The sequence below is a fragment of the Pelophylax lessonae genome, assembly GCF_965119305.1.
Source record: "Pelophylax lessonae genome assembly, chromosome: 9".
Classification (NCBI taxonomy): domain Eukaryota; kingdom Metazoa; phylum Chordata; class Amphibia; order Anura; family Ranidae; genus Pelophylax; species Pelophylax lessonae.
Window position 1 is genome coordinate 203097701 of NC_138776.1, and position 72089 is coordinate 203169789.

Consider the following 72089-nt stretch of genomic DNA (forward strand, 5'->3'; position numbering starts at 1 on the left):
CCCCAAAGGTTTTTGATTAAATAGCGGAATAGAAAATATGATCCCAAAAAAGTGTATGTATATCACACGTACACAACCACACTAGGCCCCAATTACTATTGTTTGTACCCCTAAAAGGCTAGGAGTAGGGGGAGTATGGAACAGGCAGCACCCTCAAACCTTCAGAAGTATGAGATGAACCCCAACAACTTGGAAAGGTGGATCTCTCTCACACGTACCAACACAGACTATCCCCCAATTTAACTGATCCCCAAAGGTTTTTGATTAAATAGCGGAATAGAAAATATGATCCCAAAAAAGTGTATGTATATCACACGTACACAACCACACTAGGCCCCAATTACTATTGTTTGTACCCCTAAAAGGCTAGATGAGGAGTAGGGGGAGTATGGAACAGGCAGCACCCTCAAACCTTCAGAAGTATGAGATGAACCCCAACAACTTGGAAAGGTGGATCTCTCTCACACGTACCAACACAGACTATCCCCCAATTTAACTGATCCCCAAAGGTTTTTGATTAAATAGCGGAATAGAAAATATGATCCCAAAAAAGTGTATGTATATCACACGTACACAACCACACTAGGCCCCAATTACTATTGTTTGTACCCCTAAAAGGCTAGATGAGGAGTAGGGGGAGTATGGAACAGGCAGCACCCTCAAACCTTCAGTATGAGATTGTGTTCACTGTACCCCACAAAGATTGAGTTCACTGCACCCCACAATGATTGTGTTCACTGCACCCCACAAAGATTGTGTTCACTGCACCTCACAAAGATTGTGTTCACTGTACCCCCCAAAGATTGTGTTCACTGCACCCCACAAAGATTCTGTTCACTGCACCCCAAAAAGATTGTGTTCACTGCACCCCAAAAAGGATGTTGTTCACTGCACCCCAAAAAGGATGTTGTTCAATCCACCCCAAAAAGATTGTGTTCACTGCACCCCACAAAGATTGTGTTCACTGCACCCCAAAAAGATTGTGTTCACTGCACCCCAAAAATGATTTTGTTCACTGCACCCCAAAAAGGATTTTGTTCACTGCACCCCAAAAAGGATGTTGTTCACTCCACCCCAAAAAGATTGTGTTCACTGCACCCCAAAAAGATTGTGTTCACTGCACCCCACAAAGGATTTTGTTCACTGCACCCCAAAAAGATTGTGTTCACTGCACCCCAAAAAGGATGTTGTTCACTGCACCCCAAAAAGGATTTTGTTCACTGCACCCCAAAAAGATTGTGTTCACTGCACCCCACAAAGGATTTTGTTCACTGCACCCCACAAAGATTGTGTTCACTGCACACCAAAAAGGATTGTGTTCACTGCACCCCAAAAAGATTTTGTTCACTGCACCCCAAAAAGATTGTGTTCACTGCAGCCCAAAAAGATTGTGTTCACTGCAGCCCAAAAAGATTGTGTTCACTGCAGCCCAAAAAGATTGTGTTCACTGCAGCCCAAAAAGATTGTGTTCACTGCAGCTCACACACAGAAAAATGGATGTGGATCACTGACACCTGCCTATCTCCAATCCCACACCACACAGCAATATCGATTGTAGTTTGTAGAACACAGTTTCCCTAAAATTCAGCAGACTCTGTCCCTAACAGGATTGAGAAGAGATCGTAGATCAGGATTGAGTGCAGACCCCACCCCCCACACAGCAATATCGATTGTAGTTTGTAGAAGACACTGACCCTATAATTCAGCAGACTCTATCCCTAAAATGCCTACAACTCGCCCTGCCTAAACACTCCGACCTGTCCCTCAATTCTATCCGGACACAAATGGTTTTTTCCTGCCTATCTTTCCCTAATCAGCAGCCAGCACGTTGATGTGTGCTCTGTCCCTGAATCTAAGCAGCATAATGACGCCGCTGCGGCTGCCTCGAACTTATAAAGACTTGGTCACATGCTTCAGACGGCCAATCACAGCTACTGAGACATTTGCAGGCATGGCTGGGATGGCTTAAGGCACACCAGTTAAACGATTGTTGATTGGCTGTTGAAAGCCCGCCATGAAAAGAGCGCCAAAGCATGCAAAACCCGGAAATAAAACGACCGAACACGGATTTTTACCCGAACATACAGTAAAGTGTCCGTGTCCGTGTTCGGGTACAAAAAATCCAATTATTCGGTACGAACACGAATAATACAGTCCGTGTTCGCTCAACACTAGCTACAAGCACACTTGTGTGTGCAATAAATATTGTATATAAAACATGCTGCACTAAAAAAAAAAAAAAAAAAATTAACTTATAAATGTTTAAAATTGCATGTGTCTCTGAACAAATGAACTTACCGGTAATTAAGGTTCAAAATGACCAAAAATACAGGCAATGTGTAAATATTGCGGTCAATTCAAAAGGCATAATAATCGATAAAAAACATTTAATTTAAAGCAGTGCAATCAATATGCATTGCAAAACCAATCAATAAACAGCAATAAACATAAATAAATAAAGAGCATATAAATTGATATGCGATTGTGATCCACGTACACTTGTCCGTGAATGGTGGATAAAAAAGTATCATCAATATGCACCCCCAATCAATAAAACAAAGACAAACATCAGTAAATAAAAAGCATCAAGTCCATATATTGTAAGTTCATGTTTGCTCGTGATCCATGCAACCTTATCTGTGACCAGGGTTAAATTTAAAGTTCCAAGGAGGAATTTTAATTCAGAACGGTACACACAGGACCACAACCAGAAATCCCCCAATGGGTGTATGCTAACCTTAAAACTAGGCGCTTATTACGGGGGCCAATGAAGCCTGAAAACAATCTTGGACCCGAGATGGCTGCTACTGGTGTGTATCCAATGGATAGGCAGGTATTCACGACAGGCAATTGAATTTTCCACTTCAAAGCAAAGCTCAACTCAAAAAAGAAGAAAGCCTCAAAGCGTGACCCAAAAAACAATTTTTATTGATTAAAAGCATAAATTACACTCACATTAGAGGATAACTATAAGTAAAACATGTTTTTTTTTTTTTTGTTTTAGAGCTTTAGTTTTAGATCCCTCTCTATTTGTCCTGTTTACCATTATCAATGGGAGTGAAAGTAAAAGAAAATACCAAATTTTGGATTGTCCCCAAAAAAGTAACTGAGGGGAAATTTTCCAATCGTGACACTAGTTTTGGTGACCTGGGGGTCCCCAAAGAATTCCCTTATTTACAGGGATTTCCTCTCACTTCCTCTTTGGTTATGGTACAGGAAGTGAAGGGAAATCAGATGGCGAACAAAAATTCTGACAGGGGTTATAACCCTTGCTTACTTTATCCACAATGTTCTACTTTAAGGAGTACCCAACCACCACCTCTCTTCACATTTCAAATCAGCGTAGACACAGCCGTACTGTGGGGAATGGTAACAGAAGCTGACAGCTCAATTGTGTACACTATATCTAACAAAAACCCACCAAACCAGAAATGGAAAAATGGGTAATCCCAAGCGCTTAGGAAGGAAAGAATGGATGAATGCAGCTACTTGTACAAATCAAAATAAAATAAACGGATCCTTCTGACACAGTAGAACAAATCCAGTAGCGCAACAACTGAAAGATTCACAACACAAATTAATATATAGTGAAACAACAGTGGTGGTAACTCCTTGCTGTAGTGAGATCAGAGAGTTACATACACATATCACCATATGAAGCATAAATGTTCAATTCATATAAAAATGTCCATATATAATGTCCATAAAGAAATGACACACAATGATATGATAATACGATCAAACGAGTGATTCTTGACTGATGTGCAATGACTTATGGGGTCACCCAATATTCCACCATCACCGTGTCTGAGAGGGTAGCTGGAAAACTCACTCACCAGATGTTGTTGCACAATTACTCTCGCAATCAAGCGTAAATAATGATTAGCCCTCACGGTCATAATCCCATATGTACGGTGCCGGTCAGTATATCCCATTAGCCATGCAAAAAGAGAAGTGAAGACCCACTAGTGCAATAGCGTTTAACTCCAGTTTATTCAGTCAAAATAAAGGTTACACTCACTTGATCATGATGATAAAAACACATGTAAGATAAAATCCATGCAGGAGGTTGTGCCCATCTCACAGGATGTCTCCAGGCTCCACGCCGTGGAAACAAAGCGGCCGGGGAACAAACACTTCCTGGTCTCGGTACTTGCTGAGCGTCGCCTGGTCATGCCCCGACGCGTTTCGTCATTTCAGAATTCGTCACTGGGGGCGTGACCACGGCAACAACACACTCGCATATAAACATGATCCAGACCGTTCTACTGTGTCAGAAGGATCTGTTTATTTTATTTCAATTGTGTACACTCTCTTGAATCAGTGAAACTCCGCCTTACATCCAGGAAAGAGAGAGTGTCCATGAGTGAGCTGCCGGCTTCTCTTACCTTAAGTAATGCTCAAACAGATGGAATCCTTGAAACTGACTCTCTTCAGGGAGGGTCTACTGGGCATTCTACAATGGGGAAATGAGAAAAGGGCACTAGACCAAGTGCTGCGAGCAGGGTACTGTTGGAAGACACTAAGGAGTCAGACCCTTACTAGAAAAGAATTAAGTAGTAATTTGTTCCTGCCGACCTTGTATGTCAAGAGGTCCCTTAAGAGAGGGACAGGATTGAGAAGAATCAAGCACCACAAGATGTGCAACCTCTTGAGAGAAAAAAGAAGGGAGGAGTGCGGGCTTAAGCTGAAAACCAATACCAAAGATGGGTTCCTGCTAAAGAAGGAATCTGGGCCTCCAGTTCCAGTGCTACATGAGGAGGTGGTAAGACCCGGAGGCTACCACTAACCTTCCTCTTTACCTGCACAGTAAGCTGCTCCAGGAGCTCATCTGTAGGCGATCCATCGGTCGGTGATCTCGGGTGCCTGCATGGATAAATTCCTTGAGTGATCTGGCCCGTGCTAACACTCTCAGCCTCATCAGCACAGGAGCAGTGTACCGCTTCCAACATGGTGGGCGCAGTTGCTGATACTTGTCAATACACAGGGGATTGCTCTGCCTTGGTGGTCATGACAGATTCTTCTTCCATGGATGCAGCCCACAATGCAGCTCTTAGAAGCTCCGAGGATTCATCATATGCCTACATTGCAGAGGCTGTGGCGGCACTCCTCACTCCCACTCCCTCCTATCTCAGCTGCTGTAGAGAAGGCTGTAACACAGGGCATTGATCAGCTCCACAGGGAGCTGGGTGCACAATCCCAGTGCATTCAGGAGACCGAACATAGGGTCTCTCTAATAGAGGATGAGCTCCTGCAGGCAACTGACACTGTCTACATCGATGAGGATGCTCTTCAATTGCTCCAGGATAAGATAGATGAACTGGACAATCGCTCACGATGGAACAACCTCCTGTGACAAAGCATTGCCCTGCCAGGGTCTAGAAGGAGGTTGTGACCCAGAATTCTCATCCAGACAGGTTGAGGGGCTCCAGGGAGCTTGTGTCATGAAGAGGAAACTGGCTTTTCAGTTTCCTCAGTGTTTTCTAAAGTCCGTTGTGGCATCTGAAGCTTGGAGATTTCATAGAGATCTGGGTGGGATAAAATCTCCAATCCTGGGACCAGGTCTTGGGAACAGCCAGGACTCTGATTGTGCAGGTGTGTCTGGGCCTTTTAGCAGAGATAGGACCAGGGTGCTGGGCTCCACCCTCCCAAGGAGTCCTGGTATGCAAGGAAGAAGCATGCATGTCTGCACGGGACAGTCTAATAAAGCAGACAAAGGGCCCAAGCCTGTGGCCTGGAGCAGCAAGGAAGCTGGAAAAGAATGCTAACCAAGGTCAAGGGGTTGTACAGGAACTCTGTTATATGGCCAAGAGGGCAAAGGCTAAAAGCCTGAGCAGCAGTACTGCCAGAGTCATTTAAGACAGATGCTTTAACAACACCTTGCTCCATCACCATTCCTTCAGCTTTGGGGATAAATCCTAGCTGCCTTGTGGAGAGGGCACACAGGCTGGTACAAAATATGGAAAATAAAAAATCATTGTACCCATTCATAGTGCGATATCTTAACTATGCCGATAAGCACCTGATCCTGCAACGCTACAGGCAGTCAGGCACTAACTTTACCTTCAAGTTGATGGGCATAAGCACCTCCTATTTGCTGATTATTCAGTGGAAGTGTCTTGTAAGGGTAAAGCCTTTTCTCCAATCTGCTCCACTCTGTTCCAACATCTCAATTCACTCTTGCTTATCTCGCAATTCTCCATGTTACCACACCTGAAGGGGAGCGCCTTATATTTTTCCCACCAGTTTCTGAGCTCTATCAACCTACAATCCATCGGTGATGCTCCTCCAGCCAGGAAAGCAACTTTATCCCGCAAAACTCTCCGCAGCCCACGCAAGGAGGCCGCTAAGAAAATTAAATATGGGGCTCCATTCAGCCAAAACATGGTTACCTGACTCATAATCCTTTTATCAGGTTGTCACATTTTGCACTCTTGTATGCTGCCCTAATAATATTGCTGTCATTATTATTGTTATTGATGCTCTGCTTAACATGAGTGGCTTTGTTTGCTATTGATAGGTTTGTCCATTTAACCACTTCCGTACAAGCGCATTGTAAAATGACGCTGGCAGGAATGCTCCCTACCTCCACGCGGCAATCGGGGATGAGGTGCGTCCCTAGGGACACAGCCCATCCCCAATCAGTGTAAAGAGCCAATAAAAAATGGCTCTTTACCATGTTACGATCACAACCGGAAAAATGCACTGTCCTTGTGCTCGCCGCTCATGCGCACAACCCAAGGGCGCGCAGAGCGGTGATCGGGGATGGAGAGTGTCACTCTGACACAGTCCATCCCTGATCAGGGTAAAATGAAATTGGCTTTTTTTTTCCTTTCAGAGAAGCTTTATTTAATTGTTCAAGTTTGATGTACAACTTTAAAATGTCATTTTATTTTACTTGCAAAAGTTTTTATTTTCAAAGTAAGAACAAAATACAAACAAGATTAGGTATCAAAATCAAGGCATAGAGACCAAATATTACACATCCAGCACCCCCTTGTGGCACAGCAGGGTAATACAAATTCAAGTGCAGTACAGAAAAATAACTGAATATCAAAAAAGAACAAATAATAAAGGAACAAACCTAGGGAGCCTGTGAACAAGGTTAGTGTCCAAAGATTCCCCTACATCAATCAAATCAGGTCATCATCATCCATGAGTGGAGTAACATCATTGCCAGCTGCGAACTAACTAGGAAGGCATCCCGAGAACCAGCAATAACAGAGTATTTCGGGCACCCAGGTGCTGGACAACGTAGATACCTCAGAAAGCGACAAAAATAACAAACCAAGAGAGACACAGAAAGGGAAAGCAAGAGAAGAGGAGGAAAAGGAGTAAGAAGGAAATAAAGATTTCAAGAGAAGAGAAAGAGAAGGGAGATGCCGGAGTGGAGGTTGAGAGAAGGTATGGGAAATGAGAAGGGGGGCCCCCAACGAGACGAGTAGTATAACCTGTGAGACCGGAAGGGGCTCCCCCCCCCCCCCCCCAAGGAATGCTGCTAGGGTGAAGGATGGGTGATAAACAGACACCAGGGCTCCCAAATTGCATCAAAAACAGCCTGCTCATCCCGGAAAATACTAACTATCTTCTCCTGGGACATGATCCAGGAGATCTTTCTTTTGGCTGCCACCACCGAGACCGATGGGGACTTCCACGCTCGTGCCAGGGTAAGTTTTGCTCCCAACAACATAAAGTGTAGCAGTTTCAAACTAGATTTTGGGCCCTTCACTAGGGCGCCATTAAGCAGTGCCACTTCCGGAACCTTGGGAATCAACATCCCAGTAACTTTGCGTATCATGCTAAAAATTGTATTCCAGAAGCTGCGAATACGAGGACACTCCCACCAAATATGAAGTATGGAGCCCTGATATCCACACTCCCGGAAACATAGAGAATCGGTTCCCGGGAACATTTTGGCTAAACGGGTGGGCACAAGATACCAACGAGTGACAAGCTTAACGTTTGCTTCTATTAAAGACATGTTCAAAATACCTTTAAATGCCCTCCGGAAGACGGAGTTCCAGACACCCGGCTCCCACGACAGCTCGAGATTCCGTTCCCACGAAAGTGCGTATTGGGGCTTCCCGGGCGAGTCGATCAATGCCCCATAGATCAGCGATATACCACCTCTCTGGACATGAGCCTGCGAGCACCAGGCTTCATAGGATGTGGCTCGGTGAAATTAGCTCTTTACCATGTGACCGGCTGTGTCCAATCACAGCTGGTCACAGAATGTGAACAAACCACGGTAACTAGCTGTTACCGGGCTCTACTCCTCACACACCGATCCTGTGTGAGGAGGAGATTGCGGTAACAGCTAGTTACCGCCTATAGTGCACACCAAAACACACTGATTGCCCCCCCCCCCCCCCCAATAAAGAGGACCTGTCACCAGCCCAATCAAAGTACCTGTTACCAGTAGGGATGAGCTTCGAGTTGGAGTCAAAGCTAACTTCGACTCAAACATCGGTCGTTCAATCATTCGTCGAATGACGAACAAATGTGCTTCTTCGCGGGAAATTCGAGATCTCATGCACTGCGCGCATGCCACACGTGCAGCACGTTATGTGATTGGCCAAAGCACGCACCCTGACCTTTAGCCAATCATGGCTTAGGGGCCAAGTACACGCCCCACATTACATAAAGGCTGCCCGCGCAGCCGCAGTGTGTAGTGTGATTGTGCGGGTGAGGAAATAGGGAGAGGAAGGCTTTTGAGGCAGAGAGAGACTAGCTTTTTTTGGAGTTTGTCAGAAATTGCAGTGAGACATTCCTAGCAGTGTAGGAAGGGACAGGAACATGTTTGAGGCAGGGAGAGGATAGTTTCTTTGCAGTTTGTCAGACAGTGCCGTGTGAGTGAGACATTCCTAGCAGTGTAGGGAGGGAGAGAGATTTGTGCTTTTTACAAGTTCAGAGATCAGATAATGAGAAGTATATTCAGTAGTGCATACCATAGACCATATACCATACATAGATCTCTATATATAGGGCTATCAATTACATCACATCAGGTCATTGCATATACTGTATACCCACCACATCTTTACCTATATATAGGGCTATTGATTACATCATATCAAGTGATAGTTAGAGTATTTTAATCAGTCACTTGCGTACACTCTATACCCACCACATTTTTATCTATATATAGGGCTATTGATTAAATCATATCAGGTGATTTGAGTATTTTAAATCGGTCACTTGCGTATACACTATTCCCATCACATCTCTATCTATATATAGGGCTATTGAATACATCATATCAGGTCATCGAGTATCTATTGGTCAGTTGTGTATACCCTATATTGATATCTATCAACATCATGTCCGAAAGGCCGACAAGGAGAGGCAGATGCTCCCAGGCCACGAAAAGAGGGCAAGCAGCCTCTGTGTCCATTGTGAAAAGTGGTGGTCACATTCGACATAGTGCATCATCTGAAGGCGGGGCACGCCCGTCCTTTATTTCCAGGGCTGCCCGTGTTATTCAGCCAAAACATGTGGAAGAGTTGGTGGGGTGGATCAATAAGCCCTTCTCATCCTCCTCGTCCTCTGGCACCCACGCTCACAGTAGTTTGCCTTCCACTGCAGCTGCCAAAGCGGCCCATTCCACAGGCTCCTTCTCCCGCTACCTCTTTAAGCCTTCAAAATGAGGCCGTTTGATTTTTGAGGTTCGAGTCCCATAGACTTCAAAGGGGTTTGTGTGTTCGAACAAACTTTTCCTCCGTTCCCGGTGTTCTGGTGCGAACCGAACCGAGGGGTGTTCGGCTCATCACTAGTCAACAGTTTACTTTACAGCACCCACTTTGCCACTATTTTGGAAGAATGTCCCACTGTCATTGGATGCAAGGTCAACATTTTCCTGCATAGCTCTAGCACACACATGGCTCCCAGCACACCGAGCCATGTGCCCTGGGCCGCCATTTTCTCCGTCCACACTTGCACCATTTACTGTTAAGCAGGCACAGTCCATTTTCACAGTAAAATGCAAATCTTCCGCTCTCCAGCACATTACTTAAGAAATTTACAGTTCAAACAAAGGTTTGTCCGCTGCCGTTGGCAACCATTGTTGTGCATTTGATTCTTCATCCCACTCTCCCTATCTCCTGTAGAGCAGGCCTCACACTTCTCTTGAGCATTAGAACACAGTTCTTGAGAGAAAAAATTAATTGTTGGAAAGTTTCTGCGGCCGTTGCCGTTAGCAATCTTTCCGGTAACCCAGGGCAATATCCTGGACGAGCCCCCAAATGTAGCACTGCCCCCTAGAGGACTGCTGAGATTTGCACTTTCTGGATTCACCTGGGTTACCTGTAGCAACAGTCTGTGGAAACGTATCACTTTAGATGCTTGGCTCAGACAATGAACAGTCTGGGGGATTTGGTTTTTGTGTTTTATTTAGAACTGGGATAGGAGAAGGGATGAGTGGGATACTCCAACTATGAACTATGCAAAAATTTGAGGACAACTAGCTGTAGTGTGCGGTAAGGCCACTGCTTCACCTTGCCACTGAAGTGAAGATAAAGAATATGATCCTGGTATAGTTTATTTTCCAGGTCCTAACTTGGCACCCCATTTCCCACTGGCTGTGCTTGCTAGCCCCTGTCCACTGACTCTCCACTGGAGTGGTCCCCTTCCTGGGCAGACCCTCAGCACCACACTTCTGGCTCACTAGGCCTGTGACCACCTTCCATACAGACAGGAGGAGAGACAGCCGTCACCCTCCTCCTGGGACCTGGCTTCCCGCCCAATGACACCCTGTCACATGTGCCCTTGGCTTTTATAACATATCCCAGGATGCACCGCTGTTTGTGACAACCCACTGGGATAGCTACAAAAGCCTGTGTGTCACTGGCTGGGTTTCCTCCACTGCCCAACAGGCTCCTCTATTGGATACAGTGGAAACACTCCCTCAGCCCAGGTGAATCACACATGGACACATGCAACAGGCCTAACCACTGATCAGGCTCCCCTGATAAGCAGATGGAGCAGACTATGGTTTACCTGCTGCTCCCCTGATAAGCAGGCAGAGCAAACTTATCCTCCCTAACTAGCACCTATCTAGGAGGGTGCTACAAACGGATGAATGCTGGTTTTGGCATATTCCAAAAGAACCTGGGTCTATAAAGCACATACAGTACAGGGTATGAAGTAACACTACTAGAGGAGGTGTGAAGTTGCTATTAGTAACCAAGCGAAGGAACAGTTGTTAAACGTGTTACCTGGTAACGTGGCAGGCCTTCCAGTAGCAAGGGGGTTTGATGTTCTGGCTCCCTCCCTAGTGGTCTATCTCCCATGGCAACCAGGATCAGGCTAGCGATACGGAGATCGGGATCCCATTCTGGTCCTGGGAGTGAGGTAACAAATGGATACTAGACTTTTTTTTTATTTTTTATTAAAAAACTTTTTAAAATAAATTAAAAGCCATAAATGGGGGGCTAGGAGTTAGCAGTGAAGTACACTTAGTACAATCAAGTACATAATTACATAGTGTGGTGTTGGCATGATTATACTGTCGTGGTAGATGCTTTTTCCCGAAGAGTTGAACCAGTCCAAACTGTATTTTAGGGCATGGCAGCCTACTTTTATTGAAAAAAAAATTGAAAGTTCACATAAACATCAGTTACCCACACAGGGGTTCTTCCACATTAACATGAATAAATGGAAATGCCAAGCTTGCCAGCAGCACTGCTTCTCTTCTTACCAGTCACAAAAAATGGTTACTGCCCACACCTGTAACTGGTCTCTGCAGCAAGGAGCATTGGAATAACAAAACACAAAAGGATTCCAAGCTCTCCTTACCGACCAGTATGCGACCAACTGAATTAACCTGTCTAACGGTATGCGTTAAAAACAGGGGTTTAGTTGCACACATTTGCAAATACACGCGTAAGCCACAGAGGAACCCCATTAACTGTGGTTGTAACTCTAAATTCTGTGAGTCTCCAACAATGGAAGCACATGCATTTAATGGACAGGTGTAGGGCAGATATACCTGAAGGGAGACCACCTCTTCTTAAAGGCACAGGGGCACACTGAACACCCAGCCTATAGCACCATGGCAGCAAAGGTGTCAGTGCGTGCATGGCCAATATAGCACACCCCTGTTTTCAATGCATACTGTTGGACATATTAATTTGGTTGGTCACAGACTGGTCGGTAAGGAGAGCTTGGAATACTTTTGTGTCTTGTTATCTTCTTACCAGTCCCTTTGACTGTGTTGCACAGCTCTCCTGCTTTACTTGGCTCTTTTAGCCTTTAGTCGCAGGGCCCTGCTGCATGGCCCATTCCTGACCTGTGGATAGGGGTTCTCCTGACACCCCTGATAGGAGCCCATCTGACTATTAGAACAAGAGCGCCTGTTTCCTGGCTACTGGCTGGGGCACTTCTGACGCCTGTTTAAGACCTCCTGTCTCCTGACCCCTGACCGGGGCTCTTTTGACCCCTGGGTGAGACCTCCTATCTCCAATATGTGAACCGTCTCCAAACTGGGAGCCCTGAGCTGTCCTCAGGCTTGAGTATATAATGACCCTGCACACCTGTGTACTCACACAAGCTGCTGGCATCCAGTAAAATCCAGACACAGGATTGAAGATTCCATCCCACACAAGACACTGAAACCTTCAGGCTCCAGCCCCCAATCCAGGTTTACAGGTTTCAGAGAAAGCCAAAAACACATCTTTCTCTGCTCAGAAAAGATAGTCTGAAACCTCACAGTAATGGGCCATACACACTATAAGATTTTCTGAAGACTTTTTCCTTTAGATTTACCAAAACCAGATAATATGAGGTCAAACCTAAACACTTTCAATGTGTATGCAATCTGGCAGGGCCTTGCACTACATAGAAAAGGTAAATCTGAAGGAAATCTAACCACAAAAGTGTATATCCAGATTAAGTCTTAGGGCTCTTTCACGCGGTCCACCTCCGTAGGCGGATCCGTGCTGCTCAGCGGGGATCGGCGGATGACAGCTCCGTCTCCGCTTGCAGTGCGGAGAGGGAGGTGTCTCAGCCCCCGCTGCTCTCTATGGGGGATCGGATGAGAGCCGACCGCCTGTCCGCTCTCATCCAATCCGATCCAATCCCTGAACGGATGGAAAAATAGGGTTTCCATCCATCTAGATTTCACGGACAGGATCGGATGTGGATGGCAGTGGGTGTCAGTGGAGGTGTCTCCGCTGACATCCGCTGCCCCATAGAGCTGCATGGAGGATCCGATCAGATCCACCTAAAAAACTGACAGGCGGATCTGATCGCCCGTGTGAAAGAGCCCTAAATGTGAATCCTGTGACATTTTCTCCTACATTTTCACAGTGGCAGGGCCTGACACTGTCACAATAGTTAGGCTCCTTTCACACAGGCGGTGCGCCCGACGGAGTCCGTTTTGCTCAGCGGGGATCGATCCGATCGATGTCTCTGCTGACATCCGCTGCTCCATAGGGCTGCATGGAGCATCTGATCCAGTACACCTGAAAAAACTGACAGGCGGATTGGATCGGAAAGCCCGCGTGAAAGGGACCTAACTCAGGTTGAGAACAGACAAACGTCTATTTAGTTGTACAATACAAAAGTATTTACAAAGCCTTAAGGGCCATACACACTATAAGATTTTCTGAAGACTTTTTCCTCCAGATTTACCTTTTCTATGTAGTGCAAGGCCCTGCCAGATTGCATACAAATTGAAAGTGTTTAGGTTTGACCTCATATTATATGGTTTTGGTAAGTCTAAAGGAAAAAGTCTTCAGAAAATCTTATAGTGTGTATGGCCCATAATCCACACATCCAAATAGGGCTCCTTAATAAAGGATTCCACAGGTGTGTGTGTGAACAACTGCGTCTGCCAAGCCAGTACAAAGCAATGACAGGCTAAAGGCCCGTACACACGTGTGGAAATTCGGCCGGGAATTTTCGTCCGACGACCGATCTGCCGATTTTCGGCTTGTTAGTATGATGCTTCCGACAACCGACACCGACTTTTCGGCCAAAAAAATCCTGGTGTGCAGGCTATAACATTTTTGTTGACCATCAAAAACCTTTACTGCCGGTTCACACTGTTCCGACTTGTCAGGCGACTTGGTCACCTGACAAGTAGCGGTCCATGCTGTGCAATGGAACCGTTCTAATAGGAGCGACTCAAGTCGCTCCGAGTAAAGGCCCGTACACACGTGCAGATTTTTGGCCGAAAAGATTCGGCCGACGACCGATCGGCCGATTTTCGGCTTGTTAGTATGATGCTTCCGACAGCCGACAGCGCACTTTCGGCCAAACAGAATCTGTTGTGCAAGCATTAAAATGTTTGTATGCCGACACCAGAACGGCCGATTGTTCGCCAGTCAGTACAGAATTAGGCTGACAGACAGCAGATTTGCAAGACTGGGCATGCTCAGAAAAGAAAAAAGACAAGGAAAGTTAACCATCACATGACATCACTTCTGCAGTCGGCTGTTGTTGGCCGACAAAATTCGTGTGCAGTCTTTTGCAGTTTTCAACAGACAAGACAGCCCTCACACAAAAGACGGCCGATCGGTCGGCCGACGATCGGTACCTGTGTACTGCACCTTTTTTTTTTTTTGGAAAGTCGGAGCAACTTGCATTGACTTCCATTATGTGAAGTCGTTGCAAGCCGCGCCGAAGTTGCAGTGCACGGGAGACAGCATTAGTCGCCCGAAGTCGGGTCGGATCAGTGTGAACCGACACTTAGCCTGGGTTCACACATATGCGATGCGAGAACCCGGGCATTTCTAGTGCGAGTTCCCGCATTGCATCTCCCCCCCACAGGTAGTTCACACTGCCCTCTGTGAATCGATGCGAGTGTCAATACAAAGTTAATGACACCCCCAGATCAGTTCGCAGATCGCAGTGTGAACTGAGAATTTGGACAGGAATCGGATTGCGTGGGTGTGAACACCAGTGTGGGGGAAAAAAGGTTCCTACAGCTTTTTCGTGCAAATCCAATGCGAGTTCAGCCATACAACTGTATGGCTGAATTCACTTTTGCACCAACATCGCATGTGATCTGCACAGCATAGCGGTACGAATCACATGTGATATCTGACATTACATATGTGTGAACCCAAGCTTATTGGCCTTCAAAATAATCGCCATCCTTCACAACACACTTTTGGCAATATTCATAAAGCTTCTGGAAACTGTCAGCAAAGGCCTCTTTAGGAATTAATCTCAGAACCGCTGTCGCACATTCTTGGATTGCCACCATGTCCGTAAAACGTGCGCCTTTCATGGCTCTTTTTGGATCGCGGAAAAGACGGTGAACACCATTCCATCAATTGCCGCTTGGATTTTGGATTGAACCGGTAGCACCAGGTCCCATCCCCTGTGAAAATGGGTCACAGAAAGGATGGATTCTGGTTACACATCTGGTTACACAATAAATGGAAACCTCTCTCTATTTTGCTTTCTGTTCGTCTTTTTAGCTTGTGCGGCACAAACCGGGAGCAAATCTTCTGCTTACCCAAATCCTTGCGGACGATGGTGCGCACCGTGTCCTTGCTAATGCCCAATTCCTCCACCATCAATTGTAGAGTCAGTCACCCATCTTGGGTCAGCACTTGTCTCACTCTTCATCATGTATGGGGTCCTGCTTGTCAATGGCTAACCCGAACAAGGTTCATCCTCAGTCATTTCCTTCCTGTCACGAAAGTGTTTGAACCAGTTGTAAGCACATTTTCTGCTCATGGCTTCCATCCTGTACACTTGTACCAACATTTCATGCGTCTTTGTTGCCTATTTCCCCAATTTGTAGGAGAACTTGATGTTCACTCCAATGCACTGTGACCCTACGTCTTACACTGACTACATTTGACTGTCCGCAGTGGGTTTACCTTGAGGGTCACGTCACGTGTACGCCATGCTAGATGGTGCTTCTCCATGTGTCTCTGGATAGCCATGTGCATGTACTCGCACCCGGACCATGTTGCTCTTGAGATAACAGAGTATTCACCAAGCTTTTTAGACACACCTCATATGATACATCACTGTTCAAGGGTCTTCAAACTATGGCCCTCCAGTTGTTCAGGAACTACAATTCCCATCATGCCTAGTCATGTCTGTGAATGTCAGGGTTTTACAATGCCTCATGGGATGTGTAATTCTGCAACAGCTGGAGGGCCGCAGTTTGAGGAACCCTGCGTGTAGATTATCTTTGTAATACTTCAAATTTCCTAATACTTCATATTGGTTTGATTATTGGGGGACTTAATGGACATGTGGGGACATTTCTAGTGTCGGCAGCTATGCCTAGTGGTGTCACAGTTAGCGCATAAGTGTTCTCTAGCCTCTTTCAAACTATTGTTTCTTGGGGCTCAGCTGGCCAGGGTCAAATAATTAGTAGTGCATTATGGGTTGTTCCTGACGTCTGGCGCAATTTGCTAATTTATTGGCCAGTATTTTGCAATTCAGCCCTAATGCAAGGCCGAGGGGTCGACCGCAAGGGTTGGAATGGACTCAAACCTCATCCATACTTGGAGGCAGACTGCAACACATACTGGTGGAGTGGAGGAAAAACAAAACAAAGGTGGAATTCACTTAAAATGTAATAATAAAAAAAATGCAATCATTTTTAAAAAATCTTTCCAATATCAACGTTTAATATATAGTACAGAACAGGTGACTGGATGATGTAGATTATAATATGATAATATTGGATGGAAAAGCGTGTGCTTCACAATTTTCCCCTCAGGAGGGCAGCAGTACACACTACACTAAGTGAAGCAAGGAAGCCATCTCTTAGAATTGGTCTCCGAAAAAATGGCCGCCACATATCCGCTCCTAGAAGTAAACACATGGCCTCAGTGTAAGAATAAACACTCGCTTAGTTCAGATATTAGACCTTAGAATTGAACTAGAATTCATTCTTTCGTTTATATTACTCTGTTTCCGTGCGGAGGCTCTGCCTTGGAAAGGAGCATTCCCTAAACAAGTATGGCCGCTTGAGGTCGCTGAGCATTTACGTATTGTCGGCGCCTTGTTTGGGTTGCTAGGAGACGGGACGCGTTGTGGCTGCTTGTGGTGCAGGCGAGTAGAGAGGTACCGGTAGCTACATACGTGCGGTAAGTGCTGCTATCATAGCGATCAGTAATAGAAATCTATGGATTGTGTGCTGAGATCAGAGCTTCCATATCTGTACTAGACTTCTTCTACAAGAAATATGTTGTATGCAGCCTGCTCAGCATTTCATCTATTCTGAATAGGATTGCATTGCATCATTGATCTGTTTATTTTTTTTATTATTGATTTATTATCTTTTTATTATTGTATAATCTTCTTATTCTGATCTTTTTATTTTTTCAATAATTTATAATCTTCTTATTCCGATCTTTTTATTTTTTCAATAATTTATAATCTTTTTATTCTGATCTTTTTATTAATTCATTTTTTTTAAATAATTTATAATGATTTTATCCTATTTTTTTTTCTTTTTTTTATTATATAATTTATGAACTGTTTTATATTTTGTATTATTCATTTATATTCTTTTTTATTATTAATTTTTAATTTTGAATAATTGTCACGTAAATCTTCTATCACACTAGAGCTGCATGATTCTGGATAAAATGAGAATCACAATTTTTTTGCTTAAAATAAAGATCATGATTCTCTCATAATTCTCGGTGTATACAAAAAAAGTGGGCTAACTTTTTACTGTTTATTTATTAAAGTGTATTTTTTTCCCAAAAAAAAAAAATGGGGTTGAAAGACCGCTGCGCAAATACAGTATGACATAAAATATTGCAACGACCACCATTTTGCGGTCTCTGCTAAAAATATATATATATATATATATATATATATATATATATATATATATATATATATATATATTTATATATATATATAAATATGTTTGGCAGTTCTAAGTAATTTTCTTGCAAAAAATACTAATTTAAAGTGATTGTAAAGTCTCTCTCTCTTTTTTTTTTTTTTAATTTAAATAACAAACATCTTATACTTACCTCCTCTGTGCAGTGGTTTTGCACGAAGCAGCCCGGATCCTCCTCTTCTCTGGTCCCTGGCTGGAGCTCCTGGCCCCTCCCTCCTGTCGAGTGTCCCCAAAGCAAGCAGCTTGCTATGGGGGCACCCGAGCCAAGCTACAGCTCCGTGTGTCCATTCAAACATGGAGTTGTGGTTCGGCCCCACCCCCTCTCTCTCCTGATTGGCTAACTGACTTTGACAGCCACAGGAACCAGTGGTGCCGCGGCTGTGTCTCAGCCAATCAGGAGGGAGAGTCCCGGATGGCCGAGGGACTCGTGGACATCACTGGACAGAGATGGGCTCAGGTAAGTATTAGGGGGGCTGAGGGGGGCTGCTACACACAGAAGGCTTTTTATCTTAATGCATAGAATGTAATAAGATTAAAAAAAAAACAAATTTTACAAAAATCCCTTGAACTTGTAAGCAACAAGTGTCAGAAATAGGCTTAGTCTTTAATTGGTTAAACTGCCCTCATTTACAGGTTGAAGATTATCCCTTTGATCTAAATTAAGAACCAAATGATACAATGTTTATATTTATCTTTTAGAGCTGAGCAATGTTGTGATAAACTTTGCTGGCTGTTTTCTTTTTTTCCTTTGACAGCTCTGAGCAGAAAAGGCTCTGCACTGTTATATGAATCGTTGAAATGCTGGATTAAGATCGTGAGGGGGGTTAAATCGAGATTAACCATTAATTGTGCAGCTCTATATCACACTCATTTATTATTTTATTACAGGTATTTATATAGTGCTAACAATTTTCCCAGCATTTTACATATTGTACATTCACAAGTCCTGTCCTCAGGAGCTTACAATCTAAGGTCCCTACATACACATACTAAGGCCAGTTTAGGCAGGAGACAATAAACCGATCAGCATGTCTTTGTAGTGTGGGAGGAAACCGGAGTATCTGGAGGAAACTCACACAGGGAGAACATACAGACTCCATGCAGATAGTGTCCTGCTTGGGTTTTGAATGGAGGATACCGGTGCTGCAAGGCAGAAGTGTTGAAATCCCATTTCTCTCATCTCCATAGAAAGTCACTGAACACTCACTGATGTGTGCAATAATCAGCACTGACAGCGGGATCCTTATGGCGGGGGATGGGGAAAGAAAAGCTCATTTGAACCTTTGTGCCTGTTTGTCATTAATATACACCCATCATCCATAAGATTATGACCACTGACGGGGAAAGTGAATAACATGGGCTATCTGATTACAGTGGCACCTGAAGATGGGGGGGGGGGGGGATTAGGCCCCTTTCACACGGCGCACCCGACTGAGTCAGTTCTGCTCAGCGGGGGATCGATCCGCCGATCCCCGCTGAGCAGGTGGATGACAGCTCTGTCTCCACTCTGTGTGCAGAGACGGAGGTGTCAAATCCCCGCTCTCCTCTATGGGGAGATCGGATGAGAACGGACCGCCTGTCCATTCTCATCTGATCCCATCCCGATCCGATCCTCCAGATGGATGGAAACCCCCGGATTTCACGGACAGGATCGGAATTGGATAGCAGCGGGCTGACATCCGCTGCTCCATAGGGATGCATAGAGCATCCGATCCGGTCCGCCTGAAAAACTGACAGGTGGATCGGATCGGATCGTCCGTGTGAAAGCGGCCTAAGGCAGCAAGTGAACATGTTGTCCCCGAAGATGATGTGTTGAAAGAATAAGAAAATAGGCAAGGATTTGAGCGGCTTTAACAAGGGCCAAATTGGAATGGCTGGATAACTGGGTTAGAGCATCTCCGAAAATTCACAGATTGGCCCAATACAGTAAACGCTTCCTTCAGACTATTGCTGGCCATACACTATATGAAAAATCGTTCAAACTAATTTTCAAAAAACGAACACTCGGCCATGAGAACAAACAATTGTGCCATCATGTAATGACCAATGGACATAAATTAATCCATTTTTTGTTCGTTTTTTCACATATACCGAGTGCAAACAGTTTGGACGAGAAACACATTAACCTTTCAATTTATCATTAGTTCGGCAAAAAATTTCCAAACTTCGTTTTTTCGGCTCAAAAACATCACAAGCGATTACTGATTTTTTCCCATTAACTGGTCCAAAAAACGAAAGAACTGTCCAAATAACCGATTTTTTCATATAGTGTATGACCACCATTAGTTCAGGCTGGGAACCGAACACGCCTGAGCTCATCTCTACTCATGAGGACCCTAACCCACAGGAACCAATCAGAATTCATCTTCTGCTGTAAAACTATAGTATCTTTGCCTACCATGGGTTAATGCACAGTGTTATGCATTTCTGTATAGGCCTGCTTGAATTGCATTTGGAATGATGTCAATGGCAAATAGGCACAAAGGGGGTTATTTACTAAAACTAGCGAGTGCTAAATCTGAAAAACTGACAGGCGGACCTGATTGGATGCTCCATGCATCCCTATGGGGCAGCGGGTGTCAGAAGTGACATCTCCGCTGACACCGCTGCTCTCCAATCCGATCCTGTCCGTGAAATCCGGATGGAAACCCTATTTTCCATCCGTCTGGAGGATCGGATCGGATCGGATGAGAAAGGACAGACGGTCCGTTACTCGATCTCCCCATAGAGGAGAGCGGGGATCTGACCGCCCCATCTCTGCACACAGAACGGAGACATCCGCCTGCTCAGCGGGGATCAGCAGAACAAATCCGTCAGGTGGTGCACCCGTGTGAAAGGGGCCTAAGGCAGGCCATAGACGATTCGAATTTCGTTCGAAAATCGTAAATGGCAGTGTTATCGAACGATTTTCGTATCGTTAGTGTGGTATGTAAAACGTTCGATTTTCGTACGACAGCAAAAATTCACATATCCAACATGTTGGGTTTTTTTGCGAAAATCGGCCGAATTTCGTATCATTAGTGGGGGAGTTGTATGATTTCGCCTAACAAAACACAGAACAGTAGGGAGTGTGTCCGGTAGAGATGTGGTTAAAAGGCACAAAAAATAGTGTTTTGTCGTACGATTTTCGGCTCACATTGATGGTACTCGATGATGTGCACGAGTGCCGCTTTCGTTTATCGAATGATAAATCGTTCGAAATTCGAATCGTCTATGGCCTGCTTAACCGTTCAGCCTGCAGGTTTTATTGCCAAAGCTTGATTGAACAAGCTGAGGTTAGAAGCTGATTGGCTACCATGTACAGCTGCACCAGATTTTGATCAACCTCAAGGAGTCATACGACTCCCCCAGCTGCTTTCTACTTCCATTACATTTACATATAAATAGGGTCAGATTCAGCGGCCATCCTGAAATGAGTTGGCAGATGCATATGAAATTGGGTATATTAGGTTGTGTGTACAGAGGCATTTAAGTTGTGTTTGTCATTCATTTACTATAGGGAGCATTTATAAAAAATGTACTGCACAAATGCATCAGCCATTCACACTGGCACTACAAATATTTGCCCTATACATTCATCTCCTAGAATCTTCAGCACAATCTAATGCCTCGTACACACGCAACGATTATCGGCCGTCCGATCGTCTGACTTTTGTCCAGAGTTGTGTTTTGTTGGTTGGAATGTGCCTAGACTGCACACAAATTTTCTAGGCCAACAAAAATCTACTTCAGAAGTGATGTCATGTGCTGGTTTACTTTCCGTGTGTTTTTTCTTCTCTGAGCATGCCCAGACTTGCTCATCAGATTTTTGTCTGCTGAAATCTGTACTGACTGATGGGCCATACACACTATAAGATTTTCTGAAGACTTTTTCCTTTAGATTTACCAAAACCATATAATATGAGGTCAAACCTAAACACTTTCAATTTGTATGCAATCTGGCAGGCCCTTGCACTACATAGAAAAGGTAAATCTGAAGGAAATCTAACCACAAAAGTTGGATAGTGTGTATCCAGCTTAAAGCCCCGTACACACGTACCGATCGTCGACCAAACGATCGGCCGTCTTTTGTCCAGGGCTGTCCTGTCCGCTGAAAACTGCAAAAGACTGCACACGAATTTTGTCGGCCAACAACAGCCGACTGCAGAAGTGATGTCATGTGATGGTTAACTTTCCTTGTCTTTTTTCTTCTCTGAGCATGCCCAGTCTTGCAAATCTGCTGATTGTCGGCCGAAATCTGTACTGACTGACGCACAATCGGCCGTTCTGTTGTCGGCGTACAAAAATTTTAATGCCTGCAGGACACATTCTTTTTTCGGCCGAAAATGCGCTGTCGGCTGTCGGAAGCATCATACTAACAAGCCGACAATCGGCCGATCGTTCGGTGGCCGAATATTTGCGGCCGACAATCGGTACGTGTGTACGGGGCTTGACGGAAAATCGGCCGTTCTGTTGATGGCCAACAAAAATTTTATAGCCTGCACACCAGATTTTGTTCGGCCGAAAAGTCGGAGTCGGTTGTCGGAAGCATCATACTAACAAGCCGAAAATCGACCGATCGGACATTGGCCGAAAATTCACTGCCAATTATTGACGCGTGTGTACGGGGCTTAACTGAGACAATGCTGTATTTCTTCTGACTGAGGCATTTGAGGAAGAATACAGAATTACTGCCACTAGATGGTGCTGACAATCCCCACTTTAAGACAAGGCCTTTTCTGACCCTTTTTGTTTACATGTATAAAAATCTGTATTTTTTGCTAAAAAAATAATGAAGAACCCCCAAACGTTATATATGTGGCCCTAGAGAATAAAATGGTGAGATTTGCACTTTTTTTTTTATGTCACACGGTATTTGTGCAGTGGTTTTTCAAACACAATTGTTTTGGAATAAATACACTTTCATCTATTTTAATGCACACAAATCCAATATAATACCCTATTTTTATGTACAATATAAAATATGGTGTTACGCCAAGTAAATAGATAATTAACGTGGCATGCTGTATAACTCATATGTGTGGTGCAATCAGCTTTTACGTATGAGTGCGGGACCGAAGCATGCGTTTTTCCTTTGCGCGGAGCACTGTGGGATGGGGGCACTTAAAAAAAAAAAAATTGTTTTATTATTTTTATTATTTATTTTGTTAGAATGTTTTGTTTTTACATTGTCTTTTTAATTTTTTTTTTTATTTATTTTTTATAAAAAGTAAATATTAAAAAGTGTTTGCTATATACCTTCCATTCATATCTGAATTTCCATCCATGTGCTGATCAGCTAAACATAATAATACATTTGTGATCCCAAATACTAATTACTTCCACACATAGTTGCACAAGTAATTAGTATTTGGGATCACAAATGTGTTATTATGTTTAATTGATCAGCACATGGATGGAAATTCCGAAATGTATGGAAGGTATATAGCAAGAACTGTTTAAGGTTTACTTTTTAAAGTTTTTGACCTTCGTTTGGAGGGAACAAACAGCGGCTGCAAATGTAAGTTATTGTACTCTATTTGTATGATATATTCAATTATTTTTTAATTACTTCTATTTCTATCACAGGGAATGTAACCATCCCTTGTTATAGCAATAAGCAGTGACAGGTAGTCTTTACTGAGACATCTGGGGCCGCCTGTTAAAGCAATCCAGCACTAATTAGCTGCTAGAATTACTTTTACATAAGAGAGATGTAGCACCTGAAATCGACAAAAGTAGTGCAGGAACTACTTTTTCAAATCGATGCGGCACTGCAAATTCAACATTGCCCCAATTTGAACAGTGCCATTGCAGACAATAGGGTGCGACTTTTCATGCGATTTGACCTTTGGGGCTCATTTACACCACAGTCTCTGAGTTTCTGCATGCGCGAGTTTCGTGCGTGTTTTTTATTGCTTTTTTGGAATCTTTTTTCATTAATTTCAATCTGTTTTCTTTACTATGATGTATTTGCATGAGTTTATGCTTTTTTCAGTGAGTTAGCATGTGTTCATGCTCTTTTCAGTGAGTGTGCATGTGTTCATGCTCTTTTCAGTGAGTTAGCATGTGTTCATGCTCTTTTCAGTGAATTAGCATGTGTTCATGCTCTTTTCAGTGAGTTTTCATGTGTTCATGCTCTTTTCAGTGAATTAGCATGTGTTCATGCTCTTTTCAGTGAGTTTTCATGTGTTCATGCTCTTTTCAGTGAGTTAGCATGTGTTCATGCTCTTTTCAGTGAGTTAGCATGTGTTCATGCTCTTTTCAGTGAGTTTGCATGTGTCCATGCTCTTTTCAGTGAGTTAGCATGTGTTCATGCTCTTTTCAGTGAGTTAGCATGTGTTCATGCTCTTTTCAGTGAGTTAGCATGTGTTCATGCTCTTTTTAGTGAGTTTGCATGTGTTCATGCTCTTTTCAGTGAATTAGCATGTGTTCATGCTCTTTTCAGTGAGTTAGCATGTGTTCATGCTCTTTTCAGTGAGTTAGCATGTGTTCATGCTCTTTTCAGTGAGTTTTCATGTGTTCATGCTCTTTTCAGTGAGTTAGCATGTGTTCATGCTCTTTTCAGTGAGTTTTCATGTGTTCATGCTCTTTTCAGTGAGTTTACATGTGTTCATGCTCTTTTCAGTGAGTTAGCATGTGTTCATGCTCTTTTCAGTGAGTTAGCATGTGTTCATGCTCTTTTCAGTGAGTTTTCATGTGTTCATGCTCTTTTCAGTGAGTTAGCATGTGTTCATGCTCTTTTCAGTGAGTTAGCATGTGTTCATGCTCTTTTCAGTGAGTTAGCATGTGTTCATGCTCTTTTCAGTGAGTGTGCATGTGTTCATGCTCTTTTCAGTGAATTAGCATGTGTTCATGCTCTTTTCAGTGAGTTTTCATGTGTTCATGCTCTTTTCAGTGAGTTAGCATGTGTTCATGCTCTTTTCAGTGAGTTTGCATGTGTTCATGCTCTTTTCAGTGAGTTTGCATGTGTTCATGCTCTTTTCAGTGAGTTTGCATGTGTTCATGCTCTTTTCAGTGAGTTTACATGTGTTCATGCTCTTTTCAGTGAGTTTGCATGTGTTCATGCTCTTTTCAGTGAGTTTTCATGTGTTCATGCTCTTTTCAGTGAGTTTGCATGTGTTCATGCTCTTTTCAGTGAGTTTGCATGTGTTCATGTTCTTTTCAGTGAGTTTGCATGTGTTCATGCTCTTTTCAGTGAGTTTACATGTGTTCATGCTCTTTTCAGTGAGTTTGCATGTGTTCATGCTCTTTTCAGTGAGTTTTCATGTGTTCATGCTCTTTTCAGTGAGTTAGCATGTGTTCATGCTCTTTTCAGTGAGTTTACATGTGTTCATGCTCTTTTCAGTGAGTTTACATGTGTTCATGCTCTTTTCAGTGAGTTTACATGTGTTCATGCTCTTTTCAGTGAGTTTACATGTGTTCATGCTCTTTTCAGTGAGTTTACATGTGTTCATGCTCTTTTCAGTGAGTTAGCATGTGTTCATGCTCTTTTCAGTGAGTTAGCATGTGTTCATGCTCTTTTCAGTGAGTTTACATGTGTTCATGCTCTTTTCAGTGAGTTTGCATGTGTTCATGCTCTTTTCAGTGAGTTTTCATGTGTTCATGCTCTTTTCAGTGAGTTTTCATGTGTTCATGCTCTTTTCAGTGAGTTAGCATGTGTTCATGCTCTTTTCAGTGAGTTTACATGTGTTCATGCTCTTTTCAGTGAGTTTTCATGTGTTCATGCTCTTTTCAGTGAGTTAGCATGTGTTCATGCTCTTTTCAGTGAGTTTACATGAGTTCATGCTCTTTTCAGTGAGTTTACATGTGTTCATGCTCTTTTCATTGCATTCTGGTGTGGAAAAATGCAACATGCATTTTAAATGCTCAAGAAAGCACTCCAGTGCTGTAAACTAGGCTCATTGGGATACATTCATTTTTCTTGCATATGCATTTGTACTGCGTTTAAAAAGGCACCTGACTGCATCTGGTGTAAATGAGCCCTGCATCGCATAGCAATCACACTGTGTTCTGCAATCTGCTGCGGGTGTCAATGGAATCGTGTAACGATACCCCAAACGCAGGTCACAGTGCGTTTGCCCACACCTCCCTGAATGTGATTCACAGTGTTAATGTAGGTTTAAGGGCCGGTTCAGACCGTGACCGCACATGAATCACACAGGAACGCATTGTGCGTTCCTGTGCGATCCAGACCACATTCAAAACGCACTCCATTTGCGATGTGCGGTGGGTGTCAATGGAAAGTAGAAGTGGAACTTTAGTCAGAAAATAAAGATCACTTCAGGCTGGCCCATTTTTGTAGGTATAGCTAAATAAAACATTAAAAAGAAGTGCCTATACTGTTTAATATCCAGTAATACGCTGTCTAACACTGCTCTGCACATGCTCAGTTGCTTTCTATTTCCATAAGCATTTTTAGGCACTACCAAATATGTAGAGGTCGACCTGCTGACAGCTTAGGCCCCTTTCACGCTTGTGCAGCTTGCCATGCAACTTTGGACATCAGAGTCGCACGACATGTCGTTCCCCAATGTTTTCCAATGATACCCATTCATATTCACGCAACTTAAAGTTGCAGCAACTTCAAAGTAGTTCATACATTTCTTTGGTCCAACTTTCATGCAACTTGAGGGCCACAGACTTCAATGTTAACCCTCAGAAGTTGCATGAAAGTCATACCTGAATGTTATACAATGCAACTTGTGTGTAACAGTTGTCCATTAAAACTGGTGAAAGCCAAAGTCGTATCCAAGTTGCACCCATCCAAAGTTAGGTCAAAGTTGGAGTTGTACAAGTGGGAAAGGGACCTTAAAGCGGAGTTCCTCTCAAATGTGGAACTTCCGCTTATCTGTCTCACCCCCCCCCCCCCAGTGCCACATTTTGCCCCGTTCAGGGGGGAGGGGGGAGCGGGTACCTGTTTTTAAAAGGTACCCTGTCCCCACTTCAGTCGGACCTCACCGCAGCGAGGTCAGTCAGAGGTTCGGCCCCCTACTTCCCCCTCTGCTTCCAGGCCAACTATCAAACGCAGCGTGCTTCACGTGTGCGCAGTAGTGACCCGGACATGAAGCTGAAAGGCTTTACTGCCAGACTCCCTTACTAGCAATGGCGGCGGCAGCAGCCGATGGAAACATCCGCTGCGGTGCTGACATCACTGGGTTCCAGGACAGATAAGTGTCCTAATATTAAAAGTCAGCAGCTACAATATGTGTAGCTGCTGACTTTTAATTTTTGGAGGGGGGGGCGGAACTCCACTTTAAGCAAAATTAAGCCTTCTTATCGTTTACCACCAAGGAAGCTGCTGCTGTTTGATCTGCAACTGCCATGGTGCTGAATATGTGATCAGTTATTACACCAGCCATTTGATACCTTGACATTTTGGTTGAGGACACAAGCAAATGTGACAGTTAGCAATCCCAGCATTCCAGGAATGTAACTATTTTTTTGAAATCATTAAAGTGTTACTAAACCCAGGACCCTGTGTTCACTATATCTGGTCTCCAACAGCACACAGAACATGGAATTTTAATTATTTTAGTAAATATAAACTGCTGAATACCTTGTCTCATAAGCAGTATATAGCAGTCATGTGACTTCTATCAGTGTCCGGTTAAAGCTTCATCCTCCTCTGACTGTCCTATGAGGCTGCAGGACCCGTGACCCTCAGTCTGGACAGTGCTGATTGGCCTTGTGCTGATAACATGCACTCTCCCAAGAAAAAGAAAAAACTCTCTAGCAATACACACTAAAATGAGAATGCTCAGAGTGACTCCAAGGCTCTGTGTTATCAAGTGATAGATTGGGGACAGTGAAAGAAGTGGAGGATCAGAGAAGACAGGAGCTAACAGCCTTTTTACACAATGCAGAGGATTGTTCCCGTAAGTTCCACAGTTTATAAGCATACTTTAGTGCATATACAGACTGATTTTACTGTTGTGGGTTTAGTAACACTTTAAATCAATGGGTTTAGTTCCCCTTTATAATTTACTGATGGTGTTCTGTCAAAAGAGCCAACCTGTCAAAACCAATCCCCAACCACGTCACTTCCAGTGACTCTCCAGCAGCAGTAATTGGAGATTTAGACGAATTACGAATTACCTGTTTTCACAAAACACCGGCAGCGTATACACTACGGTACAGGCTTTAATGAGTAAACATTGTTAGCCTGCTTGCTAATAACCAACAACATGGCCGCCCCCGAGGCGGTGGCAACTTTTTTCCTCCATACCCGGTGTTCTGTCAAAACAGCCAACTTGTCGTCTACCGTAGCGTATACACTGCAGGTGTTCTGTGAAAACAGGTGATTCGTCAAAATCAATGACTTGGTTGGAGATTTTGACAGAACACTGGGGCTCTGGACTTCAGCAAAATGGTAGCCTCCAGCAAGGAGAAGGAAGAGCAATGCTGGGGGCAATTTCCAGCTCTTTTTGGTAGCATAATTATTATTGTGTGTAGCACTGTCCCCGTATGGCTTGCTGTATAATGACTTCTTGGGCCTCCTCTGATCACCAGCACAGAGTCACTTGGGGTACAGTTCACACATCCCTCCTTACTCCCGATGGCTCGTCACACAATAAACAGTCCAGGGGTATTGGTTTTTAGGGTTTTTATTTTGGAACTTGGATGGGAGAAGGGAATAGTGGGATACTACAACGGTAACTATTCACAATGGATAAGGACATCTCTCACTTGGCCTTGCCAGGTTGCTTGTGGAAGCAGCTGCACTGCTTAATACATACTGCCACATGTATGGAAAGGGTTAAGTCTCCTTGCTCTTTCACTCCAGCAATAGACTTGGTGAACTATATTCTCTTCAGGACACTCACTAGCATCCCCTTTACTGACACCCATCCACTGACTCTTTTAGCTGCAGGGGTGGCCCCCCTCAGGTCAGGCCCCTTGACACATCTGTTTTCACTGTACTGCAGAATCATATTCTCCAGTGTCTCCCCTCTCAGTCAGCTTCACAGGACTTCTGGGTTCAGCTTCTCGCTGCTACTCTCCGGGCCCTCAGGTTACCTACCTTTGGCCGCATGGCATCTCTACAGAGTAAGAGGCAACTGCCCCCTCCCTCTGAGACTCTGCTATCCAGCTGAAAGACCCCAAGCACATGTACTCCTGGCTTTTATACAGTACCCCGGAATGGAAGGAGGCACTTTTCTCTGCCAAATCACCAGGGCTGTATCAAATACCTGTGCACTCATTTATCAGGTTTCCTCCCACTGTCCAACATGCCTCCCTATTGGACCAGTGTGAAACGCTCTGCAGACAGAATAAGTTGCACCTGAGCACATTAGGCAGACCTCACTAGCAGATCCTGCTCTCTGATAGGCAGAGAACAATATAGGTTTACCTGCAATACCTCTGGTAAGCAGACAGGATTCAAAACGATACTTTCTCTATCTAGTACCTACCTAGGAGGGTGCTACATGTGGAATGTATGTTCCTTGCTAAAAACATTATTTTTTATCAAATTGTTATGGATAAAGTTCCACTTTTAACAATACCCTAAATGCAGGTTGCAAATGCTGTGCACCGGATCGCATGGTACTTTTGTACTTTGCGATCCAGTTACAGTGCGGTTTAAAAAGTAGTGTGTGCACTATTTTGGTGTCATGCGGTACAATTTTAGCGCAATTAAAACAAATGGGCTGATATCACACCACATGTGCATTTCTGTGCGATTCATGTGCAGGCATGGTGTGAACCGATCCTTAACCTACTCTAAGTGCCCGTTCACATACAGCATATGCGATGCGGGAAGCCTGCAAATCCACTGCGGGTTCCCGCATCGCATTCAAATCACAGGCAGTTCACACTGCCATATCCGAAACGCTGGGGGTGTCAATACAAAGTTAACGACACCCCCAGATCAGTTCGTATTTCGCAGTGCGAACTGTCAGTTCGGACATGAATCGGATCCGATTCTGGTGTGGACCCAAAAAGGGGTCCTGTGTGGGTTGTGTCTGAATGAAATGTGAATTCAGCCATATAATCTGTATGGCTGAATTTGCTTCGCACATACATTGCATGTCATTTGCAGAGCAGTGCGCTCAGAGTCACACGCGATGTCTGTCATCGCACATATGTGAACCGGGTTTAACCACTTGCCGACTGCCGCACGACGATTTACGTCGGCAGTCAGCCCCTCACAGGCAGAGCGACATAGATCTACGTCGCTAGCCTGTGAGGGTCTAGGGAGCGAGCGCGCGCCCCCGGAGGCGCGCTCCCGCGTGGTCACGGACCCCCCCCGCGCGTGTGACCGGCGGACCCGATGTCCGCCGGTCACTTGGTGATCGTCGCTGCAGAGGGAGAAAGGCAGGTGGCTAATGTAAACAAGCCGCCTGTCATTCTCCCCTGTGTAGAAACAGTGATTATACTGTTCTACTATGTAGGACCGTTGATCACTGTTCCTACACCTCACACACATAGCCCCTCCCTCTCAAAAAAAAAAGTTAACCCCTTCACTGCCAGTGTAATTTTACAGTAACAGTGCATATTTATAGCACTGATTACTGCAGTAATGTCACTGGTAACCCCAAAAGTGTCAAAAATGTCAGTCAAGGGTCCGATCTGTCTGCCCCAATGTCGCAGTACTGCAAAAAAAAAATTGCAGATCGCCGCCATAATGCGTTAAAAAAAAAAAAAAAAAAAATGACAAAAATCTTTCCCTTTGTTAGTAAACGCGATAACTTTTGCGCAAACCAATCAAAATACGCTTTTTGCCATTTTTTTTTTTACCAAACATAGGTAGCATAAAACAAATTGGCCGAAAATGTTAAAAAATTTTGATTTTTACATTTTTTTGGGGGGAATTTCATATAAAAAAATGTGAAAAATATTGTTATTTTTGCAAAATTGACGCTCTTTTTTTGTTTATAGCGCATGATCAAAAAATCGCACAGGTGATCAAATACCACCAAAAGAAAGCTCTGTTTGTGGGAAAAAAAGGACATCAAATTAGTTTAGGTACAGCGTCGCACGACCGCGCAATTGTCCGTTAAAGTCACGCAGTGCCAAATCGCAAAATAGGCCCTGGTCATGAAGGGGGTAAAATCTTCCGGGGCTTAAGTGGTTAAAGGTAAAAGTAATCTGGGAGACATAAAATTTTATTTTTACCGCCCAGAGAACATCTCCTGCATTTTAGAAAAGCTAAATACGGGAGTGCCACTGCGAATGAGGCCTTGAAGGTTTAAAACGCCCAACAAGTGCACCCTTTGATTGCTCATGATGACATACTGGACTACAAAAACCGAAATGCGTTTGTAAACGCACAATGTCTGTTATTTCATTGCAGTGAGCTACAAACAATATAAATGGATTCTGAATACCTGAAGAGATGTGTAGGAAAATGTCTTGCAGAGGGACTGGCGGAAGTAGCAGAGAAAAGACCCGTGGACCCTATTCATTATCTGGCACACTGGATCTACAAATATAGGAGCAACTTAGATGAATATGAAAAGGTAACTTTTTTGTTTTAAATTGTATTTTTATTGAAAAAAATTTATAAACAAGTACAAAAAGAAATTCCCAGAGGGACGTTTCAAACAACAATGGAAATATACAATAGCAAGAACAAATGAGACTCCAAAGAACTTTAAGTTATTACATATAAGGTCCGGTTCACACTGATGCGATGCGGGAAGGCTGCGAATTCGCAGCCTGTTCCCGCATCGCACACGCACCCCCGGCAGTTCACACTGCCATATGCGATACGCTGGGGGTGTCAATGTAATCTTAACGACACCCCCAGTTTGATCGCATATCGCAGTGCGATCGTGCAGTTCGCACAGGATCGGATCGCACAAGTGTGAACCGCTGTGCGATCCGATCCTGATGCGGCTGCAAAAATGCCTCCTGTGCGTGTTTGCTGCAGGAGCAATGCGAATTTAGCCATACAGTTTGTATGGCTAAACTCGCACCGCACAGCTGATCGCATGTAATGAAGGAGCAGTGCGCTCCGACATGACATGCGAACCCCGCACACGCACAAGTGTGAACCGGGGCTGATAGTAAAAAGAAAGAGAAGGAAAGAGAATAAAAGAAAAAAGGAAGATTAAAGAAAGCAAGAATAAAAAAGGTAACTATAAGGGCTCTTTCACACATGGAGTCCGTCGGACGGACTCCGTTTATCTCAGCGGGGGATCGATCCGCCGATCCCCCACTAAGCAGGAGGATGACAGCTGTTCTCCACGCTGTGTGCAGAGACACAGCTGTCGGGTCCCAAGCATTTCTATGGGGGAACCGGATGTGAACGGACCGTCAGTCCGTTCTCATCCAATCCCATCCCATCTGCTTGACAGATGTAAAATAGGGTTTCCATTCGTCCAGATTTGAAAGATCTGATCGGATGTCAGTGGACATGTCTCCGCTGACATCCGATGCCCCATAGACATGCATGGGGGGACCGTTGAGATCCGCCAAAAAAACTGACAGGCGGCTCTGAACGGCGGCGTCTGTGTGAAAAGGGCCTCCTCCAGCTATGCAATGCTCACAACATCTTCTTCTAGCTCCGGGGTCTTCCGCCATCTTGATTGGCCATGCCAGGATGACGCACATCCTGTGTGCACCAACATGTGCGCAGTGCTCCGGCCAGAAAGCACTGTTTATTAGATACATATTGCACAGTGACAGCGATCATCCGGCACACTGTCACAGTGCTGGAAACAATACAGCGACCCATAGCAGCTCATTGTTATACTTCTCCTCTCTTTACTGTTCTCAGGAAGTGATTGCTGGGGGGGGGGGGGGAGAAGTGCAGGCAGCAGAGCAGCACTGAGCTCCCCCATGTCTGCTCCCTCTGTGGTAAGTGCCCCTCCAGACCCTCATCAGAACAAGCCTGTTGGCTGCCTCCTCCCCTTTTGCTCAGTTAAAGTGGTTGTAAACCTCAGACATGAAATTTGAACAAAGCCTATCCCTCTATATTGTCTCAAGAGCACTAAGTGTGGTTTCTGCCTGCTGCTTCATTCCTCTGCTATCAGCATGCATTACTTCTGACAAGTTTTCCTGACACCAAGAGAAAAAAGTTGACAGGGGAGGGAACTCCAGTACACAGCCTGTGATTGACAGCCTCAGCTCTGTTCCTGTGTGCTATGTGAAGGGGGGGGGGTGGGGGTGTCCCTTCCCTCCAATTAGCTCTCCTCATTGAACTCTGCAGAGTGTAATTTTTAGCTCCTCCCCTCTAACAGCTCAGTCAAGCTGTATAAATTCTGAAAGACTGCAAATAAACTTTTGCAACTTAAAGTGGTAGTATGCTCCGCTTTTCAACTTTTACCTACAGGTAAGCCTATAATAAGGCCTATAATAAGGCTTACCTGTAGGTAAAATTAATATCTCCTGAACCTGCACGGTTTAGGAGATATTCACCCTGACACCAGCAGCGCATGCGCTCTGAATGTCCGGCGGAAAGTGAACTGCGCGGGAGTGACGCCATCGGGGCTCCGGCTGCTCACATCGCCCGAACCGCCGAACCCGGAACATGAGAGCTCCCTTAGCAGTGTCTGAGCGACCGTGTCGAGGCTTCGTTATAAGGTAAGTATTTCATAATGTGCTAGTATGTAATGCATACTAGCACATTATGCCATTGTCTTGCAGGGGTTTTATTTTGTACGGGGATACTACCGCTTTAAGTAAGAGGATTTATTTTTTTTTCTTTCATCTCTGTGTATCACTCAAGGCCAATCATTTCACTGGGTATATGTAGGGTTTACAACCATTTTATGCCCAGTGCACATTTTAATGTTTATTTTTTCTGTTAAAAAAAAACTGAGAGGTCGCCGTACCAACACAAGCGCTGATAGTGCAACGATCTCCCATGCTGTGCTATTGTATTCTGATGGTGGGCCTCCAACCACCCCACCCTGCCAGAATGCACTGATCAGCACTTACAGCCATTGGCTGTGAGCACTGATCGGATGCTGGTTTGTCAGCATGTCCCTTTGACAAAAGCCGGTTGTTAGACAGACTGACGGACAGACTGGCCAAAATTTGTCCTGTTGCTGCTGCACCGGCTGATTTTTGGACAGTGTGTACCAGCATTTGGTAAAGGTAGGAGGTAACATCCCCACGGCTCAGTCTGCTTCTGATAAGCGTCTGTCCTGTCGGGCACAGTCAGCCTGATGTGCAGATCCACTCCTGGTCAGACCAGGCACAGATCTGCGGCTAATATCTGCACCACTTGGAACGCAGATATTGGTATATGGGGGGCAGAAACGGCAAAACTGTGAAAAAAAAATCACAATTTGCGATTTGCCAATTGTTTGTGCACATGTAGCAAATCCTTTTCAACATTAGCGCACTGTTTGCTTTATTTTATTCAAGCGCACCTCACATGTACGCTAAAAATATATTTTCAAAAAACGATCGTTTATTGGGCCCAGCATGTTTCTTCTGCAATAAAAAGTCTGCCGTTGGCACATTTTACATTGTAGGTTAAGTTCTATTTAAATGCACAATGAAATGTTAAGCAGGATCCATCACAATTGGTTCTCTTATTTGATACTGTTATGCACAGTCAGGAGCTGGTAGGCAGTGTGTGAGGTCAGGCAATTGAGAGTGACTCCAACTTTCATTAGCCTCGGTCACTGGCTTTCAGCTAGGAAAGGGTTAACGTAAGTATTTGATGACTATGCCTCGGCAGTTATGATAATTTAGGAATGAACAGATTATTGCATTAGCTCATCATGACGAGTTCCCACAGAGATGAACTGCTATGTCAACCAAAGTGTGCATACTGACATCATTAATAAATTAAAGGCACCTACTAGTTTGTTTTACCAACAGACGCTGACAGCTCCATTCACACTACAGGTCCTTTCACATGGGATTTTTGTCCGGCGGACTTGGTTTTGATCAGTGGGGATCGATCCGCTGATCCCCACTGAGCAGGCGGATGACAGCTCCAACTCCCCTTACTTTGCAGAGACGGAGCTGTCAGATCCCCGCTCGCCTCTATAGCAGATCGGATGAAAACGGACCGCCTGTCCTTTTTCATCCGATCCGATCCTCCAGATGGATGGAAAATAGGTTTTCCATCCATCTGGATTTCACAGACAGGATCGGATCGGATAGCAGCGGGTGTCAGCGGAGATGTCACCGCTGACATCCGCTGCCCCATAGGGGTGCATGGAGCATCCGATCAGGTCTGCCTGAAAAACTGACAGGCGGATCGGATCGGAAAGCCCGTGTGAAAGGGGCCAAATGCGTTTTTTCATGCTTTTTGCAGAAATGCATTTAATTTTTTTTAACATGGGTTCCTATGGAACACGTTCACATCAATACGTTTTTGTGCCTCTGTGTTTTAGGAAAGGGTCGGGGACTTTTTTTCTTGCAAAATTCTGCGTTTTGCGTGTAATAGACTTAAATGGACCCGCATCCAAAATGCAAGTATTGTGTTTTTACCTGCGATTTTGCCGCGATTTGCATTTTGCGTTTTTAAATCTGCCCAACAACAAATTTTCCCAAAAAAATGAATAGAGGAAAGGATTGGGACTTTAGATGAGGTGGAAACCAAAACGCTGGGAAATATAAGCAATGGAAACATTTTATTGCTATACACCAGCAATTAACAAAGTACAGCATGTGAAATATCAATTCATGTATAATCAACACAATCAAAACCCTTGGATCACATATATATATATATATATGATCCAAGGGTTTTAATCATATATATATGGATGGATGGATGGATGGATGGATAGATGGATGGATGTATCTGATATATATGCAGGTACACAAATTATATGTATACACCAAGAGTATAGTGAATAATGGCACTCCATGTAGACCACACAGTCCATTATTATTCCATTGTTGCGGTATTATAAATAATCTGCAGGGTACAACATGGCAATGAATGCAGGATCATCAACTTGCTGCAGCAGTCATGGACCTAGTTTGAATTGGGTATACAAAAATACACAAAGATACAATAAACATTCAAGAGGTAAGTAAACGTTAAAAAATGATCGGGTAGCAATGGAGTCCAGTATGGTTGAAAAATTGATGACATCCTTGTAGCTCTACGCGTTTCGTGGTTTAATACCACTCTTCAGGAGCGGATGCCAAAAACGAAGAGGACTATCATTGGCAATGTGCGGTCCTGTGGACGCAGGGCATCGCACGTGCCTCCCCCGGGAGCTGTGGTGGTAATCCCCGCGGTCCTGCAAAACGCACCACACACATCCCCATATTAAAAGGAAGTGCAATATGGTGAAAGAAAGTGAGTGGTGACTGTGGTGCTTAAGTGTCTGCCTCATGTAATAATGCAGTAAGCAAGGGGCGGACTCGGTCGCGCTCGCCCCCTAGCTGCTGGCGTGCGACCGATGTAGCCCTTCTTCGGTTTCACGCAGGAGGGCCAGCCTGCTGTAGTATATATGCGGTGGGCAGTCCGGAACCAGTTAATGACCAGGCCATTTTTTTTGCGATTCAGCACGGCGTTACTTTAACTGACAATTGCGCGGTCGTGCGACGCCAAATAGAATTTGATGTTCTTTTTTTCCCCACAAATAGAGCTTTCTTTTAGTGAAATTTGATCACCTCTGCGATTTTTATGTTTTTGCGCTATAAACAAAAAAATAGCGACAATTCTGAAAAAAAAAAAAAAAAAAATTTCACCTTCTGCTATATAACATTCCCAATAAAATTTTTTTAAAAAAATCAAATGGTTTCATCATTTTAGGCCAATTTGTATTCTGCCACATATTTTTGGTAAAACAAATCCCAAGAAGCGTATTTTGATTGGTTAGTGCAAATGTTATTGCGTCTACAAACTGGGGGGAAGATTTATGTCTGTTTTATTTATTTATTTACTTTTTTACCAGTAATGGCGGCGATCAGCGTTTTTTTTTTTTTTTTTTTTAGCAGGACTGCGACATTGCGGCGGACAGATCGGACACCAGTGACATTACTACAGTGATCAGTGCTAAAAATATGCACTGTTACTGTACTAATGATACTGGCAGGGAAGTTAACCCAGGGGCGATCAAAGGGTTAAGTGTTTACCTAGTGGGTGCTTTCCAACTGTGGGGGGGATTGGCTTATGGAATCATCACAGGGACCTGTGTTTCCTAAATAGGAGCCCTGTGATGATTGGGAGAACAACGGTCTGCTGTGTTTACAACAGCAGACTGCTGTTCTCTCTCAACGGGGTGCGATCGCGGATGTAGCCATCAGCTGACCTGCCGCCATATATAGGCAGCTGCTGGTTGGCAAGTGGTTAAAGCGGAGTTCCTGCTAAGAAAAAACTATTTAGATAAAAATACCCCCGGGACAGTTACGGCTAGTGCATTTCACAATGGATAGCCTCTGAACTGTCCCAGGTCACACTTACCTTTTAGAAGAAATACCTTGAAAATTTCTTCTCCAGCGCTGCCATCTCAGGTGTGGGCATGCCCAGAAGCTGTTCAGCAGGGAATGACGCGCCTGCGCTGGAACTGACGCGCGGAGCCGCTGCAGGCGCATTGATTCCTGGGAGCGATGACGGCGGTGGACATGTCCCCAGAGGGAGGAAGAGGAAGTAAGGTAAGTATATTTTCTTTAAAAACAAGGTAAGTGTAAAAAGAAAAAGACATTTTAATTATCGAATTCTTTTGCAGGTAAAAAAAAGCAAGCGGATAGAAAAAAAAAAATTTTAAGGGTGGAACTCCACTTTACAGCAAAAGGTGGTTCAACAAAATACTGACACAAGGGGGGGGGGGTCCTTTTTCCAACTCAGTGATTCTGTTTTTGAATTTGTATTTTTTTCTGACATGTTGGTGTTATAACCTTTCACTTAGAATGCTACAAGTTACACTGATAAATACAGCAAATTCAGGCTGCAAGGCAACAAAATGTGATTTTCTTTTTTTTTAAAGGGGGGTGATTTTTTCTGTACCCACTGTAGGTATGGGAGGTTAGCACACATAGTGGACCAGAGAAGCTGCATTTTACACATTAAAAAGGGCAGTAATGACTCTTTACTTGTAAGTAAATGACTCTTACTATGCTAACAATGACACATTTCCTATGTCCTTTATGGGTGTTGTAGGTACAAACCATGGTATGGTCAACATTATGGCTGTTGTGCTTGGGCTATATTTCTTTGTTGTGCAGTCAACGTGAAAATTGGTAACGTGTGGCTGGCTCAAGATGGACTATATACAGTATATATATATATATATATATATATATATATATATATATCTACAGTATATACGGTATATATATATATATTGTGAGGGATTAGCTCGGTGGTAGGCGTATGGGTGACCCCTTTGGGGGGGTCGGCACACAGGGAGATAGCCGAGGAGTGGTTGAAAACAATAGTTTATGGTTTATTCTTCCAATTTCTTCAAACAAGTGCATGCAGCAAAACATCAAAATAAAATAAAACAAAATAAATCCTTGCCTCTGTGGGCGGCTACCTTCTCACAGCTGGAACCTGCCTAAGAAGTCTTCCCAACCTACTGTTGGGCCGACACTGCTGATCCTACAGCAGACACTCAAATGTCCATTTGTTTGCTTTTCACACAGCACAAACATTGTCCATTGAACATGTCCCTTTGTTTTCTTTCACACAGAAACACTTCGTCTTCTCACCTTTGAGACGTCTTCACTCGTTTTTACCCTCCTGAGCGCACACCGCTTCAGGAGGTCTTCCCCATGCTCACAGCTTTCAGGGGGCACACAGGACTGTCCTCTACCCACATGGCGTCAGGATGCAGCACTCAATAGATTTTCTCTGGACAAATTATAGAGGCCTTGATCTCCTCATTCTGAACAGCTGAATGGTTTTCAACTTCCTGCTGGCTCTCTCTGCAGCCAACACCCTATAGTATCAGTGAACTTTCTAAATCAGGTGGAAATGTATCTCCTTCCTGTGACTACATTCTCAGATTTACCTGACTTCCTGTCACATACCCCCCCCTCTTGTTTCAACCCTAGGGTTGGGACACAGATTTCCAGGCACGCATGTGTCAAGCACTGCTGACTCACTGATAAGCCTCCTAGTATCCTCAAGCTTCCGGGTGAAACTGTTTCTGTCATCTTCATTGACAGATTTCTCATAAATGTCACACAGTTTGTCTCTCATCTCATATACACATTCCCTAACTGCATTTTTGGCATCATTTCGCTCCTTCTCAAGTTTGTCTTGCATACAAGTTTGTCCTATCCGCCATGGAGGACCGTGATCCATAGGCAACTCAATTGTGCTAGTCTTAATGTCTTCAACATTCTTGAGTCGCCTCTCTCTGCAATCCATAAAGGTTTTCCACAAAACTTTGAGAACCTCTGCTTCACTAAGCTTTGTTCCAAGTAGGGACTCTTGACGTCCCTCTGTGACTGGAGTTGCTTCTCCATACAGCTGTACACAATCATTGACTCTTTGTTTCTTGAGCTTAGCTTGCTCTAAGATGCTGTGCAGAGGATTTTTCATTTGCGACACCAGGCTGTCACCCATTTCTTCAAAGTGACCCCTGTTCCTTTTTCCAGAGACATCAATATCATTCACCAAACATGTTATATTCAGAGGCAGATCTGAAGCATTTGCACTCATCAACTTCTTAAACATTTCGCCCTCCTGAGCGAGTCGCAGTAAAGGCCTACTATTTGATTTGATATCCAGTTTATATTTCTTGCCCAACTCTTCACAGAAGTAGCCAATCAGAACATTATCAACTTTCCTTCCACCAACATAGGGGTCAAAGGCAACAACACAGTTGAACCCAGCGATCTGGGTGGTATCCATTATAGACCTCCTCTCTGCATCAGTGAAGAAGCATGGAACTGCAACACATTCTTTTACAGGTTTCTTCAATGCACTTTCTGCTGAACTATTTGACCGCTCAAGGTCACCTAGTTCCTTTTCTCTATCTGAATTCCACATGGAATGTATCTCAAGATCACGATCAAATTTCTGCCACCTGTCTTTCACCAGTTCCATTTTGGAAATATTCCCTGAAAGGCACTTGAACTTAATTTGCTTCACGTTTTCATCAACAGCCTTAGTTTTCTCCACTAGGTGGCGTTTGCTTTTTTCTCCCAGATTTATATCACTTGCTTTAGTTTTCTCCGCTTTAGTTTTCTCCACTAGGTTTTCAGCCTGAACTGAGAAAACATCACATTTCTTACACAGCGCCTTTGTTTGCTGAAGTTTTTGAAGGAACGGTTTATTCCACAGGGGTGATTCAAGCCACATGTCATCACATTTCTGAGGCTCACTCAGGACAGACCCCAAAACTCTGATCCTTTTAAAAACTGCATCAGGCACACTATCCCCTCTTTGGGACAGATCCTCTGTTGCCTGTAATTCCTCTTCTAGTTCCTGCAACGGAATCTTCATCTCTTCTACTTGCTGTTCTAAGGCTCGTTTAGACTTTTCTAGCTCCTGAACGCTTTTCTCAACCTCATCCTTGTAGCTGACCACATGTTCCATCTCTGTACATAGCTGCTTGTTAACTCTTTCTAGTTCAGCCTTAGACTCTAGAGCTTCCTCCAAAGAGCGAGCCAAGAACAGGGCTTTGCTCTCGTTATCACGCGCCTCCGCTTCTGCGCGGTCGCGTTCTTCTGCATATTTTGCAGACACAGTCTTCTCTTCACCAAGCATCTGAACAAACTTCTTTTTCACATCTTCAACACACTGTAATGAACCAACGCTTTCTTCCATGCGTTTTTTCATATCCGCTATCTGAGCTTGCAATGTTGCGACTTGCTCTGATAGGTTTTTCTTTGCTTCCGCCTCCTCTTTTAATTGTTCCAGGAAGCCATTTTTCTCATCTTCCATTTGTTTGAGCTTTGTGCTAAAACTCAGCCTTTGACACCTCTCTTCCTGTAAGAGTTCCTGCGTGTCTTGCAGCTGCGATTCCAAGATAGAAAAATCTTCCGCAATTTCTCTAGATTTGCTGTCTGCTTGAGAAAGCTGATTTGTAACATTGTCCAACTCAACCTGCAGTCGGTTTGCCTTCTCTGACAGCTTAGCACACAATCGGTCACCTTCTGACACCTTGACTTGCGATTCCAGAAGCTGTGCCTCTACTTTTTTTCTCTTGTGTTCAGAATCTCCTTTTCCCTGCATAAGAGCTTTCACCTCACTGGCTAGCATCTGGGAATAAGAATGTAATTCTGCCACACAGAATTCTTTCTCCTTTAACTGCTGCTGGACACGTTGGGCTTCATCTTTCCAACTTTCACAGTCCGCACGCAATTCATCTACCACATTGCTCAAAGTAGTCAGCTCATACACAGTACTCAGTAATTTTTCCTCTCTCTCACTTTTCTCCTTGTTGCTGAGAGACAATGTCGTTTTCAGAGCAACATTCTGTTCCTGCGACTCCTGCAGGTCTATTTTTGTAGCTCCCAAAGACTGAAGACTTTTTTCCAGCTGATTACGCAACTCCAACATATCAGCCATACTTTGCTTCTGCAAAGTCTGAATTTCACTTTCCTTTTCCATGAGGATGGTATCTTTCTCCATTATAGTCTCTCTGCGTTTTTGCAACTCGACCAAAAGAAGAGCAGTGGATTCTTCCCACTGTAACACATGAGACTTGAGTAGTTCATTCGTTTCCTGCAAGTTTCTATGCTCCATTTTAAGCAATTCCAAGGCTTGTTCCTTTTCTTCCATTTTCCGTTGCAAGGCATCCAACTCAGCCCTGCACACATACTTGGTTTCCTCCAAACCGATGGCCTCCATTGGCTGCTGGCGTCTCTGTTTCCAGCCTGCCATGCTCTCTTGGTGAGCCTTTTGTTGAGCTGCAAAGCTCTGCTGAAAATCCGCATTTGCCTGCTGTTGAGCTGCATTTGCCTGCTGTTGAGCTGTATTTGATATAATCAGTTGTTTCAACATCTCCTCCATTTTGAGTTTACTTTTCATCTGAGCACACTGCGTCTCCATAGCAGTTTCATCAGTGTTGCTAGGGACAACAACCTTCCTCTTTAGTAGACTCTCTTTAGGCATGGATGGGGCTGGTTCAGACGGTAACATCCCCTCCATCCATAGAATCCGGTCTCTCATTTCATCTATCTTTGCATTTTTCAGGCGTTTTGAACCATCTTCAATAACTCCACAAACAAATTTTTCACAGTCCAGCAAAAATTTTCAGACCACTGTCTCTTCAACACATTTAGTTTTTCTCTCTCTTGCGGGATCTCTTTTCCTGCGCACACAGTTTGTGCAGTCACTTGCACCAGACACAACAAAGTTCATCAAAAATTTTGAGACCGCTGTCTCTTTAAAACACGTTTTTTTTTTTTTTTTTTCTTTCAGGATCTTCTCTCCTGCACACATAGATTGTGCAATCTCATGCACCAGACAAAGTTCATCAAACATTTGCACTTCCTTGCAGGGATCTTGCTGCTTCTGCCCACTGCATACCTCCACCATATGTGAGGGATTAGCTCGGTGGTAGGCGTATGGGTGACCCCTTTGGGGGGGTCGGCACACAGGGAGATAGCCGAGGAGTGGTTGAAAACAATAGTTTATGGTTTATTCTTCCAATTTCTTCAAACAAGTGCATGCAGCAAAACATCAAAATAAAATAAAACGAAATAAATCCTTGCCTCTGTGGGCGGCTACCTTCTCACAGCTGGAACCTGCCTAAGAAGTCTTCCCAACCTACTGTTGGGCCGACACTGCTGATCCTACAGCAGACACTCAAATGTCCATTTGTTTGCTTTTCACACAGCACAAACATTGTCCATTGAACATGTCCCTTTGTTTTCTTTCACACAGAAACACTTCGTCTTCTCACCTTTGAGACGTCTTCACTCGTTTTTACCCTCCTGAGCGCACACCGCTTCAGGAGGTCTTCCCCATGCTCACAGCTTTCAGGGGGCACACAGGACTGTCCTCTACCCACATGGCGTCAGGATGCAGCACTCAATAGATTTTCGCTGGACAAATTATAGAGGCCTTGATCTCCTCATTCTGAACAGCTGAATGGTTTTCAACTTCCTGCTGGCTCTCTCTGCAGCCAACACCCTATAGTATCAGTGAACTTTCTAAATCAGGTGGAAATGTATCTCCTTCCTGTGACTACATTCTCAGATTTACCTGACTTCCTGTCACAATATATATATTATTATTATTATTATTATTAACCACTTTACCACCAGAGGATTTTGCTGTCTTACGTCCAGGCCACTTTTTGCGATTCGGCGCTGTGCGACTTTAACTGACAATTGCGCGGTCGTGCGACGGCGTACCCAAACGAAATTTACGTCCTTTTTTTCCCACAGAGCTTTCTTTTGGTGGTATTTGATCACCTGTGCGATTTTTACTTTTTGCACTATAAACTACTATTTTGAAAAAAATAACAATATTTTTAAAATTTTTTTATATGAAATTCCCCCCCAAAAAAAATGTAAAAATCAAAATTTCTTTAAATTTTTGTCCAATTTGTTTTCTGCTACCTATGTTTGGTAAAAAAAAAATCACAATAAGCGTATTTTGATTGGTTTGCGCAAAAGTTATTGCGTTTACTAACTAAGGGAAAGATTTCTGTCATTTTTGGTGTTTTTTTTTTTAACGAGTAATGGCGGCGATCTGCGATTTTTTTTTTTTTTGCGGGACTGCAACATTGCAGCGGACAGATCGGACTTTTGACTGACATTTTTGACACTTTTGGGGGTACCAGTGACACAACTACAGTAATCAGTGCTATACATATGCACTGTTACTGTAAAAATGACACTGGCAGGGAAGGGGTTAATTTTATTGGAGAGGGAGGGGTTAATGTATGCTTTGTGCTTACTAACGTGTGGGGGGAGGTGACTGAGTTACACAAGGACAGATCGCATGTTCAGCTATGCTGAACCATGCTATCTGACCCTGCCTGTCACTTAGGAGATCCGCCCGCTTTGTTTACACAAGTGGGCGGATCTCCAGACTCGATTCCCCGAGGATCGGGGAAGAGCAGCGGCGATCGCCGCCACTCCTCCCCTGGCCCGACTCCCGCTGTGACTGAAAACAGCGGGAGCGCGCCTCCGGCGGCGCGCGAGCGCCGCCTAGAGGGGGAGGAGTCCAGCAACGTAGACGGGATTGTGCCACATTGCCGTAGTAGTGTCAATGTGGGCGGTCGTAAAGAGGTTAATATATATATATATATTTTTTTTACAAGAGTTACAAATCCGTACATTGGTTGACAGAGTACAGACGTTCATAGTGAGTACATAGGGGTGAAGCAAGGTAGGGAGTCAGCCCAGCATTTCTGGAGAAGTCAAAGAAGAGCTGAATTTGACTTTGCAGTATCATTAAAGTGGTTGTAAGCATCTGACGTGAAATGTGAACAAAGTGTGTACTTGTCTCAATTAAGAGCACTAAGTGGGACTTCTGTCTGCTGCCTAGTTCCCCTGCCATCAGCATGAATCACTCCTGACAAGTTTTCCTGACACCAAGAGAAAAAAAGGTGACGGGGACGGAGCTCTAGCATACAGCCTGTGATTGACAGCCTTAACTTTGTTCATGTGTGCTCTATGAAAGAGCGGGGGGGGGGGGTCTCTTCCTTCCCTTCAATCAGCTTTCAGCAGCTCCTTACTGCTTTCTGAAAGCTCAGACAAGCTGTAGAAAATTCTGCACTATGAATGGATGTAGAGAAGGGAAGACTGCAGATAAACAGGTACAACTTATATAGGAGGATTGGTTTCATCTCGGTGTATCACCTGAGGCCAGTCACTTCACTGGGTATATGTAACAGTTTACAGCCACTGTTAGTCTTTAGTTTGTTTCAGTGTTTCAGTTACAGGGTGAAAAGTAAGCTAAAGTCACCCAATCCCCCCAGGTTTCATTCACACCAGGACTTCCAGGAGGAGTTACCACAGGGGGAGGGACTATGTAGAGCGAAGGCGAGAGTCAGCTAGAAGAGGTCCAGGTATTGAACTTTGCTTCTTTTTAAATCACACTACAGCTTTTTTATTTATTTTTTTTTTAAAGAGGAAACTGGAAAGAGAGGAGCTGGAAAAAGAAAAGGAAGAAGCACGAAAAGAGCTTGAGATGATCGAAAGACTGAAGGAAGAAGAAATTTTGATTCAACAGAGGATTGAAGAACAGAAGGTAAGATTTGGATTAGAATGTCTGTGTCCCCACTGGAGAAATTTCTCCCCACTTCCTGTTGTGGTGAGAGGGTGTGATGGGAACATTTTGGAAGAGAGATACAAATAGCAAAAAAATCTGGGCATTAAAATGCCCTAAAAGCTGAGCTCCAGGATCAGCAAATATTGTCTAAATACAGTTAACATTTCTAGTCTTCCTTAAATCTTGGTGCGCTTTGAGCATTTCTTTCAGATCTGTTCATTAACCCAAGTTTGCCTCTGTGCAGGAGCTTCCTGTAATAAAGACCGGCCACTGCTGCTCTCTCATCATGTGCAGGGTGACTGGTCTTGTCTCCGCCCCTACTGTGGTTTTCTGAAGGAAAGATGTAGTGGGAGGGGCCTTTTGGGCCCCTCCCACAGCTCTGCTCTCTGCACAGATTGTGTACAACACAGTGATGATGTCACTGCTATTTTTACAAGGTAATACCTGAGTAAGAAAAGGTATTTGGCACACAATGTGGATTGATATCCTTTGTGGCTACTGAAGAAAATGTTTAACCACTTCTCCTTAGGTAATAATAATTCTAGCCCTAGAACACCTCTGTAACTTTAAACAGGCAACCTGTAAACATTTTTAAAGTGTCCCCTATGGAGATTTTTAAGTATCGAAGTTTGGCGCCATTCCACAAGTGTGCGCAATTTTAACCACTTTCCGCCCGCCCTATAGCAGAATGACGGCAGGAATGTGGTTGCATTATCCTGACCGGACGTCATATGACGGCGGCAGGATAATGCGCTCTGCACGCCCCCCGGGGGGCGCGCAGATCGGTGATGCAAGGTGTCAGTCTGACTCCCCGCATCTCCGATCTCGGTAAAGAGCCTACTGACGTAGGCTCTTTACCATGTGACCAGCCGTGTCCAATCACGGCTGGTCACATAGTAAACAGGAAGAGCCGTTGATGGGCTTTCCTCAGTACGTGCCTGACAGGCACGAGTAAAGGAGCGCCGATCTGCGGCTCTCCTGACAGGGGGGGTTCGGCACTGGTAATCAGATAATTGATTACCAGTGCAGACCCTCGGGGGGAGGGGGGGCACTAGAACCACCAGGGATGCCCACCCATGACCCCAAGGATGCCCACCCATGACCCCAGGGATGCCCACTATGGCCACCAGGGATGGCAATCAGGGCTCAGGGAGCCCCCCATTTCCCTCCCCATCAGTGCTGCCCACCAGTGCCCTCCCCATCAGTGCTGCCCACCAGTGCCCATCATTGCCATCTATCAGTGCTGCCCACCAGTGCCCATTATTGCCCACCAGTGCTGCCTATTAGTGCCCATCAGTGCCGCCCATCAGTGCCGATCAGTGCCGCCCGTCAGTGCCCATCAGTGCCCACCAGTGCCGCCTATCAGTGCCCATTAGTGCCACCTATCAGTGCCCATCAATGCCGCCTATCAGTGCCCAGCAGTGCCGCCTATCAGTGCCCACCAATGCTGCATATCAGTGCTACCTATCAGTGCAACCCCATCAGTGCCACCCCATCAGTGCCTCCTCATCAGTGCCTGTCAGTGCAGTCTCATCAGTGCTCATCAGTGCAGGAAAAAACATATTTATTTACAAAATTGTATAACATAAACAAAAAAAACTTTTTTTTTTTTTTCAAACTTTTCGGTCTTTTTTTTATTTGTTTAGCAAAAAAGAAAAAACCTTGCAGTGATTAAATACCACCAAAAGAAAGCTCTATTTGTGGGGGGGAAATGACATAAATTTGGTTTAGGGTACAGTGTTGCATGACCGCGCAATTGTCATTCAAAATGCAACAGCGCTAAAAGGTGAAAATTGGCCTGGGCAGGAAGGGGGTGAACTTGCCCTGTATTGAAGTGGTTAAAGTGTGACATGTTAGGTATTTATTTACTCAGCATAACATCAACTTTCACATTATAAAAAAAAATCGGGCTAACTTTATGCAAATACCGTGGAGCAGAAAAAGTTGCAACGACCACCATTTTATTCCCTAAGGTCTCTGCAAAAAAAAAAAAATGCATATTGTTTCAGAGTTCTGAGTAGTTTTCTAGCAAAAGATGATCTTTACATGTAAGAGAGGAGTGCTAGAATAGGCCTGGTATGGAAGTGGTTAAATAAGAGTTTTTGTGACCAGGGATCAGCTTCAACAATTAACCCCCTCTGATTTCACTGTACACTGTTAGCTTCTCACAGTGTGCATTAGAAGCTGTAGCAAGTCAGCAAACCCGCCTTACTTCTTGGCTTAAGGACATCCAGCATCATCAGGGTCTTTCCTCCCCTGCATTACCTGTCCTGGGACTCTTTTCATTCATTGGATTTCAGTTCTTTCAGCCATGGATGTTCAGCATCACATGTGAGCTTTACCTACAAATGCATTCAGCTTAGGAATGCCCTCAGATATTAAAAGATAGTTTTATATCTCCTCCCAAAAGCCAGCCCACCGCTTGCATCAGGGGCTTAGGGTACTGAGGCAGTAGGTTGTGATGTTTTCAGGAATCCTCTCCCACCAGCCATGATCTGCTTGCATTTCATAAAGAAGCACAGAGTCCCAGTGATGACGACAAAACATGGGTGCTTAACCTGTGGTCCTACAGCTGTTGCAGAACTAAAAGTCCCATGAGGCATTGCAAGCTGCTGACAGTTACAAGCATGACTCCCAAAGGTAAAGGCATGATGGGAGTTGTGGTTCTGCAACAGCTGGAGGGCCACAGGTTGAGCGCCCATGGTCTAAAATAAGATATTTAATGGAAACATTGGCTTGTTGATGGGGTTGGAGAGAAGGAGGAACCAAGGAAGTCAAAATATAGGATGACTAAACCTAAACAATAAAGAGAAACTCAACTTTGCTATCCTTGCAGCCACAAAAGTTGCCATCTTAGCCCCTGTTTGACCTTTGGGCTGCACATGTGATCATTTATGACACCAGTCATCTTATGGTTTAACCATTGGGTTGAGAGCACAAGAAAATATGAGTTAGTGTCCCAACATACCTTGAAGGTCCTGCTTATGGAAACTGTTAAATATTTTATTAATGATGCACCGAAATTAAAATTCTGGACCAAAACCGAAAATTTAGGATGCACCTAGCCAAAAGCTGAAACTAAAATGGACAGTTTAACAAAAAAAAAATTATATATATATATATATATATATATTATATATAATTGTATTATATTTGACTTTTTTAATAATATCATGAATTTAAATAAATATGAATTTATTTTTGGCCATTATCGGCACCTTTTCGGCCAATAGGCTGCTTTCGCACTGAATATAAGGTGAGGGTAAGGAGCATATGGTTATAAATTGCTGTTATAGGTCCCTGTATTTAAATAATACTTGTCTGACCTAACCAGGGCAAGCATACATGAAAGGTGTTCTGTTCAGGTGTCAGAACTAAGGGTAGGTTAGATGGTCAGTACAATAATATAGGGATTCAAAAGTAAAATGTAAACATAGCAATTTATTGTGAAATAGTATTATCTTGAGTACATTTCCGTACAGATATAGGCTCAGCCTTTTATATGTGACCAGTATAAACACAAAAAAACACACAGAAAAAACAAGACATACAACGTGAAACATTAAACATTTAACAAGGTACCGGCCGGTGCATAATATGACATCATTAGGGTATTTATAATCAAAATTAAATCATTCTGGCGGTGTACACCGTTTTTATATTCTCCTATGATGCGTGTCTGTGGACTTGTGGGGGAAGTTATTAATCAATAGTTTTTTTTGCTTGATAAAGCAGGGTGGGTGGGGGTCCGGGGTGTTGGGTAGCTGGAGTAGTTCCTTCTCCACTTAGGGTATTTACACAATCCGAGGTTTTGGCAGTATTTTTTCTCCTTTACTCCGAGTCTATTCTATGACTCGTGGTTGGATCGGCAATTGCCTAGATTTCTAACTGCTTCCCTCTCAAGGTGTAAATGGAACGTCAGGTTTCAGCGGGTCATTGATTTGGGGATAGCTCGTATTAATGTTGGGTATGTCCTTATTGAGCTTATTGTTTTAGGAGGTTTTGCAGAGTGTATCTCCTTTTTATGTATCTCCTATTTTTTTGCGGCATTGGTGGAGGGGTGTCAGGTGGTTTGAATGTCCCGCCGTTTCTCGGGGACTATGCAGAGTGTGTGTCTGTGTGGCTATATTGCGGGATGCCTCAGTATTTGTCCCCGCCTCATCAGAGACACTCTGTCAGCCGAACGGCTGATTCTTCACCCCTCTTCCTGGACGGTTTTGTGTTTTCACTTACCTGACCTCCGACTCCTTGCCGCACTGCTCTGTCTTCTGTCCTCCGCTGAGATGCTGCTGAAGTGCCTGGTCCGTGCGTTGCTTCCGATCCTCCGGCTCCGAGTAGCTCCCCTGCTGTCCACGTCTGTGACACTCGTTTGTTGCACTGGTCGGGAGTGATGACGTCAACGCGTTTCGCTTCTCCGATTGGCGTAGCTTCGTCTGGACATTAATACGAGCTATCCCCAAATCAATGACCCACTGAAACCTGACGTTCCATTTACACCTTGAGAGGGAAGCAGTTAGAAATCTAGGCAATTGCCGATCCAACCACGAGTCATAGAATAGACTCGGAGTAAAGGAGAAAAAATACTGCCAAAACCTCGGATTGTGTAAATACCCTAAGTGGAGAAGGAACTACTCCAGCTACCCAACACCCCGGACCCCCACCCACCCTGCTTTATCAAGCAAAAAAAACTATTGATTAATAACTTCCCCCACAAGTCCACAGACACGCATCATAGGAGAATATAAAAACGGTGTACACCGCCAGAATGATTTAATTTTGATTATAAATACCCTAATGATGTCATATTATGCACCGGCCGGTACCTTGTTAAATGTTTAATGTTTCACGTTGTATGTCTTGTTTTTTCTGTGTGTTTTTTTGTGTTTATACTGGTCACATATAAAAGGCTGAGCCTATATCTGTACGGAAATGTACTCAAGATAATACTATTTCACAATAAATTGCTATGCTTTCGCACTGAGCAGTTTTTGAACCTGTTGGTTCTGTGGAATTTCATTTCTCTTTTAGCACATTTAACCTATTTACCATGTTCCACCTTTTGTGTATTTCTCTGATCTTTTACTATGTATCTTGCATATACACGAGGTAAGCTGTTTATATCCTTTTTTGTACTACCTGCATTTCAACAGACAGTTATTCTACAAAACAAAAAAGTACAAGAAAAGCTCAGGAAAAATGCATCCCTTTAAATTTTATGTATGTCTTCACACTGGTCCATTCTGCTTCCATTGCAGTGTTAAAAATCCAGCTTGCCGCATTTTTGGTGCATATTGAGTCAATTTAACCACTTCCGGGCCGCCTGCCGCAGTTTTATGTTGGTTATTTGACTTTAAATACCGGGGTTATGGCAACCATATAGATAGCTGCCATAACGACGTTTTTTTTTTTAAACAGCAGGCTGTCTGCTTTAACATAAAAGTGGTCCCAGCGGCGGATTTGCCGCGGGATCACTTTTATGGGTGGCGGGAGAGATGCACACAACAATCGCCAACCCAAGACCCCCCCCGCCGCTTTCCAGTTGTTTTCCCTGCTTACCGGAGCCGTCGGTAGCAGGGAAAACGATCCGGTCCGATGGAGTCCCAGGTAGGAAGTCGAGTGAGGGCAAGATGGTCCACACTCGACTCAATGGCCTTGGAGGACGGGAGCGACGTCATACCTTAAAGGGCCCATTTTTTTTCTTGCAGAAAAAAAAAATGACTTTATTTTTTTTTTGTATTTAAGTGTAGAGGTCTTTTTGACCCCAGATCTTACATTAAAGAGGACCTGTCCTGCTTATTTCTATTACAAGGGATGTTTACATTCCTTGTAATAGAAATAAAAGTGATCAAATTGTTTTTTTTTTTAAATGAACAGTGTAAAAATAAAAAAATAGGTGAAATAAATAAGAAAAAAAAAATGTAAAGCGCCCGTCCCTCCGCCCTCGCACGCAGAAACAAACACATACACAAGTCGCGCCCGCATATGTAAAGGATATTCGAAGCACACATGTGAGGTATCACCTCGATCATTAGAGGGAGAGCAATAATTGTAGCCCTAGAGCTCCTCTGTAACTCTAAACTGGTAACCTGAAGAAATTTTTAAAGCGTTGCCTGTGGAGATTTTTAAGTACCAAAGTTTGACGCCATTCCACGAGCGTGCGCAATTTTGAAGCATAACACGTTAGGTATAAATTTACTCGGCGTAACATTCTCTTTCACATTAAAGAAAACAATTGGGCTAACTTTACTGTTTTTTAAATTTTTAATTCTTAAAAATCTTATTTTTTCAAAAAAGTTTGCATTTGTAAGACCGCCGCGCAAATACGGTGTAAGATAAAGTATTACAATTCTCTAGGATCTCTGCTAAAAAAAATATATATAATGTTTGGGCGTTCTAAGTCATTTTCTAGCAATACTGATTTTAACTTGTAAACAACAAGCGTCAGAAAAAGTCCTTAATAGGTTAAAAAAAAAACGCACAAAAAAACCTCCCCTATGAAATACATTAAAAAAGCATCAAAAACTGCAATTTTACCATGGTTATGGTGCATTTTTCATAGGTTATGTGACTCTAAAATTGCATCACAAATGCAACTTGGGTGAATTTTTGATACAGTTTTTGAGTTACATGACCTATGAAAATTTCACCATAAACACGGTAAAATCGTACACATTTTTCGGCGGCACCCTTTTTTCTATGACCGATATATTGGTGCATCCCTAATTTTTATTGTTAATGTTCTAGCATACACAAATGACTACCAAGTGGATTTCTTTTGCAGAAAATTGCTTCTGAAGAGCATCCCCAAAAAACAATAGCTGAACTTACCGAGAAATTTGGTGCACCAAAATTACCTACTGTAGAAGAGACAGATGAAAGTCTGGCAACAGTAAGTACTCTCTTAGAAAAAAAACAAAAAACATTTGTTTATTGATTATTACTTTGTTGGATTTAGAGTGCATAATGGTAATCAGCTTGGCTGGTTAGCTGTGGGCTGGTTGTAGCTTCTCTGATTCCAGAATGCCCAGCTGCATTGAAGATAATCTGAGCATGCCTGCTGGCATCTGGAGCATGCATGCTGGCATCTGGAATAGCCTGCTCTGTGTACCCAGGGCCTCCATATAAGTTAAAGTGGTTGTAAACCCATTACATATACCTAATGAAGTGACTAGCCGCAGGTGATACACAGAGATGAAACAAATCCTCCTACATAAGGTGTACCTGTTTATCTGCAGCCCTTTGTTCTCTACATCTGCTCAAAATGCAGAATTTTAAAGCTTGTCTGAGCTGCCAGAAAAAAGGAGGCAGAGAGCTGAAGTTACACTCTGCAGAGCTCAGTGAGTAGAACTCTGACAGCTGATTGGAGGAAAGGCTTTATTGGCAAAAGGTTTACAACCACTTTCCAACTGCGCTTTAGCGGCATGACCTCTGTGGGGCGCGCATCCAGAAATGTCTGTGATCGCTGGGTCCAATCACAGCAGCCCTTTACCACGTGATTGCTCCGTCCAATGACGGAGCGATCACTTAGTCAACAAACTGGGATTATGCCCGGTTCAGCTTACACTGCTGCAGTGTTTCTCTCTTCTCTTCACACGCTGTATCAGTGTGAGGTGAGGAGAGAGAAACACAGCAGCAGCGTGAGTTGAAATGATCCGGAGTGTCACCAGTACCCCTGCAGTGCCATCAGTACCAATACATTGCCCCTACAGTGCCATCAGTCCCCCTACAGTGCCATCAGTGCCACTATGGTGCCCTTTAGTTCCCTACAATGCCACTACAGTGCTCATCAGTGCCCTACATTGCCACTACAGTGCTCATCAGTGCCCTACATTGCCACTACAGTGCTCATCAGTGCCCTACAGTGCCTATCAGTGAGTGCTTATCAGTGCCCTACAGTGCTACTACATTGCTCATCAGTGCCACTACATTGCCCTTTTAGTGCTAATCAGTGCCACTACAGTGCTCATCAGTGCCACTACAGTGCTCATCAGTGCCACTACAATACCCTATTAGTGCTCATTTAGTGTCCAATAGTGCACGTCAGTGCCCATCACTGAGTGCTCATCAGTGCCCCCCTATGAGTGGATCCTCATTAGGGCCCATCAGTGCCATACAAATGTGTAAATGCATTTTCATTTTTTATGGTGCTCCCTGCTGTTGTAAATGTTATATATATATATATATGTGTATTTGTTGACCAGAACAGGGACTGAACAAACCAGATTGACCTTTACATATCAAGGGGGCAGGTAATGACTCTGTGCTATGGTAATTTTATGAAATACCACCTCAGCCTTTGAGAGCCATCCTAATTAGTAGTCAAGGAATGCAAATTAGGACATTTCCTGAAGGGTTTTATGACTGCAGTCGTCCATAGCCAGAGGGGGGCATTATCCACCCAGAAAGACAAAAGCAGATCAAAGGCCTAATAAAGCTGGCCAATCAAATTGCTTATACTGGTCCTCAATGAGGAAAAGAAGGTATATATTACAAATGCTTTGTTTTGGCTAAGTTATGACAGGAGAAGCTGGGTTCTCTGAAGATGAAAGAAATATCCTGTCATCCTTCTTTTATGTACCTCTGTTGACTTTGCTGAAGTCTCAATAAATGCATCTCTCTGGAAGAACTGGGTCGTTGCAAGAATAACTCGCATTACAGTAATAATTAATTAATACTACCACTACGATTACATGACTACACCTGCATGTTGGGGTTCTCTATGTGGCCAGGCTGTAAAAAAGTCTCATACTGTACATGTGGTATCGCCATACTCAGGAAGAGTAGCAGAATGTATTTTGGGGTGACATTTTTGCTATGCACATGCTATGAGTTAAAATGAAATGCAAACTTGTCCATTTAGAAGATATTTCTCTTTACATATTTTCCAAAAACTTGTGAAAAAAATGGGATGTTCTAAATGCTCAAAATTGAATCATATAATATATGTTGGGGTGTTTGCTGTCCAAAATTGGGTCATTTTGTGGGCATATCCATTGTCCTGGTGCTCCAGGGCCTTCAAAATTGTAATAGGTAGTCAAGAAATGAGATGTGTAGTTTATGTCTCTGGAACACCTGATGGTGCTCTCTGCATGTTGGGCCTCTCTATGTGACTAGGCTGCGAAAAAGTCTTACACATGTGGTATCCCTCTACTCAGGAGGAGTAGCAGAATGTATTTTGTGGTGTAGTTGCAAGTATGCATATGCCATGTGAGAGAAATAACCTGTTATATAAACATTTTGTGAAGAAAAAAAATCTTTATTTTGTAGAAAAAAAATTACAACTTCAAAAAATCACAATGCCTCTTACTAAATACCCTGGACTGTCTACTTTCCAAAAAGGGGTAATTTGGGGGGTATTTGTACTTTCCTGACTTGTTAGTGTCTCAGGAAATGAGATAGGCTGCTAGTACATCAGGTGTGATCAATTTTCAATGATTGGCACCATAGCTTATAGACTCTATAACCTTCACAAAGACCAATAACTATACACAAATTTGGGTTATTATTACCGAAGAAATGTAGCTGTAAAAATGTTGGTCAAAATTTATAAAGAAAAATTACTAATTTGCAAAGTTTTATAAGACAAAACAAAGAAAAATGCATTTTGTTACACAACTTTCAGTGTTTTTTAATTTATAGTAAAAAAAAAACCTAGAGGTGATTAAATACCACTAAAAGAAAGCTCTATTTGTGTGAAAAAAGGACAAAAATATAATATGGGTACAGTGTTGCATGATTGTCAATTAAAATGTGAGAGTGCTGAAAGCTAAAAATTGGCCTGGTTAGGAAGGGGGTATAAGTGCCCAGTAGGCAAGTGGTTAAGGTGAACTCACTAGTTTACTTCAAGAACATTGCATGTGAGCCATTAAATAATGCTTTTTAACCAGGATTTGAAACAACATAGTTAGTAGATGGTAATATATACTGTATATTGTCATTCTAAATCTGCTACCCAGACTAATAAGCAATTTATATTTATGATGGAACTTGCCATAGTTTCAGGTAAGCAAAATGTTTGGACTGACTTTTGTATTGCATAGTTTGTAAATCATACTTTTATTTACTCCTGCATTAATTTTAATTTCGAGTAAGACAAAAACGACAACAAAAAAATTGCTAAAAAATATTTGCTTGTTTATTATGCATTATGCATAACCAATAAAAAATAAAGGTATATTTTGTACTACTTGTCCCCCCTCTACATACAAGTTCAGGTCCAACATATTTAGGATTAATAAAAAAAAAAACTAAAAAAAAAAAAACACCAATTTATTTCTGATTGGTTAATATGGGTTATTTTGCTTTATTTCTCAATTCTCTGTAAAGTAGCAATAACCACTTGTCGTCAAATCATGTACCTGTACGTCATTTGGCTTCAGGTGGTTGTACCAGAGTGATGCCTGCAGCTGCAGGCAGCACCCCGGTACTGTTTTTTTAAAGCTGATGATTGGCTCTCTTGTAATAACAACCAAAGCGGCTAAGCAGCCGCTAGGCTGTTATTACAAGCAGGGGACAACCCTCCCCCCCAAACACCCTCCGCCTCTCGCCCGGGCTCTCCTGTCCCACCAGCTGGCTGGAGACCCGAACAAAACCGAAATCGGTTTTGATCGGGTCTCAGATGTATTAACCCGAAAGCAACATCATGACATCAGTTCCAATTTACTCAGGAGCCATCGGCACCACTTTTCAAAAATCTAAAGTATTAAAAAAAACGCAGATCTTGGCGTTTTGAATGCTTTCAAGTACAGAGGAGGGTTTTGGGGTCTTTTAGGCCCCAACTTACTCCATAAAGAGTACCTGTTACTGCCTACTACTGTCACAAGGATGTTTACATTCCTTGTGACAGCAATAAAAGTGATCAAAAAATAAATAAATAAATAAAAATGTAAAGGGACAGTGTAAAAAAAAAAAAAAAAAAAAAGGGAAAAAAAAAATGAAAGCGCCCCATCCTTCCGTGCTTGCGCGCAGAAGCCAACGAATACGTAAGTCTCGCCTGCAAATGTAAACATGTGTTCAAACCACACATGGTTTATTGAGAGCAATAGTTCTAGCGCAAGACCTTTTCTGTAACTCTAAACAGGTAACTGTTACAATTTTTTAAAGCGTTGCCTATAGAGATATTTGAAGAGGAAGTAAACTTTCATCTTTAAGTTTTACCTATAGGTAAGTTACGTCACTGCGCATGCGCTCTGAAGGAATGGCCGTTTCTTCAGAGCAGTGTGCCTTAACTGGTGGCTCCCGCGCCATGCGAGCCGGAGCTGTGAACCCAGAAGGAGGACCGGGTATAGATGGACGCTGCTTCCAGCGATGGCATTGCAGAGCTGGAACGCTTCGTTTTCAGGTAGTAGCACATTATGCCTTTGCCTTGCAGGTAAAGTCTCTGTTATAAAATATATATATAATGTTTGGGGGTTCTAAGTACCTTTCTAGCAAAAAATACTGATTTTAACCTGTAAGCAACAAATGTCAGAAAAAGGCCTGGCCTTCAAGTGGTTAATGACCTAAATTACCAGCTCTGCATGTGGATCTTGCTCCGGTACTATACTGTATCTGTACCATTTGTAGAATTGTTGCTAAAGGTGTTAAACTTATTAAAACTTATGTATGAAAAGAATGCTAACAAGAAAATATTTTGTTGCCTATAGGAACCATGTAGCTTCCAACTATAATACACAAGCCTCAAAGCTTTTTCACTTCTGTAAACATGAAAAGAACCATCCACTGTATGTAGGAACCACAATGAGTTGTAAATAGCTTTTCTGTAAAGCTGTCATAATTTCTCATATTTTCATATACTAAGGGTGGGAGACTGAAGGACACAGAGGAAGCAACTGAAGTGGGTGAAGAAAAACCTGATGAAGACCAACTGAAGAGCGACACAGCTGACCCTGAGGAAGTCTCTGATACACCTGCTTTAGGAGCCGAACAAGAAGAGGGTTTGGAAGCTTCTGTGAGTGTTGAGGAGCCATCATCAGAAAATAGCACAGGCCTCGATTCAGCCAACACAATTGCAGAACAAACTGAAACAGAGGACAAAGAACCAATGGCTGATACAGAGGAACATGACGAGTGACATTATTTTAGTAACTTGTGTTAAATTATTACTTTTCCCATTCTAGGCTTTTGAGTCACTCTTCTGATCTGTATTGGAAGCTGATCATTGCTGTAGGTACCAACACTTTGGAACGCACTGAATTGTATATCCAGCTCCAATGCATTGTGTGTCTTGTGGACCATGCAGAAATTGAGAACAAACTACTGATGTTTTGAAATATTAAATTTTACTTATATAAACTATAGCTTTAGCCCTTTTTTTTTTCTTCTTCTTGTTAGTTCTCTGGCAGTCTTTCTCAAAAGGGGACAATGGAGGTTCTGACAGTTGAATAGAAGGGTGGGGCTTAGTGTCAGGAAGGGGTGGAGTTATATTTTGTCTGAGGAAGACATTGTGGTACCATCTTCAGATTAGGATCCAAGGGGCTTAACAGGATCACAGGGATTGTCATAATGCACAATTTAGGAATACAGTACTTTTTATAGAAGCCATTTTTTGGAGAAAAAAAATGTTTTCTCTTGTGGGATTTAAAGTGGTGGCATGGCACCGCTGGAGGCTGCCATGATATTTCCACTTTCTATGTGCAGTACAAAGTGTACATTTTCGGAAGAAAAACTGTGCAGCTCCAAGCGGGATTGCACAGTGAGGAAACTGGATAAGGGCTGAAGGTAGGTATTGGACCTAGTGGGAGGCACTCGGGTGTAGCAAGAATATATTAAAGTGCAACTAAAGGGTGAAACTTTACCTGTCCAACAATCCCTCATAGGCACTGGTTACTTCTTCTGAGTGTCGGCCTTCGGGCCTCCTTTTTGGCCGGTGTGAATTGCGCAGTAGGTCAGATTGCCGGCACTCAGATCGGCCCGGCACTGTAAGCTGAGCTGCACATGCTCAGCTCAGTTTACAGCACCGGAGAAAATGGCAAGCAGGCAGGGGCATTTTATTGGAGACAGTGCATGTCTCTTCTACAAAAAAAGGTTTCCTGCTCGCTGTTTCTTACTGCGGAACTTCAGTCCTGCTTTGAAGGACAGTTGTATAAAGGTTGGGTTGTCCTTTAAAACTGCTTGATCAACACTAACATTTCAAGAACTAAAAAATGTCATCAATGCATCCGAATACCTGACAATAAAGCATAATTAAACCCACTGATATAACTCTTTTCCAAAAGAAAGTTCAAATTAGAAATGTTCCATAAATGTTGTTAAGCCCTTTATCAAACATACCAATGTTGTTTTCTGCTGTATTATTTACATTTTGCCTACTAGTGCATATAGATTGTCTGCTACATTCAAGACATTCCACTGGTAATAACTGTCACAGTTGCCAGTGTGCTTATGTCAGCTTTCAACCCAACCTTCAAGCCCTCAAACGGCTGGTGTCATGGCTGATCACATGTGCACTGTCAAGGCAACTGCAGATCTAAATAGAGGCTAAGGTGGCAGCGTCCTTGGTGGAAATTGGGTACTCATTCTTCTTTAAATAAGTTTGCAGATCAGCATGATCAGTCACTGCGTTTACAATAACAATTTTAGCAAAGTTGAATAAACCCTCAATATTATTAAGATATCAGCCAATTCTATCTGAGCATGTATGGGTTCTATAATACTGGATAGTTGTTGGTAAATCAAAAGTCATTATGGGCAATCAATTTAAAACATACAGTATCTCACAAAAGTAAATACACCCCTCACATTTTTGTAAATATTTTATTATATCTTTTCATGTAACAACACTGAAGAAATTACACTTTGCTACAATGTAAAGTAGAGAGTGTACAGCTTGTATAACAGTGTCAATTTTCTGTCCCCTCACAATAAGTCAAAGCATAGCCATTAATGTCTAAACCGCTGGCAACTAAAGTGAGTACACCCCTAAGTGAAAATGTCCAAATTGGGCCAAATTAGCCATTTTCCCTCCCCAATGTCATGTGACTCATTAGCGTTACAAAATCTCAGGTGTAGGGATTGGTAGGGTATATTGGCGCTGCCAGTGCTTATACTAAATGTGCGGGAGAATAGTGTGCCTTATATAAACTAAGCAAATATAAGTAGTGGAAGGTAATAATGTAATGTAAATAATCTTATTTAAGACCCACCTCTTATTATAGGAACCATTTGCACTTTATTTATTGCTTTAAGGCACTGTTCTTAGTTTACTAATTGTATGTATTTTTAACCTATTTATTGAGCACCAATTATTTATCATTGTCAAGTGTTTACCAAGTACTGTTTGTGGCATAATTGTGGTTTAATACCAGAACTGTTTGGTGTTTATAAGGACCATTATCTCTCCCATTTATCTATACCACTGGTAGTGCCAACATACATTATTACCTTCCACTACTTATATTTGCTTAGTTTATATAAGGCACACTATTCTCCCGCACATTTAGTATAAGCACTGGCAGCGCCAATATACCCTACCAATCCCTACTATCTAGATATAGTTTATACTATATTTTTGGGGTAGGCTGCAGCCAACAATTTATTTATTTACATCCATTTGCGCGGAATTCCTTTTATATCAAAATCTCAGGTGTAAATAGGGAGCAGGTGATTTAAATTTGGTATTATCGCTCTCACTTTCTCATACTGGTCACAGGAAGTTCAAAATGGCACCTCACGGCATAGAACTCTCTGAGGATCTGGAAAAAAAAAAGAATTGTTGCTCTACATAAAGATGGCCTAGGCCAGTGATGGCGAACCTTGGCACCCCAGATGTTTTGGAACTACATTTCCCATGATGCTCTGCGGTTGACTGCAGTGCAATTGAGCATCATGGGAAATGTAGTTCCAAAACATCTCAGGTGCCAAGGTTTGCCATCACTGGCCTAGGCTATACGAAGATTGCCAAAACCCTGAAACTGAGCTGCAGCACGGTGGCCAAGACCATACAGCAGTTTAACAGGACAAGTTCTACTCAGAACAGGCCTCACCATGGTCAACCAAAGAAGTTGAGTGCACATGCTCAGCGTTATATCCAGAAGTTGTCTTTGGGAAATAGACTTATGAGTGCTGCCAGCATTGCTGCAGAGGTTGAAGGGGTGGGGGGGGTCATCCTGTTAGTGTTCAGACCATACGCCGCACACTCTTTTTAATTGGTCTGCATGACTGTGGTCCTAGAAGGAAGCCTCTTCTAAAGATGATGCACAAGAAAGCTCGAAAACAGTTTTCTGAAGACAAGCAGACTAAAGACATGGATTACTGGAACCATGTGGTCTGATGAGACCAAGATAAACTTATTTTGTTCTGATTGTGTCATGCCTGTGTGGTGGCAACCAGTTGAGTACAAAGACAAGTATGTCTTGCCTACAGCCAAGCATGGTGTTGGGAGTGTCATGGTCTGGGGCTGCACGAGTGCTGCCACTACTGGGGAGTTGCAGTTCATTGAGGGAACCAGGAATGCCAACATGTACTGCAACATACTGAAGCAGAGCATGATTCCCTCGCTTTGGAGACTGGGCTGCAGGGCAGTATTCCAACATGATAACGACCCCCAAACACACCTCCAAGATGACCACTGCCTTGCTAAAGAAGGTGAGGGTAAAGATGATGGACTGGCTAAGCCTGTCTCCAGACCTAAACCCTATTGAGCATTTGTGAGGCATCCTTAAACATATATAAAAAAAAAAAAAAATTACCAACATTTAAAAAAAAAAACAATATTTTCTACTTTCTGTTATAAAACATATCCAATAAATCAAATTTATTCATAAATTTAGGCCAACATATATTCTGCTACATGTCTTTGGTAAAAACCAAACTGCGTTTTTGGGGACACTATGCTATTGGGCACATTGTTATAGTTCTAATCATGATCAAGATACTGATCTCTTCAGACACTATACTGATAATGGCAGTGATCAGCAACTTACAGTGTGACTGTGATATTGTGGCGGAAAATCTAGCGCAAACTGACTCTGGCTGGGAGGGACACTAACTGACACTGACTTCCTTAGTGACACTAAAACAGTGATCAGGCTGTGTGACAGGAGTGATTAGGAGGGCAATCAAGGCATTAACTGTGTTAACAAGTGTATGTGTGCTGATTTTACTCAATGATCATCTGGCTGGAGTCTCTCTTTTCTTTCAGTTCTGAACGGTAACTGATAGCATGGAGGAATCAAGCCAGATTTGTATGTTATGTTTACCAACACACAGATCTCTTGACTGTGATTGGCCACAGTCGATCAGCAGGTATACAGCCGAAATGATTGGCTGCAACTTGCTGACAAACTTGTGCTGTGTCCAATTACAGCAGAGGCAGCAGGGGGTCCGCCACTTTGCGTCTCTAAACCAAGAAGTACAACGCGACAAACGGGTACGTCGCAGTGCCGCCGGTCAACAATAAATGTTCTACTGGTGGTCAGCAAGAGGTTAAACGCAACAGATTTTACATGGAGATTGTAATGTGATTGGCTATCATAATTAATAATAATATACCTTGAAAATCGAATCGAAAAGGTTAATGCTATTATTCCACATTACATATTCAAGGGATTTACACACATTTGTATATATATACAGTATGTACACATAAAGGGGGGCAAGAGATACTATACACTAGAGTGCACATCGTGGAGAAGTGTAGCATACAACACATACATCAGATTGTATAGTTTTGAACTGTGTAGATTAGAAATAAAGAGTAGAAAGTAGAGTACAAAGTGAAGTAGTGTGCAGTATACTGTACAGAGTGGAACGTTGAGTTTATAATGCAAAGTGAAGCAGTGTGGCTTATTTAAAGCTGAAGCTTAGGTATGGCAATTTACAGTTACATTGGTCTGGCTTGGACCCTGTGGGATCCCCGTGGAAGCTGGAAATCACTGTAGTAGGCACTAGCAATTGCCCTATTGCATTGTGAATACAAGAGGCCACTTTCTCGCCATTGGTACCATTCAGAGAACACTTTGCATACTCTGGTTGGATGAGGTTGAAAGGCAGGACGATGACATCTTAAACTCCACCTCGTCCAATCAGAGAACACTTTTCATTCATTGAGAAAATGCAAAGTGTTCTTTGAATGGCAATTGAAAAGACAAGAACTCACTGCTCAAGGTGGTGTGATTGCCTGATGACTCACACCGGTGCATGCCCCGGCTCGCCTCCGTGAAAACTTGATAAAGGAAAAGGAATTGGCAGCACTCCAGGTTGAGTCAAAATCCAGATTTATTGACTGGACATCTAAATATGACCTTGTCACAATTGTCATATTTGGATGTCCAGTCAATAAATCTGGATTTTGACTCAACCTGGAGTGCTGCCAATTCCTTTTCCTTTATTCTTTAAATGGCACCCTTGCCGACAAGCAACCTCCTTTGGTCACTAAGCAGCAGTGCAGCCACTCAGCATGGGACCCAGAAGATAGCAACAACCACTGTAGTAGCAGTGACTACTACAGTGATTTCCAGCTTCCAAAGGGATCCCACAGGTATGGCACATACATATTTACATGGGTCCAAGATGAATCAATGTAACTGTGCATAAATTGCCATGACTAGGGTAGTTCAGATCCCACCTGTTTAACTATATTACCTGGATCAGTACTCAACACACCACCCCCTTTACCTTTAAATGACAACACTAACTAGGCATTGGGATTCAATTGCCAGTTCGGCAAACCAATCCAGATCAAAGAAATAGTTGCAGATCCTTGACGATACCATCTCCCACAACTTTAGAGTCTGTGGTACTATTAAGTTAGGTTCTGTCCCCAGCTGCCAAAACACCATCTCAAAGACTATCCTAACAGACCACAGACCCCTACCTTACACTACCTAGTTGGTCTAGACTGAACCAGACCAACCATAGGACTCCCTACCTGAGATGGATCCCACCATTTTATTGTTCGACACCATGTTTTGGACCTTCATCAAGGACCCCAACCGCCAATGTCCAACCTCCTTAGCAGAGCGACCGAAAACGGCATCACCAGGACGGGGGCGGGAGGGACGTTTCTCCTATGATCTCCAGTCTGCAAGTGAAGCCCCTTCACTCCTCCCCTCTCTCTCCTTCTCCTCCCCATCACCTTGTCTGCTCGGCCATTAAGGTAAAAGTCCTGACCTCTCATATCCCAACAACTAATTTAACCCCCTTTTCCCTGGTTTTTCTTCAACCATGTCATGTAGTCCCTATGTTTATCATTTCCTTCAAGCTCCGGGCATGTCTTTCCTAAACTTCAGCTTTAATTTACAAAACAGTGTAGGGAGTGAAGAGGTGCAAAGTATAAATTGCTGTATAGAGTGGAGTAGAGGTGATACAACACAGTGTGCAGATTGGAGATATATGAAGGTAAGAACACATGGCACAGTGTGAACAGGTTCAGCGTAAAGAACAACTGAGTGTGTATAGGAGAAAATACAATGATCGGTGTCCTGGAATGAAATTTCGAGAGGCAAATGTCTAGAGCTTGGGACTGCCCTTGGAATGAATTGGAATGAAGAACAAAAGCCAACTTTGGGTGTGTCGGGCTTATATTTCATACAATGTAGATAGGCATAATAAATGATTTCTAGATGAGAAGGCAAATCTCATTGTTATCTTTCTGGGATATGGGAGCTATGTAGTAGTGTTATAGTCGCTTCATGTGTACAGTGTTAACTTTGACATCAAATTTCGATTTAGTTTTAGTTAAAACACCATTTTAGTTTTAGTCGTATTTTAGTCATCTGAGTTGTTTTCATTTTAGTCGTATCTTAGTCAACTCAAATCTCCAGTACACTTTAGTCAACTAAAATCGAATGGGTTTAGTTAAAGCGGAGTTCCGGCATCAAATACCTTTTTTAACTAAAAATACCCCTATAATACTATTCCATCGTCCTTTACAGAACCGTTATTCTCATACTTACAAGGTGTACAGTATTGGATTTTAGTCAAAATCTTACTTTTAAAAATGCTGTCTGGGCGTGGGCATCTGAAGCCGCAGTGTAATCTGCTGTGTCCTTCTTCCTGATTCCAGGGAGTGTTCTGGGAGTTCTTCCTGATTCCAGTCTCCTGGGAGTGATGACAAACAGCTCCCAGGATGCAATGCAAAGGCGGAAGTGATGTCAGTGGGGAGAAGGAGGAAGTACAATCAAAAATGCCCTAAAAATATGGTAAGGGACCCCCAAAAAAAATTGAAAATGCCCAATTGTTGATCAGCATAGCAAGCACTCCAGGAATCACTACAGTTGCAAAATAGGCCGGAACTCCACTTTAAATTTGAATGCATTATTTTGTTAGAACTGCCAAACATTATATACTTATCAAAGTAAAAATCTAATACCATGTTTATTATTTATTGTATTAAGTTTTGAACATGCACTACAGACACAGATTTAGCCATTGTGATATAAATAAAATTTAGGTTTAGTCAGAGTCTTTAGACTAAAATGGCATTTTAGTTTTAGTCGTATTTTAGTCTTTTGACTAAAATGTCATTTTAGTTTTAGTCATATTTTAGTCATCTGAGTTGTTTTTGTCGTATTTTAATTGACTAAAATAGTATTAATTTAGTCGCCAAAAATATTTTAGTCGACAAAATTAACACTGCATGTGTGTGTTGCTGTAGCCAGTTTGTATAAATCCTACGAATCTTCCTCACTGAGTTTATAGAGGGGCCTTCTCTGCAATAGTCACTTAACAGTAGGTATGTCAGACAAAGGGCTCTGTGTACTTTTCACGGACTTTTGACATAATAAAATGTATAGTGCAGAGGAATATGGAATCAATAATATATTCTTACAAGGCACAGATATGCTCTGATCTGTCCCTATTTGTCACTCTACATTATAACTATTTCCATACATGCTTAGTACTTCCTTGTATTTTTTCTATCATTGACTTACCAAGTAACACATCATAAAGAGTAAGGTGTGAGCATGCTATAGGGCTCAGAACTTTCAAATGCTTTCATAGGATACCTTTATCTACTTCTATTAATCACTTCTGGACCGGAAGGATTTGCCCCCTTAAAAAAAAATTTTGATTACATTTGGCAAGGTGATCCTTGGGTTGGATATGTAGAGCAGCGACTTTATGCTCCACCTCCCCAACTTCCACACCTCTAATATCCGGGCTTCCTCTTATTGTTGCTAAGATGGGCTCCAGAGAAAGCACGAACAGCATTGGCGATAAGGGGCATCCTAGTCTCGTTCTGTTATACATCTCAAATGGTTCTGATAGTGTCCCGTTGATTTTTACTCTTGCCGTGGGATGACTATAGAGTGTTCTTATTATCCACGCCATCATTCTAGGGCCCATTCCCAGCTCCTCTAAAGTTCTTATCATGAACTCCCAATTGACCCTGTCGAATGCTTTTTCAGCATCTATCGACAGTATCAAACTTGGGAGCCCATTTTTTAACACCTGTTTCATTAAGAGGATTGTCCTTACTCCGTTATGCCTTCCCTGTCTCCCGGGGATAAATCCCACTTGATCACTGTGTACCCACTCCATCATCAGCCCTTTCATCCTTGTTGCTAATATTTTTGTGAACAGTTTTGTATACGCATTTAGGAGTGAAATGGGCCTATAGCTAGAACACAGTACTGGATCTTTCTCTTCTTTCAAAATGACGGTAATGGATCCAAGAGGGCTTCTTTACTCATCTCAAACTGAGAACCTAGCCCATTCAGATAGCCCTTCAACCTCGGAACCAGAAGTTCTCTATATTTCTTGTAGTAATTAATTGTGAACCCATCAGGGCCTGGGCTCTTTCCTGAGGTGGTGTTTTTTATGGCTCTTTCTATCTCTTGGTCCATAATCGGGGCTTCGAAATGTGCTAGTTTCTCCTCGTCAACCCTTGCCATCCTCGCTTTCCTTAAATATTCTTTAATTTTCTCACTCCTATCTGAATCGGTCTCCTGTTTAACTTCTCCTCTTACTGCGTATGTTTCCATAATAGTTCTGAAATTCCCTAGCTAGCTCGGTCGTTGAGTGGACTAGTTCCCCATTTTTAGTTAGACGATTTAGAACAGCGCTATCAGGCATAAATAATCACAATAATGATAGATGATAAAGTGTACCAGTGCTAAAATCTAAAATATAAAAATATAAATATCCAATTCATACAATAGTGTTAAATAAATAGATGGTTGTTGATAAAGTGCACAAATAAATTAAATTAAAGTGCATTCATAGTACATTCATAGTGCAAAAAACATGCAAAAAGTGCTGGATACAGTTTGTGCAGTCCAAAATTAATAGTCCACTTGAAATTGGGCCAAGGTACTGAAATAAGTGCTTGAAGTGTTTAACACACGTGCCAAGGTGCTTTCAAGGGAACCCCTTTTGGGGATGCACTCACCAGACTTAAAATGTAATCGAGCCTTAAGATGCAGTAATTATCCACAGTGCCAGTAGGGATGGATGGGTTAACATAGCCTCCAAAACACCTCCAGCTTTCTCTATGCTCTTTTCTTGGTCAAATGCTCATATAAGAAGGGAAGGAGCCAAATATAGTGAACCCCGTAAGGTGTTTAATAAGTTAAAATAAACCAAAACTACTCACAAAAATACAGCATATATCAGCGTTTGTGTACAGCAATAAAACCACACCGAACCGATCCACTTCCAGGTACGCTGCCGGCGTGCGTTCCAAGGTGGTTTCAGGAAGTGAAGTAGTGTGATGATCGTCTGCCCGGAATTACGTTGACGCATTTCGCCTACTATGGGCGTTATCAAAGACATCTCTTCCGTATAAGCAGACCTTATTTATGATAGGTTGGAGGGTCCCTAAACGGTATATCCACTGGGTTTCATTGGAGGGGAGGGAACCTAAAGAGAGCAATATCACAAAACGAAACCCAGTGGATATACCGTTTAGGGACCCTCCAAACTCGGGGGCTGAATATTGATTTATATTTAAATTGCTTTCTATCTAATTGGTAATCAAAATATTTTTTGGATCTGGTATTTAAAGCTGCAGAAAATAATAATTTATATTATTTTTTTACTTTAGCGCGGGTTTTAACACATATAGTTTTACACAACTCTGTGAATGTCCTTGATTGGCCCAGCCAGAGCCCAGACTTGAACCCAATTGAACATCTCTGGGAAAATCTGAAAATAGCTGTGCACCAATGCTCCCCATCCAACCTGATAGAGCTTGAGAGGTCCTACCAAGAATAATGGGAGAAACTGTCCAAAAATAGATGTGCCAAGCTTGTAGCATCATATTCAAAAAGACTTGAGGCTGAAATTAGTGCCAAAAGTGCTTCAATAAAGTATTCAGCAAAGGCTGTGAATACTTACAGTGAGGATCGAAAGTTTGGGCACCCCAGGTAAAAATTTGTATTAATGTGCATAAAGAAACCAAGGAAAGATGGAAAAATCTCCAAAAGGCATCAAATTACAGATTAGACATTCTTATAATATGTCAACAAAAGTTAGATTTTATTTCCATCATTGACACTTTCAAAATTACAGAAAACAAAAAAATGGCTTCTGCAAATGTTTGGGCACCCTGCAGAATTTATAGCATGCACTGCCCCCTTTGCAAGGCTGAGACCTGCCAGTGTCATGGATTGTTCTCAATCATCGTCTGGGAAGACCAGGTGATGTCAATCTCAAAGGTTTTAAATGTCCAGACTCATCTGACCTTGCCCCAACAATCAGCACCATGGGATCTTCTAAGCAGTTGTCTAGAAAACCGAAACTGAAAATAGTTGATGCTCACAAAGCTGGAGAAGGCTATAAGAAGATAGCAAAGCATTTTCAGATGTCAATATCCTCTGTTCAGAATGTAATTAAGAAATGGCAGTCATCAGGAACAGTGGAAGGTAAAGCAAGATCTGGAAGACCAAGAAAAATATCAGACAGAACAGCTCGCAGTATAGTAAGAAAAACAATTCAAAACCCACGTTTGACTGCACAATCCCTCCAGAAAGATCTGGCAGACACTGGAGTTGTGGTACACTATTCCATTATAAAGAGATACTTGTACAAATATGGTCTTCATGGAAGAGTCATCAGAAGAAAACCTCTTCTACGTCCTCACCACAAAAATCAGCGTTTAAACTTTGCAAATGGACATATAGACAAGCCTGATGCATTTTGGAAACAAGTTCTGTGGACCGATGAGGTTAAAATTTAACTTTTTGGCCGGAATGAGCAAAGGTACGTTTGGAGAAGAAGGGGCACAGAATTTAATGAAAAGAACCTCTGTCCAACTGTTAAGCATGGGGGTGGATCAGTCATGCTTTGGGGTTGTATTTCAGCCAGTGGCACAGGTAACCTCTCACGAGTAGAAGAAAAAATTGATTCAATAAAATTTCAGCAAATTTTGGATGGTAACTTGATGCCATCTGTGAAAAAGCTGAAGTTAAAGAGAGGATGGCTTCTACAAATGGATAATGATCCTAAACACACCTTGAAATCCACGGGGGATTACATCAAGAGGCGTAAACTGAAGGTTTTGCCATGGCCTTCACAATCTCCTGACCTCAACATAATTGAAAATCTATGGATAGACCTTAAAAGAGCAGTGCGTGACAGACAGCCCAGAAATCTCAAAGAACTGGAAGAATTTTGTAAGGAAGAATGGGCAAAGATACCTCAAACAAGAATTGAAAGACTCTTGGCTGGCTACAAAAAGCGTTTACAAGCTGTGATACTTGCCAAAGGGGGCAGTGCAAGATATTAACTCTGCAGGGTGCCCAAACTTTTGCAGACACCATTTTTTTTGTTTTCTGTAATTTTGAAAGTGTCAATGATGGAAATAAAATCTAACTTTTGTTGACATATTATATCTAATCTGTAATTTGATGCCTTTTGGAGATTTTTCCATCTTTCCTTGGCTTCTTTATGCACATTAATACAAATTTTTACCTGGGGTGCCCAAACTTTCGATCACCACTGTAGATAGAGATGTGATGGGTATAGGGTACACGCAAGTGACCGATAAAGTACTTAATCACCAGATATGATGTAATCGCTAGCCCTATATATAGATAGAGATGTGATGGGTATAGAATATACGCAAGTGACCGATAAAGTACTTAATCACCTGATATGATGTAATTGATAGCACTATATATAGATAGAGATGCGATGGGTATAAGGTATATGCAGGTGACCGATAAAGTACTTAATCACCTGATATGATGTAATCGATAGCCCTATATATAGATAGAGATGTGATGGGTATACAGTATACGCAAGTGACCAAAAAAATACGCAATGACCTGATATGATGTAATCGATAGCCCTATATATATATAGAGATCTATATATGGTATATGGTGTATGGTATGCACTACTGAATATACTTCACTATCTGATCTCTGAACTTGTAAAAAGCACAAATCTCTCTCCCTCCCTACACTGCTAGCAAATGTCTCACTGCAATACAGTCTGACAAACTGCAAAAAAACAATTCTCTCTCTGCCTCAACACGTTCCTCTCCCTACACTGCTAGGAATGTCTCACTGCACTGTCTGACAAACTGCAAAGAAACGATTCTCTCCCTGCCTCCAACACGTTCCTCTTCCTCTCTGCTATCAATGTCTCACTGCACTGTCTGACAAACTGCAAAAAAATGATTCTCTCCCTGCCTCAAACACATTCTTCTCCCTGTCTCCTCGCCCGCACAATCTCACTACAGGCTGAGGCTGCGCGAGCAGCCTTTATGTAGTGTGGGGCGTGTACTTAGCCCCTGAGCCATGATTGGCTAAAGGCAGCCTGCCTTTTGTCCAATCATGGCAGAGATCATTTGGTTGGCCAAAGCATGAAGTCAGGGTGCATGCTTTGGCCAATCACATAATGTGCTGCACGCACCGAGCGCAATGCATTATGGGATCTCGAATTGCAAAGAAGCACATTTGTTCGTCATTCGACGAACGATCGAACAATCGATTTTCGAGTCGAACTTAGCTTCGACTCGAACTCGAAGCTCATCCCTAGTGAATAGACACACAGCAGCTGTATGAACGCCACAAAATATGGGCCCCAAACGCAGTTTGCATACAGGGCCACGCAAGCAAACTCTAATTAAAAAGCCTAATTACCTTGTGATGTGGACAGAAGGAAAGGAGGAAGGAAGAAGTGTTGCATGTATTTGCAAATACATGCATAAACTAAAGCCACCCCAGTATTTCTGTAGTCCTTATTCCAAATTTTGAGAGCCTCCATAGTGGAAGCACATGCATTATAATGGATAGTCAGGGTGCCTTGACGGGGCTCTGTAGCTTTCGCATTTATTTGCAAATGTGTGCAAATGAAATCCCTGTTTTTAGCGGGATTATTCAATTGATTGCAAGCTGGTCAGTAAGTTGAGCTGGGGACTTCTTTGGTTTTGTTTTGCATGTGTTGTCCTTCCATGTGCTCCTTGCTGCAAAGGCCAGTTGTACGTGGGGGCAGTGGCCATTTGTTTGTACTGTTGAAATATTGGTGAGGGGACGCATTGGACACCTTTGCTACCATGGTGCTATGTGCTGGGTGTCCAGTGCGGCCCTGTGCCTTTAAGGCAAGTGGGCTCCCTCCAGGCTCACCTGCAATCTGCCTATCCATTATAGTGCATGTGCTTCCACTGTGGAGGCTCTCAACATTTAGATTAAGGACTACGGAAAATACTGGGGTGCCTTGACGGGGCTCTGTAGCTTACGCATGTATTTGCAAATGTGTGCAAACTAATGTTGTTAATTCATACTGTTAGCCAGTTATAGGGGAGGGCAGTGGCCATGTGTATGTACCAGTAAACTAGGTCTTTATGGATGGGGGGTGGGAAGGACTGCCCAATCATGTGACCACTGTAATTTGCTATTACAATGGTCACATCAGGAACCGGTTTTGACAACTCACTATGTGGTGAGCAACAGGTTAAACTAAACACAATAAACTATGACCCCTAACACAGAAAAAGAGTTCAACTTCCAAAACAGTTATGTTAAATGAAGCTGGCCCAATTAATTAGAATCATTTAATGAATGCTAAGTAGATGAAAGAAAAACATCTGACTAGAGCAGGGGTCTCCAAACTGCTGCCTAGGGACCAGATGCAGTTCTTTACTTGCTTTTATCTGGCCCTGGGGGCACTAATTCTCCCACTGACACCAATGATGGGGCACTATTCCTCCCACTGACACCAATGATGGGGCACTATTCCTTCCACTGACACCAACATTGGAGCACTATTCCTCCCTGACACCAACATTGGGGCACTATTACTTCCACTAATACCAATGATGGGGCAATGCTCCTCCCACTGATACCAATGATGGGGCACTATTTCTCCCACTAATACCAATGATGGAGCACTATATCTTCCACTGATGCCAATGATGGGGCACTATTCTTCTCACTGACACCAATGGTGGGACACTGTTCCTCCCACTCACATCAATGATGGGGCAATATTCCCCTCACTGATACCAATCATGGGGCACTATCCCTCCCACTGATACCAATGATGGGGCATTAGTCCTTTCCACTGATGCCAATGATGGGGCACTGATCTTCCCACTGACACCAACGTTGGGGCACTATTCCCCCACTGACACCAACAATGGGGCACTATTCCTCCCACTGACAAAAATAAAGAGACACTATTCCTCCCACTGACACCAAAAAAGGGGCACTATTCCTTCAACTGATACCAACAATGGGGCATTATGCCTCCCCCTAATACTAAACATAGGGCTTTATTAGCTCCCACTGTGTGCAGTCTAGCCAGTGGTGTATTTAGGTTTTATGCTGCCCTAGGCAAGACTAAAATTGGGAGCCCCCCCTCTATGTAAATTTGCCTCACTCCATTTTTAACAGATGTGACTCCCTCCAAACTTGAAGGACTACAAGTCCCACCATGAACCCCTGAGATCTCACGAGAGGGGGGGGGGAGAGGGGGTGGGAGAGAGAGAAGGGTGAGGGAGAGAGGCCAATAGAGTCTCAGGTGGAGGGGGGGCAGCTCTTTTGCTGCTCCCCTGCAAAGTGCCGCCCTAGGCCTGGGCCTTGTTGGCCTAGGCCAAAATACAGCACTGAGTCTAGCCCCTCTAAAGTCTGAAGGACAGTAAACTGGCTCTTCATTTAGATAGTTTTAAACCTCTGGACTAGAGGAATCTTTTGACAAAGTGCTGTACGCCTAGCCCTGTGACGGGAGTGAGGAGTGTGTGTTATGTCAGGATTCAGACAGAGACTTGTCTGAGCAGTTATAGTTTCTTTGTAAAGATGCATCCTAATCTTAAATGCTTCACTATACAATATGTAA

At 43.0% G+C, this 72089-nt stretch overlaps 1 protein-coding gene across 1 annotated transcript; it reads left to right on the plus strand.

Moving 5' to 3' along the window:
* The first annotated feature begins 16908 nt into the window (after positions 1-16908).
* LOC309562606 (DPY30 domain-containing protein 1-like) lies at positions 16909-57158 on the plus strand. The gene is made up of 5 exons (XM_082266860.1): positions 16909-17037; positions 31107-31272; positions 44721-44840; positions 51643-51750; positions 56662-57158. Exons 2-5 carry the CDS (start codon positions 31126-31128, stop codon positions 56932-56934), a joined length of 648 nt encoding a protein of 215 aa, XP_082122986.1. The 5' UTR covers positions 16909-17037; positions 31107-31125; the 3' UTR covers positions 56935-57158.
* The last annotated feature ends 14931 nt before the right edge of the window (positions 57159-72089 follow it).

Excerpts from the sequence above, each read along its gene's own strand:
- LOC309562606 (XM_082266860.1), top strand. The coding sequence starts at position 31,126 with ATGGATTCTGAATACCTGAAGAGATGTGTAGGAAAATGTCTTGCAGAG. Across the intron at positions 31,273-44,720 it reads ACTTAGATGAATATGAAAAG|AGGAAACTGGAAAGAGAGGA; the intron begins GTAACTTTTTTG and ends TTTTTTTTAAAG. Across the intron at positions 51,751-56,661 it reads CAGATGAAAGTCTGGCAACA|GGTGGGAGACTGAAGGACAC; the intron begins GTAAGTACTCTC and ends TCATATACTAAG.